The 72,089-nt window shown below is 34.1% G+C and overlaps 3 protein-coding genes and 2 pseudogenes across 3 annotated transcripts; 1 reads left to right on the top strand and 4 right to left on the bottom strand.

Moving 5' to 3' along the window:
• Positions 1 to 9,608: 9,608 nt before the first annotated feature.
• Positions 9,609 to 12,605, top strand: LOC120128955 (O-glucosyltransferase rumi-like). The gene is made up of 6 exons (XM_039146562.1): positions 9,609 to 9,832; positions 9,929 to 10,533; positions 10,977 to 11,166; positions 11,312 to 11,376; positions 11,719 to 11,929; positions 12,197 to 12,605. The coding sequence occupies exons 1-6, from the start codon at positions 9,719 to 9,721 to the stop codon at positions 12,548 to 12,550; spliced, it is 1,539 nt and encodes a 512-aa protein (XP_039002493.1). The 5' UTR covers positions 9,609 to 9,718; the 3' UTR covers positions 12,551 to 12,605.
• A 13,896-nt stretch (positions 12,606 to 26,501) lies between these two features.
• LOC120129149 (heavy metal-associated isoprenylated plant protein 28-like) lies at positions 26,502 to 27,067 on the bottom strand. Its single transcript, XM_039146732.1, is given in 3 exon segments — positions 26,502 to 26,757; positions 26,759 to 26,846; positions 26,998 to 27,067. Coding segments are annotated over 3 exon segments (411 nt in total). The 5' UTR covers positions 27,065 to 27,067.
• A 28,270-nt stretch (positions 27,068 to 55,337) lies between these two features.
• On the bottom strand, positions 55,338 to 56,005 carry LOC120128523. The gene is made up of 2 exons (XM_039146200.1): positions 55,628 to 56,005; positions 55,338 to 55,586 (listed from the first exon to the last, which is right to left on the bottom strand). The coding sequence occupies exons 1-2, from the start codon at positions 56,003 to 56,005 to the stop codon at positions 55,338 to 55,340; spliced, it is 627 nt and encodes a 208-aa protein (XP_039002131.1).
• Positions 56,006 to 60,391: 4,386 nt separating this feature from the next.
• Positions 60,392 to 62,650, bottom strand: LOC120128514 (annotated as a pseudogene).
• A 7,087-nt stretch (positions 62,651 to 69,737) lies between these two features.
• Positions 69,738 to 72,089, bottom strand: part of LOC120129668 — a 3,333-nt pseudogene continuing 981 nt past the window's right edge.

The following is a 72,089-nucleotide window of genomic DNA, read 5'->3' as shown; positions in this document are numbered from 1 at the left end:
ATTATAACTATTATAGATAGGCAATTTCTTCCTCTTCGTCAATTTTAAAAGTACAATAATATAAATTTAATTACTATAAAGTAGGGATGGCAAACGGGCGGGTCGGGTGCGGATACCCCCTCCCCCATCCCCATACCCACCTAATATTTTTCAATCCACCACCCGCTCACCACCCATGATGGGTAAAAATTTTCAAATCCACACCCGCTCACGCGGGTATATTCTCAAATCCATCCCCACACCCACTACCCACTGGAGACATACCCGACTAGACCCGCCTGACAGCAAACTTAAGTTATACATAAGCAACAAACATAAAACAAACACGTCCATTAAGAAACATAATAAAATAAACGAAGGATTATCTGAGTTAAGTGTTAATATATATCTTAAAGTACATAAAACATCATAATAAAAGACATGATTAAAGTCTAGAAACATAAATGACAAAAACATAATGTTTTTGTTCGTTGGCACAACATTCTAAAATTTCAGGCAATACTTGTGACATCTGATATTCCAGTATTACAATCATCATTCTAATGAAACACAATAATAAAAGATATAATTAAAGCCTAGAAACATAAATGACAAACACTATGTTTTTTTAGTAAAACAGGAAAGGGCAATTGAATTACACGCATATGATTCAAGGACATTATATATTTATATTTCCCTATAATCTGAGAAAATATCATCGAATTTAACCAAAACAAAAGTTGAGAATAGTTAAGTTTTGTCGAAGCAAACTAAGATGATTTAAGACCTCCTAAAATAGCAGCTCTCCAGAAAGGAGAATATAAATTTAATTTTGGGGACAAGAACAAGGGAAAATTATAAAGCACAAGGAATACATTGAATATCTGAACATATGAAAAACTTAAGTACAAAAGAATATTAGTTTCCAAAGATTATGTTTTAGGAAAATATAAGATGTAACCTTAGCTTCATAAATTTGAAAATTTTAGAAATAAATAAAATAAAATTCAACAAACGTAAAGACCAGGAAACTCAGTAATTAAAGAACGGAAGTTACGAGCAATTTTTAATTTAAAATACTTTTAGCACTTCGAAAAATTAGAAAATTGTAAAATACTCGGTTGATATTTGAATTTGAAAAAGTCAATTTCAAAGTTAGCATATTTAACCTCCGCAACTTTTCCCCCGTAGCCAAACAGAGTACTAGAGAAAGCACGAGTGAAACACTTAATTCTATTCAGTGGCGTTAAAAATGGAGGTTTGAGAAGCAACAATCTGACTTTGTTGGCCTAAAACGTGGGTGCTTAGTGTGACAAGATACTGATTTCCAGAACATTAAGAAATTAAGCTTAAAACAAACATTGAGATGAATCTAAAAAATAATTAAAAATCAATACGAGCAAATAAAAATTAAACTCTTAAAACGAAATGCAGAGGAGCTTAAAATTAAATGACTGCGAAAATGGCCCTTACAAAAATTAAATTTCAAGTAAAAAATGAAGAAACGTACCTGAATAAGCTGGAGAGTGGAGACCAGAAGTTTGAAAGATCGGCGCAGTAATGAGAGGTTTGAAAGAAAAAAAATTATTCATAAACTTATCCCTAATATTTGGTTAAATTACAAGTTATATCATATACAATATTAGTATTTATAAATTAGTCTCTAAGATTACACCTAAATTCATAATGGTCCAAAATTTAATGGATATTTAGTTGGGCGGGCATATGTGGGGCGGGTAAGGTCTCAAACCCATTACCCGCCCACTACCCGCGACGGGTACCACTTTCTAAATCCATACCCGGCCACTACCCACTAAAATTATACCCATCTCCGCCCCAAGTGGAGCGGGTGCAGTGCGAAATCCACGAAATTATACCCGTTTGCCATCCCTACTACAAAGATTTTTTTTTATTTAGCTAAGATGATTACAAAATAATATATGTTCTAAGTACTCTCAACTATTTGACAATGAAAGCTCTCAATCATATTGAAAGCTCTCAATCATCTTGTTGAAGCCACTATTGCTCGAACCCGTAACCTCAAGGAACAATAATAATTCATTTAACCATTAAGGTTTGTTCATACATATTAGTAAAAAATTAACTTAAGAAAGATCATTAATACTTTTAATATTATGTCCAAAAATCTTAATATGATAAAGGTCAACGCCATCATATATAATTTTAATTTACTCATTTTTAAAATATATATTAAATAAATTGATGTTTAAATAAAAATATTTAAAATAATTAATTATAACTTTTAAAGTGTTAAACAAAAATATTAGAGTCTGTTTGGTTCTAGAAAATATTTTCTATTTTCTATTTTTGTTTTCAGAAAATAGTTTTTATTTTCATGTTTTAAAAAATTAGAAAACATATTTGGTTAATATAAATGAAAACTTTAATTTAAAACTAAAATAGTAAAAATATATGTTGTATCTAATTTTTTTTAAAAAATATAAATAAACAAATAACTATTAAATAATTAAATTAAACTATATTTATTAATAAAATTTATTACATAAATTTAACATGTGAATTATGTAAATATAAAACAATACAATTGATGAGATATTTCATAACACAATATATTTTAGTTTATAATAAAAATATATTGTTAATGCATATTGGACATCAATTAAATTTAAAAAATACACAAAATTTTGTTATAAGCAATAGCACAAAAATGTCATTAACGTAAAAAAATATGTTTAGTGGTGATTGAGACCCTCAAACGTTTGGGAAAAAATAATTAGTGTAGTCCTTGGACTTTTTTGCACCAAATATGATTCTTAAACTTAGAAAAAATTAATCTAACCCTTTAAATAAATGAATATGTTAGATTTTAGTTATCTAGTTAGTTAGGCTGTTATTAATCTATTAATATGTTAGTTAGATTAGTAACTACTAGTGATTGTATATAAATACCTTAGCTTTGTAAACCATTATTATGATGAATAAAATAGATAAAGTACATTTCCTGTAAATTTCCCTTTTAACATGGTATCATGAGTAAGTCGATCTGCTTCCCGTGAATTCGTTTTCTCGTTCAAAATTGATTTAGGGGTTTTTATTCCCTTTTTTCCTCTTTGGTTGCCATGGAAAATTTCGTCATTGATTTCAATCACCTGTTGTTCTTGCATGCCTCTGATGCACCTGGATTTCTTCTTGTCTCGCATCAACTTCTTGGCATCGAATATTATGGTGTATGGAGTAAATCTATGAAGATTGCTTTACTTACGAAGAACAAGTTAAGTGTTGTCACTGGTGATTGCCGAAAAGAAGACTTTGACGAACTATTGCATTCACAATGGGAGAGATGCAATGCTCTCATATTATCCTGGATCCTCAATACGGTGAGTAAAAAGATCTCGACTAGCATTGTTTACACATCCAGGGCTGCTTTAGCTTGGCAAGACTTGAAGGAAATATTTGATAAGGTTGATGGATCTAGGACGTTCTTCATTCATCGTGAAATTACGCTCTTAACTCAAGGTGATTCTACAATTTTAGCTTATTTTACTCGGTTAAAATTACTTTGGGATGAGTATGAAGCTTTGGTTCCAATTTCTTCCTGCTGTTGTGTTCTTTCACAATGCACCTCTGCTCATCACACTCAACATAAATTGTTTCAATTTCTTACGGGTCTCAATGAGACGTATGTTGTTGTACGAAGTCAGATCCTACTTATGCAATCAATGTTGTCTGTAAATCATGCGTACTCGATGCTTGTTCAAGAATAATCGTAGAAGGTTCACTCTTCTGTTCTTTCTCCGATTTCTGAAGTTTCTGTTATGTACTCTAATTCTGATGGGAATAATGACATGAAGAAGTTTTCTGGTGTGTGTGATTACATTAAGATTCGAGGGCATAAATGTGAGAATTGGTATAGGCTAATTAGATTTCCTGCTGATTTCAAGTTCTCCAAGAAGAAAGGTAGTCAGGAGGCTTTGGCTTCTAGTCAATCTGCTCTTGGCTCTCACAATCAGGCAAGTCTTGAGCCATAACAAGATGATCCTTCCAATGCTCATGTGTTCACACACGCTCAGTACAATCAAATCCTTAACCTCTTGAACAAGGAACCTTCTGTGGATCCAACAGTAAATCTTGCATGTACTGATTTTACTAATACTAGTTTCACTAATCTTTCTTTCAATTGGATATTAGATACAGGTGCTACTGACCACATGTTATCTGATTTTCAAAGGTTAATCTCTCCTATTCCATGTACCTCAGACTCTAGGTTTGTACATTTACCTAATAGTCAAAAAGCCCCTATCACACATGTAGGTTATTTTTGCCTTAACCAGGGTCATTCCCTCACAAATGTCTTGTTTGTTCCTAAATTCTCTGATAACCTCCTATATGTTTCCAAATTAACCAAAAAATTTAATTGCATTGTTTCTTTTTTACCCTGATTTTTTCATTTTATAGGATCTTTCCACTGGAAGGATGAAGTGGATTGATAGAGAGTCTCGAGGGCTGTATTGTTTTATTCTTCTACTTTTGGTTATGGTATTTCTTCTGTTTCTCATTGTAATTCTCTTTTTTCATGTACTTCTGCCTCTGATTCTTCAACTTGTATGAGTCTTTCAACTGTTAATAATATTAAGCTTTGGCATGCTCGCTTAGGGCATTCTTATTTATCCAGTTTACATAAAATACCATACTTACAGTCTTACAAGTTTCATGCTGACTGTATACATAAGTGTTTTATTTGTCCTCTTACGCAGTCTAGGTTACCCTTTCCACACAGTATTTCTAGAGCATCTAAACCTTTTGATTTAATAAATATTGACCTATGGGGGCCTTATAGGATTTCTACTCATAGTGGTTATAGGTTTTTTCTAACCATTGTTGATGATCATACAAGGATGTCCTGTATTTTCTTATTGAGGCTTAAGAGTGATGCAATCATCTCTTTAAAATAGTTCTTTGCCTATGTAAAAAACCATTTTCAGTCACAATTAAGTTCATTAGAAGTGACAATGGTTCCGAATTCTTTTGCCACTGAATGTTCTTCTTTATTTTCTTCATTGGGCATTTTTCATCAAAGTTCATGTGTTCGTACTCCTCAGCAAAATGATATTGCTAAAAGAAAACATAAACATTTACTAGAGGTATCTAGAGCTCTCAAATTTCATTCCCAAGTCTCTGTTAAATTTTAGGGAGAATATGTCAACACAGCCTGTTACATAATCAACAGGTTGTATTCTTTCTCTTTAGCTGGAAAAAGCCCTTTTGAACTCCTTCATGGTAAACCACCTAATCTTTCTCATATGAGGGTTTTTGGGTGTTTATGCTATGCCACTCAACCAAATATAAAGACAAATTCTCTTCAAAAGCTATATCTTCCATCTTCATGGGCTATTCTGCAACTCAAAAAGTATACCTCTTGTTCAATCTTGAAAAAAAAACATTCTTTGTTAATAGAGACGTAAAGTTTCATGAGTATATTTTCCCTTTTCATTTTCCTATTCCTTCATCTTCATTATTTTTCCCTGTACAAGATTTTTCTGATTCATATTTTTTGGTTATGCCTTTTCACTCTACTCGGCCAAATTCTTCCTTGAACTCTCTTTTTCTTCTTCTATACCTTCTGTTTCTTCAGACCAGTCTACATCTCCTCAAGTTTCAACAAATGTTTCTGATCTACCTCAACCACAACTTCAGCCTATTTTTTCTGATGATTCTTTGTCAAGTAATATTCCTGTTCCTCCTAGACAGTCTACTAGGGTCAAAAAATAGCCTGTTTGTTTACATGATTATGTGCAGTCCTACCAATCTTCATCTCTTCCAGGTACTTATCTCATTTCCAATTTTCTCTCTTATTCTCATCTCCCTGTTAAAACTGAACTTTATCTTTCTTCTATTTCTCATTTGGTTGAGCCTAAGACTTATAAAGAAGCCATTCAAAATCCTGTCTGGATTCAAGCCATGAATGAGGAGATTTTAGCCTTGGAATCAAATAATACCTGATCATTGGTTTCATTGCCTTCTGATAAGACGCATATTAAAAGTAAGTGGGTGTACCGAATCAAATACAATTCAAATGGTGAAGTGGAAAGGTTTAAAGCTCGTCTTGATGCTAAAGGGTACACTAAAAAAGAATGGGTTGATTATGTTGAAACCTTCTCTCCTATAGCAAAGTTGGTCACTGTCACATTTCTTGCTCTTGCTTCCATTCATCATTAGCCTCTTTTTAAGATGGATGTTTATAATTCATTCCTCCAAGGTGATTTAGTTGAGGAGGTATACATGTCCTTGCCTGAAGGATTTTACAGTCAGGGGGAGACCAGGGTGTGTAGACTGCAAAAAATCCTTGTATGGATTAAAGCAAGCTTCAAGATAATGGAACATGAAGCTGAAAAAGGAACTGCTACTGGCAGGTTTTTCTCAAAGCAAATTTGATTATTCATTGTTTACTAAATCACAAGGAAGTAAATTTGTCATAATGCTCATATATGTGGATGATCTTTTGATAACTGGAAATGATAATGGTTTAATTGAGGAACTCAAAGGAATTTTGAACATAAATTTCAAGATGAATGATCATGGTGAACTCAAAGGAATTTTAAACATAAATTTCAAGATGAAGGATCATGGTGAACTAAGGTATTTTCTTGGTTTGGAAATATTGAGATCAGAAAAAGGAATAGTTATAAATCAAAGAAAGTATGCCTTGGAATTAATTGAAGAAACTGGATTAGGGGGTGCTAGGCCTGTTGTTACTCATTTGGAACAGAATTCGACCGATGGTGAACGTTCGTCGTTGGAGGTGGGGTGATGAGAGGGAGAGAGACGACAAGGGAGTTATTTTTTTCATTTTTTTTCAAAAAAATTATATTTTTATTATTAAAAAATTAAAAAATAATTATAGACACCTAAAAATGTAACGAATAAAACATTAGAAACTTATTTTTAGCGAAAAATTATGTACGCACTAATTTTTTTTGTATACCCATCGGTATCAAATCTATTGATCGATTAATCTAGATCTTGTACTGGAAAGACGAGGGCGACCCTCCCAACTCAGTTTACTTCATTCGCAATCGCAATGATTCGAGGCATATTTTCAGTGGTGGAATTCAATATTATTTTTGGAGGGGCCATTTTTTAAAAAATATATACATTATTTAAAATATTTTAATACCTTTGTCAATTTCAATTATTTATTAAAGTGTCTTACTAATAAAAGAAAATTTTATAAATCCTTAAAATTCATTTGCTCACATAAAAATTTAAAGAAACAAAATACATCGATAACAATCTATAAGTGTTCCTAATTTTTTATTTTTAGATATGCAAATTCATGAATCCACATAATAAATATATATATTTAAAATAAAATCATAAATAAAAATTGAATTGATTTTTAAAAAAAGAATACCTTCAATTGAAGAAACTGGACTAGGGGGTGCTAGGCCTGTTGCAACTCCTTTGGAACATAATAAAAGGTTGACTTCAGAAGATCCAATTGATATTTCAGAAGATGAATTGCTTAAAGAAAAGACAAGCTATCAAAGGTTGATTGGGAAATTAATTTACCTTACTAACACAAGACCTGACATTACTTATTCAGTGCAATTACTAAGTCAATTCATGCAACAACCAAAGAAATCACATTTTGAAGCAGCTTTGAGGGTGGTTAGGTATATTAAAGGCAATCCAGGTAAAGGAGTGTTGCTGAGTGCAATAAGTCAGTGTCAACTTCAAGCTTTTTGTGACTCAGATTGGGCAACTTGCCCAATGACTAGAAGATCAGTGACAGGCTTTTTTATAAAACTGAGAGACTCTTTCTTGTCTTGGAAATCCAAGAAACAAAACACAATTGTAAGGTCATCTGCTGAGGCAGAATACCTTAGTATGGCAGTGACTGTTGTATAAATAGTTTGGTTAACATGTTTTTTAAGTGAACTTGGGTTCAAGAGCATAGGACCAATGAAGCTGATGTGTGACAACAAGGAAGCTCTTCAAATAGCAGCAAATCCAATTTTTCATGAAAGAACAAAGCACATTGAAATTGATTTCCGTTTTGTTCGAGAGAAAATTCAAGAAGGAATGATAGAAACTGAGCATGTGAAGACAACAGATCAGCAGACATACATTTTAACAAAAGCCTTGGGAGTTCAACAACATGAATACTTGATTTCCAAGTTGGGGTTAATTGACATCTTTAACCACCAACTTAAAATTAACCACCAACTTAAGGGGGAGTGTTAGATTTCAGTTATTTAGTTAGTTAGGATGTTATTAATCTATTAATATGTTAGTTAGATTAATAATTGCTAGTGATTGTATATAAATACCTAAGCTTTGTAAACCATTATTATGATGAATAAAATAGATAAAGTACCTTTCCTATAAATTTCCCTTTTAACAGAATCAAGCGTTGACAATCATACACATATATGATAATTCATAAACTTACATGGTAATCTACAATTTTGATGTGACAGTTCATGATATTGTTGCAGTAGTACTCGATGGATGATAATTTGATAGATGTACTTAATTGATTGTTAAAAAGTTTAATGACTTATTTAATTTAAAAAAATTATTTAGATTAAAATATAAAATATAAGCAATTAATAAGATACTCAAAACATTAAATATAAAAATACTAATACTCAAAACATTAAATATAAAAATACTAAAAACATAAAATTAGTTTAAGGACAACATTGAGTGTAAAAAAAGTTTAGGGACCATACTGTTTTTTATAAAAAATTTAAGGGTTTCATATATCATTAAATCAAAAAATCATTGTTAGAATGAATTAAACTTGTGTAAGTTAAGTTAAAAATCTAGATATCATGTTCCCTTATTTTTCAAAATTTCAAAAATAATTTTAATAAAAGTTCTGAAAACATCTTTATTATATTTTCATATTTACACTTATTTTTTTATTTTTTTGAAATCATTTTCTAATTTTACAACCAAACATATTTTCTTTAACGTCCTCTATTTTCTAAGAAAATAAAAATGATAATAACTAATATTTTCTAAAACTAAACTGATCTAATTTTTCAAAAGTGCAATAGTTAAAATATTTTTATTGCAGAAAGAACATTTTTTTTTAATATAATATAAAAATTAAATATCTTTTATATATAACAGATTAAAATATATTTTTTTATTTATTTGGGACAGGAACCGTACAATATCTTTTTATAAATAACTCTTAACATCTTGACATTAAACGCTCATACCCATAATATTCTTGATGCTCAAACTCGAATTCTCAAGGAATTACAACAATTCCTTAACTGCAGAAGTAACTTAGTTCGTGAATAATATTTTAAATATTATATAAAAATTTATGATATACTTTAACCACATTAATAATATGTAAAATATATATTAATCATTTAATGGATTCTCGCGGCAAATATAAAGTAGTAATTTAAATAAGATGATAATGTTAAGTGGAATTGCAGGAAGTATTTAGGACCCAAAAAACCGAACAAATTCGAAGACATAGGAGACGGCATCGGAGGAAGCAAGAAATTCCCACACACGTGGACGGAAGGGGGCCGTCCGGTCGAGCTTAGTAAACGCAAGACCATCACCATGCCAGTCACACACACACAAATAATGTAATAAAAACTTACCCTACAAAATGGGATCATTAATAATGGTTTGAACTCCTTGTCGTTTGTAGGATTTGTTTCCCTGGAAAGAAGAAGCAGAGGTCACCATTTCCAGGGTGCCGCTGCTTTATACAAATTCAAATATGGCGAAAAAACAAGCGTGGGTTCACTCTTCCCACCCTCGCTCGCATTCTAATCTATTCTTCTTGGTCGTTGCTCTTTCTGTCTTCTCCCTTATTGCCATCCTCATCTACAAGGTCCACCCATCTTTTTTCCTTTATATATAAATGGGTTTTCTTTGCTTGTAATGGAAATAGAAATGTTCTGATGATTTTGTTTTTGGGAGATTTTAGGTGGATAATTTCGCTTCACAAACAAAAACAATCGTGGGACATAATTTAGAGCCGACGCCGTGGCATCTTTTCGAGCCGAAGAACTTCACTGACGAATCCCGACATACCCGTGCTCACAAGATCATCCACTGCTCTTATCTAGCTTGTCCCTACGCCGCCGCCGACGGTGGCGCTCAACCCTCGAAGCTGGAGAAACGGCGGGGTTTGGTCTCATCTCGTACCCCTCCAAAGTGCCCAGCTTTTTTCAAGTTCATTTACCGTGATCTTGAACCGTGGTTAAATAACCGGATATCCATGGACCAAATAACTCAGGCCAAGGAGCATGCCGCGTTTCGTATTGTTATTGTCGAAGGGAAGCTGTTTGTTGATTTGTATTATGCTTGTGTACAGAGTAGAATGATGTTCACACTATGGGGGATTTTACAGCTTTTGAAAAAGTACCCTGGGATGGTCCCTGATGTCGATATCATGTTCGATTGCATGGATAAGCCTTCCATCGAGAGGAATCAATTCGGAAACGGGTCGTTGCCGGTACCTCTGTTCCGGTATTGCACGACCGAGGCTCACTTGGACATCCCTTTTCCTGACTGGTCCTTTTGGGGATGGTAATTCATACTGAAACAACTTTTGTTGAGATTATAATTTGTCTACATTCACTATAAAGTTGTATGTGAATAGCTTAAGTTGCTCGTAAGCCGCCGGGAGTACGAGCGATTGTAGATAACTTGCTACGGACTAAGCCCCGGGTTTTAAATCGTTAATGATTCTATGCAGATAGCATGTTAAACGGAGTAGACCATTTGATGGAATTATGAATTGTATGAAAATAGCTAAGCTTAACAACATTGTGTTCCTCTATGCAAGTTTGTCTGCTTATATTTGTAACATTGTATGTCACTGCAATCCATGCTTCGTCTCATGTTCGATTACTCTTGTAAGTCTTAATGTAAATTTTGCTGTTGCGGTATACGAGATGTGGTTTATGATTGATCGGTGTTAGTTTCGGTGGATGTTGGTTTGAATGTCTTTATCAATGACTTGTCTGCAGGTCGGAAGTAAATATTAAGCCATGGGATGAGCAGTTCAAAGAGATTAAGCGGGGATCACGAGCTCAAACCTGGGTGAAGAAGATAAAACGTGCCTATTGGAAAGGAAACCCGGACGTTCAATCTCCAATACGTACGGAGCTAATGGGGTGCAATGATTCTAGTCTATGGGGTACAGAAATCATTCGTCAGGTTGGTTTGAAATTGTTGTGTACTGCGTGAATTTCTCTGCTGTAGAAATGATAGCTGTAACAACCAAAGCTATGTTCTTCCAAATGAAATAATGACAAAGCTATATACGTTATTCGATGATGTTTCTTTTCATTGTGCCGTGCAGAACTGGACCGAAGAAGCAAAAGCTGGGTATGAGCGGTCCAAACTATCCAATCAATGTAAACATCGGTGAGTTCTCTTCTTCGATTTATGTTACTGCACCAGATAGTTAAGTTGTTTCAGTCTGATATTACTACAGCACACATAATTATATACATCACTCACGTTCGAGTCTGGAGAACATAGCCATATGCTAGTGTGACGGGCCTAAACAAGCTTGAAAACTACGAGTTATGGTTGTATTTGAATCTGTCTCCAAGCTTTAAGTAGATGAGCCTTTTAGAATGTTTCATCTATTGAGCTTGTTTCGGCGGGGTTAGAATGTCCCATACGAGAAACTTGGATTTGCTGTGTGACCCTTAATCGTTCTTAAACGTATATGCTGACATTTGTGTTTCGTTCTCTCTGCAGTTATAAGATATATGCCGAAGGCTACGCTTGGTCTGTAAGCTTGAAATATATTCTATCATGTGGTTCACTTCCTCTAATAATTTCCCCACAATATGAGGACTTCTTCAGTCGTGTTTTTATTCCGAAGTTAAACTACTGGCCCGTCTCTTCCATCGATGTATGTCGCTCCATCAGGTTCGCCGTCGACTGGGGCAATTCAAACCCATCTCAGGTGTGATTTTTTGCCTCTAAATTATGAAAAACTTAAAAAAATTGGAAACATGCATGAAACTTGACGAAGTAACACATAGATCATCACCTTTCTCTAAGAAGCATGTTAATCATAACGTATTGTACATGTTTTTGGTCATATTGTTGGATTCGACGATCAATTATAATGAATATCACTCGACTGAAACCGCAAAACTGAGTTTAAAATCTTGGATCTAATAGTAGTACATGACTACGTACTTTCTTTCTGGTTTATTTGGCTAACCAGGCACAGGCAATCGGGAGAAGAGCGCAGCAACTGATGCAAAATATGAGCATGGATCAGGTTTACCATTACATGTTTCACCTGATTTCGGAATATGCGAAGCTGCAAGACTTTAAGCCGGTCGTGCCGCCGTCGGCTCAGCAGGTATGCGAAGAATCGCTGCTCTGCTTCGCAGACGAAAAGCAAAAGGAACTACTTAAGAAATCAGCAGTCACTTCGGTTTCGACGACACCGCCCTGCACCCTTACCAGGAGTCCCAACCCGAATTTTTTCACTGCTTGGGCTGAAAAGAAGCAGAAAATAATCGATGAGGTGAAAGACATGGAGAATAGAACAAATGCAGCTGCTATCACTTAGATGAGATATGTCGAGTACTGATTTATGTATTCAGTTCGTCATTCATACAGGAAAAAACCCCATTTTTCTTATTGATTATGTTTTATATTTTTACGATTAATTCAAAAGAATAGAGCATTATACAAATTGTTAGATCAGTAATGTCGTGATATTGAGGTCGCTTAATTCGTGTATATATAGATAGTGTTGTCGACACAATTATTCACCTGGGCGGGGTGAGACCGATACCGACTTGGGAGTTTTTCTCTTTGGAAAGATAGTTTTGAAATGTGAGGAGTTGTCACCAATTATTTAAGGTCGATTGGGACATTGTGAAAATCGGATGATTTTAATAAAACATTTTATTTTTATCAAAATACCGAGTTTTAAGGTCTGCGAAAATCCATAAATCAGGTTTGTGAGTCAGTTACGCGTGGGGAATGATTGACACTCCCACAAGTGCCCAAAAATTGGTACATAGTTGATTACCTATATTTAAAATCAGAAATTTTAAGTTCGATCTTTATTTAGGGTCCGTTTCTTTCATGTAAAATATTTTTTAGAAAACGTTTTCCTCATTTTTTAGTGTTTTGTTGGAGGAAAACATATTGATCAATGTAAAACATTTTCCTGATCAACAAAATTTCCTTTGCATTTTCTGGAAAATGACTTACAGTTTAATTTTCTGTAAGTCATTTTCCAAACTTTTCCCTTTAAAGCATAACTACTCAAAATAATATTATTTTATAAATTTAATATTAATATGATATTTTAGTATCATTTTAATAAAAATATTAATTATTAACATATTTAAAATATATTTATTAATATAATATAATAATAATATTATTATTACAATAATATACTCAATTATATATATATATAATATTTTATTATATATATTAATTATAAAAGTTATTATTTAATAATTTATAAAAATAATATTATTGAATTATTAATAGTGAATACTTTTATTTATGTATTTAATATTAATATAATATTCTAATAATATTATAAAAGTTCCTTAAAATATATTTATTAATAATTTTAAAATATAATATTTTTATTTTTATAGATATTCGATATTATTTATCATATTTTTATTTTAATAGAATATACTAGAGTTAATATTTTTATTTATAAAATTATAGAAATAATATTTTAATAATAATATTGGAATAAATAGTATTAAATAAATTATTCTAATATTTTTAAAATAATAATATTAAGTTTTTATAATAAATATTATTTATTATATTTTATATTTGCAATAAATAATTTCTAAAAAAGTTATCAACTAGTGAAAAATGGTTTACATAACATCTTCCAAACACCATAAAACATTTTCCAGAAGATGTAATTTATTTTATGGAAAACATTTTTTGAAAAATGTTTTGAGTGAAACAAATGGACCCTTAATTGAAAATCATTAAGGATGCAAAGTTGAAAAGGGTATTCGTTTATTGAGATCGATTGCATTCACTCTCAAACGTAAATGCGGAAGATCAACTATTGTGCTTAATAACCGAATATTGCCTTGTTTTTAGAAAATCATGATGGAGTATTTGAAAATGATGTCGACCTATTTCGAGAATCACTAGTAGGTACCCCTGAGCATACTTGCGGGAGATGTACCATTAATTCCCTAATAAAGTGAACATTGCCTTAGGTTTAAAAAAAACAATGCAATCAAACAAATTTTTATTTAATCTTAATTAAGCTAAGGTAAATTAAAGGCTTTTTCTAGCTTAATGTGTCAAATTATAAAAATTAAAGGACCTAAAGGCACAAACCTATAAGTGTAGGTTCTAATATTAACCTTATTTGATTTTAAACCAATTATTGAATCGAATAACCGAGATGGTCCCTCGAGCATTTACGCGAGGGCCAACTTGTATTATCCCCTAAATTAAAAGACTAGTTTAAAATCTATCTAAAAGTGGAGGCTCTATTTAACCAATTTAATTATGTCAAAATTAAAACACTAATCGAAGTTCGAGGACTAAAAAGGTCAAGATCTAAAAATACCGATTTCTAAAAGATCTAAAACCTTAGACCTAAATTGATAATTTCTAAAGTTGATGACTAATTTAAAACCTATTTTTATCTAAATTATTAAACTTAAAGTTTTTTAGAAAATATTAATTATTAATAAATTTTAAGAGTCGAACAATCAATTCGAGTAATCGGGCATCTTATGCGAAAACTCAACTCGAATTGCTTCCTAATTAAGCCAGAGTGTCATCCTAAATTCTAAGTTTGATTCGAGCGTCAATCTAATTTAAAATTAAATCTAAGAAATTAAACTATTAAATATGAAACATTTAATAAACTTAATTTAAAAAAATATTAAATAAATAAATAAATAACAAAAAACAAAAACAAAAAACAACATAAAATAAAAAATAAAGTAAACCTAAATAAGGACCTAATTGTATAAATTTAAAATTACTAAACTAAAAGGGATTCGATCTGGACCATTGGATGAGTCCATATTCGATGGTTGAGAGAGTGCAGCTGATATAGGTTAGGGTAAAACCCTAATCAACTTTGGATCTGGACCATTGAATGGGTCCAAATAGGACGGTTGGGGCTCCTGGCAGCATTAGGTTGAGGCCCTGGGTTATATTTTCTGATTGGGTTATATTTGGGTCTTGTTTGGGTCTCAGTTGTAAAATAAATAGGAAAAATGGTGATTACAGCTTCCCCTCTTTGCTCATTGCTGAGAAACGGGAATGAAGCAAAGATAAAAGAACAACATTTTTCATCTTGGTCTCTTCTTCATGCTGCGAACTCTTCAATGGGAATGTCAATTCTTCTCTTTTTGTATAATTGTCGAGTCCTTGCTACAAATGATGTCATCTTTCTTCGTTCACTTGGATGAGTCTCCATCTTCAGTTCTTCAAGCTACTGGTTCTTCTCTTCATGAACTGTCTATTGGAACTGTTCGTCCCCCGAGTGAGACGTCGCTGATTCGAAGTGTTGTGAATTGAGCAAACGAAATGTTAACCCCTCTGGTGGGGCGTTGTTGATTCGAAGTTTTGTGAGTCGAGCAAAGGAAATGTTGATCCCTCAAATGAGGCGTAGTTTGTTTTAAGAAAAATAATCTCAAGTGAGATAAATCTTCTATTTCGAGTGAAACTATCTCAAGCGAGATAAAATCTTCTGTTTCGAGTGAAACTATCTCAAGTGAGATAAAAATCTTTTGTTTCAAGTGAAACTATCTCAAGGGAGATAAAATCTTCTGTTTCAAGTGAAACTACCTCAAGCGAGATAAAATCTTCTATTTCGAGTGAAACTATCTCAAGTGAGATAAATCTTTTGTTTCAAGTGAAACTATCTCAAGCGAGATAAAATCTTATGTTTCGATTGAAACTATCTCAAGTGAGAAAAAATCTTCTGTTTTGAGTGAAACTATCTCAAGCGAGATAAAATCTTCCGTTTCGAGTGAAACTATCTCAAGCGAGATAAATCTTCTGTTTCGAGTGAAACTATCTCAAGCGAGATAAAATCTTTTGTTTCGAGTGAAACTATCTCAAGAGAGATAAATCTTCTATTTCGAGTGAAACTATCTCAAGCGAGATAAATCTTCTTTTTCGAGTGAAACTATCTCAAGCGAGATAAAATCTTCTGTTTTGAGTGAAACTATCTCAAGCGAGATAAATCTTCTGTTTTGAGTGAAACTACCTCAAGCGAGATGTTGACCCCTCAAGTGGGGTGTCGCTGATTCGAAATGTTGTGAATCGAGCAAAGGAAATGTCGAAAACATCCTGCCTGAAGGTCTTATGGATGGCTTGAAATGCTTATCATCTTGCTCGAAAGACTTACTGATGACCCGAAGGACTTACTCATCAAGAAACCCTTGAAAATCAATCTTAGTTTCTTAAAATCTTTCATTTTCAGTTATCATCAATAAACCCCTAAAAATTAGGCTTAGTTTCTAAAAATCATTTAAAAACATTAAAAAACCCTTAAAAATTAGGTTGAACTTCTTTTTGAAAATTCATTGGAAATCATCATCAAGAAACCTCTGAGAATCAGGCTTAGTTTCTAAAAACTCATTTGAAAACATCAAGAAACCCCTAAAAATTAGGCTTAACTTCTTTTAAAAGTTCATTTGAAAACATCCTATCAAGGAGCCTCTGAAAACCAGACTTGGTTTCTTTAAAACATCATGTCGTTTGGGCAACGTGCCCTTATATCAAAGTAATGATTCTTCTTTATTGAACTCCTCCATCCTTGAGGCTTAGCCACTATTGAACAAAGATCCCTCCATTCGAGACTTGAATTATGCTTTTTCTTCGCTCTTCTTTTTCTTTGGACAATATGTAAGACTACCTTGATGCATGAAATGTGAATGCAATAGATATGTATCTAAATGTAATGCATGACTTTCTTATATGCAAAAATGTTCATCAGTAATCCTCTTCTGACTTCAAAATGGAGATCCCGGTATTCCTTCACTTGATCACTCTTGTATGGAGTCTGCCCCAATATCAACATGTTCAAACTAATCATCTTGTACAATCACGTCCCTCCCATATTCTATCTTTTGTCTCACTTTTTCAACATAATTTTGGAAGAAGCGTTTCCTCTCTTAAATTCTTGTTGGGATCAGGTGGACGACTAGGCACTTCATCTGTCCCCGACTCAACTTTTCAATCGAAATTGTTTCTCATGACAGTTCTTCTAACTGAAACATGAATGGTTCGTTTCTCAAGGTAAGATCCTTTTGTTTTCGTTTTCTTCCCTAAGCACTCCAAACGGTAAGGCTCACCCACCACATCTGCTTGATTTAAATCTTGTGATCTTAATGACATCTGGTTTTGGTAATGCCCCAATGTAGGTATTCATGGCTCTATTTGTGCCAAGACCTTATTCTCGAATTGCCTCACTCTTATATTGATAATCAACAATGTTAACAAATAGCTTGAGGGCTTCTCTTCATGATCTGTTCGTCTTCACCCTCCTCCTACACCAAGGTGTGCTATTGCATTTCTTTGCAAAAATATGTTTTTTCTCGTTCCCTAACATTTAAATTCTTTCGCCTCAATTTCTGGTTCCGATTTTCTAGGTCTGAGATACCTTTGTCAACTTCCAAGATACACTCTCCAAAGAGATTGTCTTGTCTGAAAATATTTTCTTTCTTTTTATTTTCAAAATACGGAAAGTTTTTTGATGAAAAATTTCATTCTTTTAGGGTCACAATTGACGCAAATCATAGAACATGAGTTCATTAAATATAAAAAGAATCAACAGATCTTTTAATATTTTCAAAGTTATAACTCTTTGACAAGTGTCAGAATTAATGGGTTGGTTTCAGGTTTGCTCCTTAAAGTTTCTAAGGTTTCAATAATCAAAATGTCATTTATTTTTCGATCCTTGTGAACCTTACAACATGCCTCTCTTCTTTGGCTCGACATTTTAATTAGATGCGGACAAAATGACGCAATTAGTATAACCAATTACTAGACTTCTAGAACAATATTATTTCGGTTCTCTGAAATCTTTCATTTTTTCAAGCTTCATAGACTTCTCTTAGTAGAGGTAGTGCAAGGACATCAGTCTAAAATATAAAATTCCAGAGTGCTTGTGTGAAGTCGACTACAACAGGTGTTCCTCAATTCCCTTAGTCCATTTTCATCGGAACTCATTATTAGATCAACTTGATTTAATTTGCCATTGTTTGACTAACTGAATTCAACTTCATTGTATATATCTTATAACTGCCTTCATTGGGCTAGGTGAAGGGTTCGTCTCATCATAAGATCTTCTACTTGACAATTGCAGTGGAGCAAACACTGAACTGCCGAGTATCCGAGTAATGTCAAGGTTCGAATGCAATCTATTCATAAAGCCATGGCTTTTGAGTTTCCAATATAACCAATTGCTTTATTGGAATAGCTCAGCTTTATTGTATAATCTATAGTAATAATAATAATTATTAACCTTTTGAGTATTCATATTTAGAATTTCTTAAGCTCATTGAGAAGAACCTGTTATAGTCCAGGTGTCTTTGATGGTCAGGAAATCCCACATTTAGAGTTCAATTCCCAAACAACTGACCTAAACTAAATTCATCTACTCCACTATTCCATTTGCAAAGTTTAATATAATCGCTGAATGTCTTCAACAGAAGTGTAGTCTAGGTAGTTTTGCAATGTTACACACAAGATATACCTCATGTTGTTCGCTCCTATTCATACTTGAATGCCAAGCCTTTTGATCATTTCCTCATAAGAGGAAAAGGCTATAGAAGTCCCTCTAAGAGAATGGTATGGGGTTCGAATGTATCATCTGTGGTAAGGTCAAGGGTCCTTATTTTATCAGTTTTCAATCTTGTCATTTTGTCAAAGATCTATAACTCTGATTCTTAAAAGAGTTTTTAATCCAGTGGATACTTATAGAATTTCAAGTTTGAAAAATTACTCATTGCTCATAACCTCAGAAGGTAGTATTTTATTTAAAATGTTTGATCGACAAGTGACTTACAAACATTTTAATTAAAAAATGAAGAAAAGAAATTCAAACAAGACAATATGCGAGTGCATCAAAAGTTCATAGTGATTGTAATGATTTTTATCGGTTTGCATCAGAATAACCCATCATTCATCGAATGTCCATGCCCCTGAATCGATTAAATGTTGAACCTTGCGCTTCAATGCCCCATAATTCTCAGTAGTATTCCCCGGGCTTCCCATGTGGTAGTTACATACTGCATTAGCATTATGCCCTTCAGAAAATGGGGGTTCTTTTAGTTTAGACTGAACCGGAGCCACAAGATTCTTCTCAACTAGTAATGGGTACAGTTCTTCATATGTCGCCAAAATTTCACTAATAGAGGTCTTCTCTCGAGTTACTCTATAAGGTTTGGTCCCATGATTAGTTGAATAAGACCTCACTATATTGACCTCAACTCCTTTCTTGAAGTCAGTACTGTCAGAGCCTCTTATCTTACCATTATTGATAGTTATTTCGATCATTTCTCCACACATGACAATGTGAGAGAAAGTCTTGGTGGCAGTCCCTATCATGTGATCAATATAGGGAGGTTTTAATCGATTGATAAACATAGTAGCGAACTCCTTTTCGGTCACTGGTGGATGCACCTGAGAAGCAACATCCCTCCATCGTTGCGCATACTGTCGGAAACTCTCATTGCGCCTCCTTTCCATGCTTTGTAATGTGATTCGATCAGGGGCCAGATCCATCATATGTTTGTATTGATTCAAAAAAGCTTGAGCTAAGTCTTTCCAAGAACAAATTTGAGTACGTTTTAGCTGGTTATACCATTTAGAAGTAGGTCCAGATAAACTATCTTGAAAACAGTGGATCAATAACTTCTCATTCTCCACGTAGCCAGCTATTCAACGACAATACATGGTGATGTGAGATGAAGGACATGAGGTCCCATTGTTCTTCTTGAAGTATGAAATCTTGAACTTTGGTGAGAGAACCAGATCGGAAACCAAACTTAGCTCTTTGGCGTCACACCCATAGAATGACTCGACCAACTCCTTGGATTTTACAACCTCCTCTATATTTTTCATTCTCTGGATAATATTTTCATTTTTAACTAATTCATTTAGGTCAGGGACCTCATTATCAGTACAACGTTCACATGGCTTCAGCCCAAAAGCAGCAAGACGTTCAACGGGGAATGAAGCTCCAACCTGATATTGTGGGCTTGACAGTGAAGCAGACTAGTGATCAGATTCCTTGATGCGTAGAGGTGTGCTCAGGAATATGAACATGTGTGAAACTCAAAGGATGTTCCATAGTGGTTTTTCTAGCAGTCAAATATCTCCTAAACATTTCTTCCACCTTGTTCAACAGATTGAGCTAAGAGTTTGTGATATTAGCTGGGATTGGTCCCAACTTGCTCCTCATTTATTCTTGAATCTCTTTCTGTTCTCTCTCAATTCTAGCAAGCTTGTCCTATATTTCTTTAGGCATTTTTCTGTGTCACACAGATGATAAGCGTTCTTGCTACTAGTGTGAACTCGGATCATTGCGATTGAAAATCTTATCTTATTATCATTATTTCAATGAATGAATGTTTTAATGCATGATTTGGAAATGTATTAAGGAATGAAAGTGTCATGCAAAATGAATGTATGCAAAAGAAATTAATCCCAAAATAATTGTTCCTAGAACAATTCTTGAAAAACTGACATTGTCTCGGTACATTGAAGAAGTGAAGATCTGGTCCATCTGTAAGTTGTCTAGCTCTTGCGGGCATCCAGGTACTACATAATCTTCAAAGCTTCTACTTTATTTCCTACTTTCAGAAATCTTTTGAGCTGGTTCGTGATCTTTAACTATTGGCTTCAGCGTCGAATCTTATTAAATCCAACTTGTTACCTCAGCGGGAATACGTCCGGCTTGTCTCCATAGTAGGTAGGCTCTCTCCTAACGCTACTCGATCTACGTAAAGCATCTTTGAAATTCTATTGATCCCAACGAAAGACATTGTTGTGGCATTGTTTTTCAAGAACCTTCTAAACGATCAGTTCTGTAAGGGATCAATACCTTTGAATGGTATGTCATGTCCATGAAAAAATGCAACAAGTTGAGACAAAAAGAAATCAATGTTAGTAGAAACCATACAAAAAGAATCAGGTTAGTTGAAATGGTTAGTCCAATAAATGTAATCTTAGCAAAAATAATTAAATTCAACTCAAAGTTGAGATTGAAAAATAAAGCATACAAAGAAAATTAATAGTCCTAACTGCATGCGTTTTAGTTCTCCTAGGTTATCCACATGGCTCTAGCTGGGTAGGCTTACTAAATTCTCTATATTAGGTTGTATTCTAACAAAGGTTCATGAGCCATCTTTACAACCTACTAAGGTTGACCCCGATTTTGACCCATTACAGACTTGCAAATCGGGTTTATCTCAGGGGATCACACCACTAAAAGCGTACATCGGATCTGATATCCGGATAGGCAACTTAGGATGCTTTCCAGAGATACTTTATCAGACCCACACAAGGAAGCCCGATGCTCCTCATAAGGTGTGACGTTTCTCCCTACTTATGTAAACCGGGTTTGAGCTCGGTTTTAGAGCTATGATATGCAACAGTCTTAAATAATTTTACAGAAGTGTAAGCATCAACCGGAGATAAAATTTATTTTTCTTTTGAAAGAACATAATGAACCATAAATTAAATAAGATCGAACTCGTAATTTCCAAAATAATAAATATAGGGTAACCAACTCGTGGCTCGACTCTCAAGTTGTTTAAAAAACAAAAGTCCCCAGCGGATCACCAAGTTGTCGACACCATTTTTCGCCTGGGCGGATGAGACCGATACAGACTCGGGAGTTTTCACTTTGGAAAGATATTTTCGAAATGTGAGGAGTCTCCACCAATAATTTAAGGTGCGATTGGGACACCGTTAAAACCGAGTGATTTTAATAAAACATTTTATTTTATCAAAATACCGAGTTTTAAGGTCTGCGAAAATCCAGAAATTAGGTTCAGGAGTAAGTTACGCGTGGGGAATGATTAGCACCCCCACAAGCGCCAAAAATTGGTACCTAGTATATTACCCTATATTTAAAATCGAAAATTTTGAGTTCTATCTTTATTTAATTGAAAATCATTACGAATGCAAAGTTGAAAAGGATATTCGTTTATTGAGACCGATATCATTCTTTCCCATGTGTAAATGCGGGAGATCAACTATTGTGCCTAACAACTGAATATCACATCGTTTTTAGAAAATCATGATGCACTCTTTGAAAAGAATGTCGACCTATTTCGGGAATCACCAGTAGTCACCCCCTGAGCATACTTGCGGGAGATATACCATTAATTCCCTAATTAGTGAACATTGCCTTAGGTTTAAAAACCAATGCAATCAAACAAATTTTTATTTAATCCTAACTAAGCTAAGGTAAATTAAAGGCTTTTTCTAGCTTAAGGTGTCAAATTATGAAAATTAAAATACCTGAAGGCACAAACCTAGAAGTGTAGGTTCTAATATTAACCTTCTTTGATTTTAAACCAATTATTGAATCGAATAACTGAGATGATCTCTCGAGCATTTACGCGAGGGCCGACTCGAATTATCCCCTAAATTAAAATACTAGTTTGAAATCTATCTAAAAGTGGAGGCTCTATATAACCATTTTAATTATGTCAAAATTAAAACACTAATCGAAGTTAGGAGACTAAAAAGGTTAAGATCTAAAAATACCGATTTCTAAAAGATCTAAAAGCTTAGGACCTAAATTGATAATTTCTAAAGTTGATGACTAATTTAAAACCTAATTTTATCTAAATTATTAAACTTAAAGTTTTTTAGAAAAATATTAATTATTAATAAATTTTAAAAGTCGAATAATCTATTCGATTAATTGGGCATCTTATGTGAAAACTCGACTCTAATTGCTCCCTAATTAAGCTAGAGTGTCATCCTAAATTCTAAGTTCGATTCGAGCTAAGAAATTAAACTATCTAGAAAAAAATGAAAATAAAAAACATAAAATAAAAAACAAAATAAACTTAAATAAGGACCAAATTGCATAAATTTGAAATTACTAAACTAAAAGGGAATAAATTAAACATGAAAAAGGGGTTAAATTAAAACAAATTGAAAATTAAAGTCTAATTCGAAACAAAATAAAACTAAAGAAATTAGTGTCTAAAACACAAAACACGTAGGGACCTAAGAACAATATTTCATTTTATTTAAGCCTAAAAAGTAATATGTGAAATTAAAAGGGAAAATTATAAAATTGATCCGCATATATTTTAAAAAAATTAAATAGTCACTACTCATGATTAAAATGAAAAAACACAGCTATCTTACAGGGACTAAAAAGAAATTTGACCAAAATAAATAAAAATAGGCAAACAAAAGGGAAAATTATTGTTTTAAACCCTACTAGACTAGAATGTAAAAACACGCTAAAATATGGGGGACTAAAACATGAATTAACCAAAAATATAAAGCATGCACAATAGAAAGGTAAAATAGCAGTTTTGGTCCCTACAAGGACCAAACTGCAAAAACACGACAAAGGTTCAGGGGTTAAACACAAATAAACCCTTAATTCTTTCTATAAAAGTCAATCTTCCTTTTTTTTCGTTTCAGCTGATATTTAAAAAAAAACTTTCCCCCATTTTTCTCTTTCAAAGTCTTCGGCTGACCCACTGTTAGCTGCCGCAAACCAACCCTGACCTCCACCATAGACGAAACGCCCCTGACAACTCAGGTAACTATAAAACTAACCCCCTCTCTTTCGGTTTTTAATACATGCAAATATTTTTTTTATTTTTGTTTCGAAACTAAAAAACAAATAGGAAAATACCTTCTACTCTAACAACTCTTTTTCATTTTTTTTCTTTCGAAAATAGAGGGTCAAAACCCTTTTTATAAATTTGGTTCGAGGTATATATAAGCCCCAGTTTTACATATATATTTTTCTATGAAATCATTACAAACAATAGATTTTACGTGTGGATTTTGTTGTGGTCTTGTTGCTTGTGTTGATTGATGGTTTCTGACATTATAGGATCTCGGTTGGTGGCAACAACGATAGCAGCCGACTGGTGGAGATGGGCAGCGGTAGAGGACTCGATCTGGACCGTTGTATGGGTCCAAATTCGACGGCTAAGAGAGTGCGGTTGAGATGGGTTAGGGTAAAACCCTAATTAACTTCGGATCTAGATCATTGGATGGGTCCAGATCTAATGGTTAGGGCTCCTGGCGGCACTAGGCTAAGGGTGATAAACCCTAGCCTACTTGGGTCTTATTTGGGTTGGGTTTTAGGGTTTGGTTGAGGCCCTGGGTTATATTTTCTTATTGGGATATATTTGGGTCTTATTTGGGCCTCGATTATAAAATAAATAAGAAAAATGGTGATTACAAGTGTTTTATGATTCGAAGAAATCATATTTATATATTAGAGTTTTATGACTTCGAGTGTTGATAATAAACGCTCAAACATCTACTATTTAGAGTAATTAAAATTAGAACAAATATATACCAATCATAGATGACATTGAAAGATGATCCATTATGTTTGTGTTTTGTCCACTTTTGATCATTGATTTCAAAAAATATAAGAAATGGTCACTTTCGTTTTTATTTAATTAAGATGGTAACCCCGAGTTAATTTTCGTTAAAAATAGTTAAATATTTTGATATAATCACACATTTGTTCCATGTTATTTACAAATTCTCTCAAATTAGTCATACTTTTAATAATTCAAAATAAATTTAATTCTCTAATTGAATGATGCCACAAGTTATGCCATGTGTCACCATTTGGTTGGAGGGCTAACTTTATTTTAATTTAATATATTTATTTTCACCAATCAAAGAGTGACATGTGTCACCCTCTGGTTGAAAGAAAACAAAGGAAAACAAGTTGGGGCAAAAAAGATTCAAACCTTGGTCACTTGGGAAACTAAACATGTATCCAACCATTAAGCTAATATCATTGCTTGGTCTAAATTAGGCAACATGGTGTATATATTTTGTATATTAGTGTATAAATACTTAAATTCATAATATTTTATATATATTAACTTAAAAAAAATTATATTAACTTATTAAATATATTTTATTATTAACTTAATTTAGTTTTTTATATTTATTTTCATTTTAAATATATATTTTATGTTAAAATTTATTTAAAAATATGACTAAACTGAGATAACATGTAAATAACTGGGACCAAATGTGTGATTATACCAACTATTACGCCACATATTATGTTAATTGTTAACAACAATTAACCCTTGATGATCATATCTTAATTAAATAAAAGTGGAAGTGACAATATCTTATGTTCTTTGAAATCAATAACCAAAAGTAGACAAAATACAAACATAATTGATCATCCGTGTAGTTAACCCTATAAAAAATATTAACTTATTAGTATCATGGTATCAAATATTCCAAATTAAGCAAATATATGTAGGGATGGGCATGGGACCCGAACCCGACCCGATCGGGTCGGGTTTTTTTAAAAAACAATCGGTTTCGGGTCGGGTTTATGGTGAAAAATGCCCGATCCGACCCAAAAATATATAATTTTTCCTTATATATTTAGGAATACTTGCAATAATATCCCTCTATATATAATTTTTTTCCAATTAAGTCACTGTTTTTATTTAATAAAAATAATATTTTTATTATTATTTCGGGTCGGGGTTGGGTCGAGGGAAATCTTATTTTGATCGGGTCGGGTATCGGGTGGAGGATCCCTTGTTCTCAGGTCGGGTCAGGTGTAGCAAAAACCCGACCCATGCCCATCCCTAAATATATCACATAAAATTTAGAAGCAACAAAATCTTTACATTCCCTACAGTCTGACCGTTATAGACCTCGTTATGGTATTATCAAATGTGATCTCTAAATCAGATCTTAAAGTTCGGTGAACATATTTGGAAGGTCACACTTAAAGCCATATGATTCAGTTAATATTTTTAACCATATTCTATAATTTATTAATTATTTTGAGAGTTTCAATTTATTCAAAAAAGGTGCAAAAGCTAAATCATTATATTTATAAAAAATAAATGCACGTATATAATTAGTGATAGATTTAGAAATTCTTTAATATTAATACAGTATTGTAGTACCGGAAAATATGTTTGTTTGCAATTGCACGTATATAATTAAAGGCCGATTAAGAAATATTTTTAAGGTTTATATATATATATTATTAATATAAAATTTTTGTAAGTAGGTAGAAACTGGTAAAATATAGGATGGATACAATCAATAAAATAAATAACTAACATGAAAAAATTCATATTTCAAGATGAACAAATATAAATTATATCCTGCATTGTACGCTGTTACATAAGAAGAAAGAAAAAGAGAAGGATATGATTTCATATTATAAAGGAAAACCAAAACCAGAAGTACAATTACATCTTTCTTGGACCTAAAAGAATTATTTCAACAATTTATTTCTTTATTATTATTATTAGAGAATTTATTTAATTTCACATAATAGAACAAGCATGAGGATTCTCGTCACTGAAAGCTGAACTTGTTTGATGACCAAAAATGGTTGAATGAGCTGGATAACGATAATAAGAAGGATCATTGCTATCATACCCATGCTTATAGTAATTGTAAGATGATGAAGGCTGTGGTGCACAATATGTCATAGGCCCATTGCATTGGTGTTGATTGTAATAGTGATTGGAAAGACTATGGTGGCCCGGGTTGTAGGGTAGCTGTCACAGCTCGGCTCGTCCGAACGGTTTTAAGAACCTTTTTCTGGTCGGCATATCCTGTGACCGTCACCTTTTGCATGCCCATATCGACATCCACTTCGTCGACCCCTGTGTGCACGTTGAAAAATCCACAATATTAATTATCAGTTATATTTAACTCCAGTTATCAGTCTATCTGTCAACAATCTCTAAAGGCATCTTCTCCCTATGTAGAAATTGCTAAAACAAAAATTATAAGTCGATCTAACGGGATATCAACCTTTGAGTTTCTGAAGAGAGCTTTTGACCTTGCTTTCACATCCAGCACAATCCATATGAACTCGCATCTCTATGATGTAAGAATATAATCGAATTATTAAATGAATTATAAATATCTGACTCTAAAAGCATGGGTGAGCAAAATGCATCTCAACTTGAATAACCTGATGTTTTTTACTAGGCTTGACTAAAAAAAACTTGACTCGAATTGTAATTTCATAATCTTCGACAAAAAAATTTTAAATTTGACCTGAGTTGTAAAATAGAACTCAAATTACTTAAAATTTTTAATAATTAGTGAATTGATTTTCAAGCTTGATCCTAAAACTCTGCATGATATATTCATATCATATATAAAAAAATAAGAAGAAATATATATGTATATTGTATATTGTTATATAAAATCGTTTAAATTAGAATCAAATAGTATCATAACATTATAATATTTACAATTCAATTTCAATAGAAACTCAAATAACTCGACTCGAAAAATTTTCAAATGAAGTTTAAGTTATTAAATAAGACTCGTGAACTTGAATAACTCAAGATTTTTTTACTCGATTTAACTCAATCGAATGCACATTCTAGTAAAAATAGATTATATAGAATTATAGAGATGCTTACCGTCATTTTCCTTGCTTGAAATTGCCTTGGAAGAGTGTGTACAAAATGAGATATTTGAAAGTGGATGACCAGAATAACAATTGAGAGAAATTTTCTTGTTGTTTATATATAAACCATGTTATGGTGCTCTACGATTATTATATAATTTAATTATTGATTTTTGTGATGGTTAAGCATAATTTATGATTTAATGCACCGACCTCAACGGTATTGTTGAATCAAAGTTGCTTTGGAAAGGAAAAGCCCCCATGCTCTTGCATGAACTTCCATACTTTTTAATAACATGGGTTGATCCATATGGGACGGTGTTGACTTTAAATTATATTTCAATTTTAAATAATCAGTTCCACGTGAAAGTAGTCATTTCTTTCGGGAGAAGGAGCTCAAAGATTATTATTATTATTATTATTATTATTATTATTATTATTATTATTATTATTATTATTCTATTAAAATTGGCAAAATCAATCAAATAGGGCTGTGGGAAAAAAAGAATTCTTCATATGTTGTATGGCTGTATCCTTGAGATTATTTTAAATAGGATACTTTAAGGAGTAACACAAGAAAGATGTATGGAGTAATTGACGTCTTCTACATGATCCGAGGAAGCCGCATGGAATAGTGGATGTCTCTTAAATGCTTTGAGAAGGCATGGGTGTGCACTGGCTATGAGAGCATGAGAAAAACGTCAAGCCTTCCATATGTCTTCGTAAAGACGTCAGATGATCCGATCATCTTCCTCCATACACTATTTGTTTCACCGTAATTGAAAAAATAATTTCTCATGTACTCCAGACAAATCAATTTTTTTCACCACACTATTTGAGTAATGTTTACTATTAAAATTGTTATTTATTAATTTTATGGTTACTTTTTTTTTTAGTTTTGACGTCTTTCTATTTAAAATTTATTATTGATAACATTTTAAGAAAATATATTTTAGAAAATGTCAATCAAATAATTTATAAATATATATTTTATAAAATTTAATTATTTAAAATATTCAAAATAATTATGACTAAAATTTGAAAGTTTTGAAACAAATAAGAGATAATAACTGAAAAATCTTGTATTAATATTATATAGAAAATTTATGCAAGTGATGTATTTATTAAGTGGATATACCTTGAGTTCTCAAAGTTTGATTGTGGCGTTTTAAGATGTGTTGGTGTAACACCTTGAAATCCAACTTATGAGTTTTATTTAAGTAAATTAAATTTTAGAATTGGAAATTTTGAATTTGGGACTTAATTGGAAGAAATGTCAAGTTGATAGGACCTAATTGAATAAAATAAAAATTTTGGTGACTTAATTGAATTTTTTATAAAATAAAAGATCTTATTGAGCGAGGGTAAAAGTTTGAAGTTCAATATGTGAACCTCAAGATTCTAAAAGGGCTTGTTTTGTAATTTCCCCACTTTAATGCTAAGCTAAAAAATATAGGGTGAAGTACACAAATGGTCCCTCGACTATAACGTGTTACTTTGTTGAGTCCTCCAATTATTAAAAATACAAAATGGTTCCCCAATTATAGGATGTTTTGTTGAGTCCCTCGACTATTAAAAGTTATAAAATAGTCAGTTGACTATTCATCTGTCATAAACTTGTCATTTTTCGTTAAAAATTGATGACAATCTAAGTTGGACGTTAACTTGTTGACTGAGATATGATAGTCGTTTGACATTTTGATATCATATTTTATCATATCACAGTCAGCAGGTTAACGTCCAACTTAGATTACCATCAATTTTTAATTGAAAATGACTATTTTAGAACATATGAATAGTCGAGTGACCATTTTGTAACTTTTAATAGTCGGGGAGATTCAACAGAGCAATGCCCTATAGTCAAGGGACCATTTGTGTACTTTACCCAAAAAGATAAACGGAGAAAATGTGAGTTTGCGTGAAGAGGCTCTCGAATTTGTTCCCTTTTGCCCTTTCTATATTGACTTTGCCATTTGTGCCAAGTATATATTGTAAGACCCTAAACTCAATTCGAAAAAGGAATGAACCTATAATGTCACATTTGGATTGACTCGAATCCACACCTTGATATCTTTGTACGATAGAAATTCAAGATGCATTTACACAAAAACCATGTTGATAATATAGAGTTTTTAAAACAATGTATTACAAAATACGAAGCATCTGTTTTATAGTTCAAAACAAAATATAAGATCATTCAAATATATTCAGATTCAAGACTGACACAATCGGTTTTACATAGATACGTATGCCCTTTATAAGAAATTAATGTTGTAATTTGAATATGAAGGGGTGGAATCCCTTCATGAGAGTGCTCCTTGGAAGGTCATTCTACTATCTATAATCTTGAAATAATAAGCAATATGAACCTTTGTATTTATAAATAATGTTTATTAGGTGCTTTTGTACAAGTTGATTTATTCATAGAAGTTGTAATACTCTAGTACGAGTCACCCAGTGTGATTGTAACTTGGTTCCCTTGTACAAGTTATCAAATATCGTAATAATAATGTGTTTTCCTATGAGCAATCAGATGCTGTGTTAATTAGATGTTCTCATACGAGTTACCTTGATGAAAAAAAACGTTTATAATTGTAACACCCCTAGCCCGTATCCGACCCGAGTACGAGTCCTAGATGTCAAATTAACTTTTCAAATCATTTACTTATATAAAATCTTATATAAATTAGAGAAGAATTTAAAACTTAATTTACACATATTGAATAATTTACATACATTAAATCAGAGGTTTACAAAAACTGATCAGAGCTTATATAATTTAATTCTTTAAGTACATGCCAACTTTATTAATACAATACAGAAACCTACTATTCAATTTCTTCTGATCTGATCTCCGATGAAGTTATGATGTCTCCTCCTATCTTCGTTTTCAACCTTCTTGGATCCTACGAGTGAAACACTCACACGCTAAGTCACAGACTTAGTGAGACATGTAAATGAATATTGGAAACTTTAACTACTTATCAATGCATGTACATTAAATATAATCATATCATACCAACTCATATAACAAATTCTTATATACTCATATGTCATCATTTTCATTATTACCAATCTTATTATTAGTGCTTACATTTATATACACTTATACATAACATTCATAATCATCATATCATACATTTAACCAAGCAATACATACAACATCGCATAAATCCTTTAATACATTTCATATAACAAATCATATATATATATATATATATATATATATATATATATATATATATATATATCACATACAATATATTTGTTATCTCTTTGTTAGCCCATATATACTTTTGAGAACTAAAGATATGTGAGTACATTGAGGTTGTGCACATATGTTGTCACCACAGCTCGTATAACGTCCCACTAGGGGCATATAAAATTGTCTTGAAGGACCACGTAGAAATGTCCCGAAGGACCGCTTAGAACCCTCGACTCTTGGCATGCCAACTATACCCCTAGCTCTCATATCACACAACATGGGCATTATCATTTATTTTCCTCACATATTCATATCACATAGGCATATAAGCTTATAGCTTTTTATCATGTGTATCATGTAATATTCTCGTAGAGTCTTATATCTCATTATCATATATATCATATCACATATTCACATATTCATATAAACATATAGTCACATAGATCACTTTCACATATCTCTTGTCACATGTCTTATGTCTTATCTCTTATGATCATATAATCATATAATTTATTATCACATAGCTCATAGTCACATAATTTATCACACATACATGCATTCACATATATCACATATAGAGATGCACTTAACCTCTAGACATATGCATATACATATAAACATCATATCACCACATGCTTGTATTCATGTACTCATGTAATCTAATAGCGGAATTAGACTCATCGCATGTCTTAATTCCATAAAATAACTTATACTTAATATATTGTACTCACCTTGGTCTCACTAGTCAATACCAATCTCTTATCGCTCTCTCAGAAATTCTTACTCTGTCGATTTGTCCGGACTTTGCTTTCGATCGATATCTACATGAATATACAATCCAATAAATATCGGGATTCAAATTACTTGAAAAAGAGTCTTACTAATGCACACTAATCAAAGCACTAATTTCTAAATTCCAACTTAAGTAGTATCGGTACTACTAGCACAATACTGATACCTTTATACTTGTAGTATCGATACCCTCTTACGATATCGATACTTTTCCTTGATTCTGGAATTTCAACGCAAGAATGGTACTGATACCTCCAAATTGATATTGATACCCATGGTACCGATACTATCACTTCAGTATCGATACTCCATGAAGATCTATCCCATTTTTACCTTATGGTATCGATATTGTTCATGCAATATCGATACCTACACATAGTTATCACTTAATATTGCCCTGTAGTATCAGTACTTACTCAACCAGTACCGATACTACTAACCCTGATTTTATTTCTTTAACCCAAAAATTACCACCACTTTACCTAAACTCCACTTATAACACTCCTTTCATGCATTAAACTCAACTACATATACTTAAACCACCTTTTATCACTATAACACATCATCATCTTCAATATTTCACCATAACTCTTGAATTTAAGAATTTTACCAAACTTTCATCATGTTCTAAACTCGTTTCTAATACTTTAGACTTCTTAATCCTTCTTATGACAAGTCAAATTTATCAACAATACTTCAAAAACTATATCATATTAACAACACCCTTATTACAATTTCCTTTCTAATTCTCTTATCTTGATGTTTTAATCTTATATAAGCTTTTCTTAATCTTATATAACACCCAAATAACAAAAACCCAACTTACAAATTCAGGAAATAAATAGCTACAATTAAACTCACCTTTGGAATGAGGCTAATGGGAAGAAGAAGAAGAAGAAGACAAGAGAAAATAAGCTCCCATATAACTCTCACAACCCCTTGTGCTTATCTCTTAATAAGGAGATTAATATCCTTTAAATGAAAAGACCACATTACCCTTCATTCTTTTCTTCCTTGTTATTTAATTCAATACCAAAATATTCCTATTTAAGTCTCTGAACTTTTCAATTTTTCCTAAATTGATAACAAAATTTCAAAAACTTTCATTTTAGTCACTAGCTCTGTTGTTGGGATGTTACATTGCCTCCCCAACTTGGTCGTTTTCATGACATCTTTCAAGTGTCTATGTTGAGGCTATATCATCTAGATTCGAGTCATATCATTTAGATTAAGGATGTTAAGTTGAGGCCTAATTTATCTTATGATGAATATCTTGTACAAATTTTAGATCGGGACGATATAATTTTTTGGAACAGGAGTATTCCGATGGTAAAGGTTTAGTGGAGTAACCGCGGCCCCGTAAAAGATACTTGGGAGATAGTGGAATAATGAACACTCGGTTTTCACATCTGTTTGATTCAAACACATGCCTCTATCATTAGGTTAGGTTGCTATTACTGATAATAAATCAAAACCTATTTTATTTCATCGAAACATGTTATATTTAAAACGCCAAAATCAGCTTCTCATTTGATTTAAACCTAGCCTCCAAAAAACAAAATCTTCATCATTGCCTCTCATCGTCAAACCCTTATCCAGCCAGCTGTGGCATGCACTGCCACCACCACTAAGATCATCTTCATTCTGTGGTCAAAGCCCTAGCTTCCCTTCATCGTGAAACCCTATCATTTCCCAAGAAGGACGTCTCAAAGCTTTATCAGGAACCAAGACCATCCAAAAAATAATGAGGGCACCTAAATTCCCAGATATGCCACATTTAACTTCAGGCTACATAACTGAATCATCTAAAAACTCGGGTAAATTTTCTGTTGGGAAGAAATTTAGAGTAAAAAATGAAGCTACATTGGTGATTAAAGAGTATTGTATAAAAGGCCATGTAGATTTACAAGGTTGCAGAGTTCAACCAGAAAACTTTGTAAGTGAAGTGTGTTAAATATGACTCGAGTCTAAGTGGCTGATCAAAGTGTCTAAAATGTTGAGGCAAGATGATTGGGTCATTACAAGGTACACTCACACATGTTTACAAAACTCCATCGAACAAGGCCACTGACTATTAGATTCCGAAGAATATACCAATATGTGAAGGTGTTAGTTGAACAAAATCCAATGATCCATTGTTTGAAGTTAGTTGCATCTATTCGAGACCAATTCAGATACAATGTAAAATACAAACCAGTTTGGTATGTGAATGAGAAGGCAAGGTGGTTGATATATGATGATTGGGATACATCATACAATAAGATACCAAATTTTTTACAAGCTATGAAACGTTTCATCTTGAGAAATATAGTGAAATCTCAAACCATGCATGCATATAACCTAGAAGGTCAACTTCTTCAAGAGAAGAGAATATTCCATAGACTCTTTTGGGCATTCAAGCCATGTATAGAAGGATTTCCATTTTGCATGCGTATGGTCCAAGTAGATGGTATGTGGTTGTACGGGCAATATAAACTTATACTATTGATAGTAGTTGCTCAAGATGGTCAACGAAATATCTTTCCAATAGCATTCGCAATTTTTGAAGGAGAGACATCAGAGGCTTGGGATTTCTTTTTGACTAATCTAAGTAAGTATGTCATTCGAGAATATGGAGTGTCCTAGATACCCTATCAAGGAACATGCCTTTTGGATGTAATTGAATGACCAGGAAGTCGATGGACACCTCCGCATGCATATCCTGCATATTGTATTCGCCATATTGGTAAGAACTATATCGAAAAGTTTCATAACAGCCGCATTCGTAGCGAGATAATCAGTATGGGTAAGTTTTATTTTCAACATCTATATCCATTTATGTGTGTGTGTTTTGAATTGAAGTTAAAAAATATATATATTATAAAATAGGATATGAACTACGCCAACTAAATTTTGATAAGAGGTTGAAGAATTTAAAGTGGACTTATGATGAGCTTGTTTGGAAGTAGGCTTCGAAAATCCTGCAAGAAAAATGGCTGCAAGCATATGATGGTGGTCGACGATAAAGACACATGACAACATACCTTGTTGAGGCCATTAATTTAGTACTAAAAAGTACACGTCATTTCCCAATAGCGAGCGTGGTGAATGAGACATACTTTAGGTTGGCTAAAGTTTGGTCCAATAAAGGGAAAGAGATTGAGTGTCTGATCAATAGTGGTTAAATTTGGGCTACTACAATGGTGAAACCAATGCAAGTGAATGAGCGATTGGCAACATCAATGTTTGTTCATGACTTCGAACGAATCAGACATACTTTTATTATCATTGCATCATACATCATAATAAAAGAGGTGAGTGAGAAACATTTAGAGTTGATTTACGACAAAGATAGTGTGATTGTGGTTGCTTTCAAGCATGGAGATATCCATGTGCTCATGCAGTCGCTGCATGTATGTATATTGGAACAAACACATGCACCTATGTTGACGAGTGCTTCCATCTGCAAAGGATATTAAATGTCTACAACTATGAGTTCAGACAGATTCCAAATGAATCATATTGGCAGAAACAGGAGCACGATGAATGGTTACCAAATTCAATGCTTCGTAGAAGTCCGAAGGGTTGACCTCAGTCCACTCGTATCCATACCAGTATGGATATTCATATTAGAGAGAAATGTCAAGCAAAGAGATGTGGATTATGTCAGTGTGAAGGTTATTCGGAAAAAAATTGTCCGAACCTAATAACACATGGCTTAGTAATATTTAGATTTCTTGCATATTTGTATTTGAATGAATATTTGTAAATATTATGTAATGATTTAATGGTTTAACGATTTAACGATTTAACAATTTAATAATGATTTAATGAATTAATAATTATTTAAGGATTTAATAATAATTTAATAGTGATGGTTTAATAAGCATTCAATTATGAATGCCTCTCAACTAGCAAAGTCACCTGAATGTATGCATTCAATTATGAATGCTTCCCCACCAACCCACGTGAATGCATATAGAAAACGAAAAAACTACCCGATGCAGCTGAAAAACAAGGCTGTTGGATGCACCATCAAACGCTGAAAACCAAAAAATAAATAAATGATGCAGCGGGGGAGCAGTGATGCAGCGAGCAGGGGAGTAGGGACACATTTAATAAAAAAAAATATGACATGTATTTAATAAAAAAAACCAATTATGAATACAATTTTTTATTAAAAAAAGCTGAAAAAAAGTTGACGCATGCTAGAAAAAAGCTGCTCCTTTCACGACAATCACAATTCATGTGCCCATGTGAATGCAATTATGAATTAGAGAAAAAAAGGCTGAAAAAAACAAAAGCTGAAAAAACTGCTCCATACGTGAATGTTGTTGCATGCATGCATTCAAAAATCAAATTTAAAAATATTTAATTTATTTTTAGTGATTTTTAAAATATTTAAATAATTAAATTTTCAATAAATCAAATTCAAAAAATGTTCTGTAAATTTTCAATAAATCAAATTTTCAAAAAAGCTAACAAATTTTATTTAATAATAATTTCTCATACAAAGATCAAGGAAACATTTATAATTCTTACCGATGATGGAATGTTGTTGAATAATAATGTCTAAGGCCTCGTCGATTTCGTTGTGGTCATTGAGGTTTCTCGGGAGTTTGATCATCATAGTCAACCTGCTCATTCATAGAGGGCATATTCTCCGATGTTGTAAATTCTTACTGGCCACTTTGCTCTCTCATCTTTGGTGTATGACAAATAGTCGTATTTGACATCATAGATGTCATGTCTTCACAATCAAATGTCGATACAAACATTGGATCGTAGATGGGTGTCTATAGGCAGTAACAGTGGAATCATCAAAAGCTTGTTGAATTGATGAGTCGTCGCCTACCATCATATTACCCCTTTCCAATATGATCGGACTTGATCTTTGATTCATATGCTTGTCCCACGGCTGCCATGTTGATCGTGTTTCTCATGAATCATCAAATGCTTGATCCACTGACACTATTTTCGTTTCAAGTTGAGTTGAACTCCCACTCCTACTCCCACTTAGTCTATATTTTCCACTTTTGCTAAATTTTTTCTTATATTGTATAAATCTCCTCCTTTCTATGGCTGCTGTCAAGTATGGCTTCCCATTATCCCAATAATACATATGGTAAGCCGAATTTTGCAAATCGAAGTCATCATATTGAATGAGAGTGAGAGTCAGCATCAATGATGCTCTGTTGTTCCAAAGATTGATGTAGTATGCATGCTTCGTAACCCACAGGACTGCCCCATGAATGTATTGCATGGAGACCATCATCATTTTATGGAATTCGCGGAATAGACTGATGGAAGTCGAATTGCCTCAACACTCTATCGGCCCAATGGTACTCAACAAAAGCAAAATATATCATGGGTGTAACATCACACCAGTATTCATACCCTCCTAAATATGTTGTGCATGTGGCGGCACAAACGATATTATTTGTACATTGTCATACAACCTCTAAAAAAGCTATAAAACAAAATTATATAATTATAAATAAATAAATCAATAAATAAATCAATTAATATTATATACCTCATTTTTGCTTTTAATGTTGATCTTCATTCTAAACTCTTTTACATTATTATGCGCCAACATTTTTCTTCTATTTTATGCCTCCATCTGTATACTAAATAAAATAATATTAGATAATTGTTTCCATATTTAAGAAAATAAATAAATTCAAACTAATATTGTAAATCAAAATTTTACCTTCCGGCAAAAGGAAACTCAATCTCAACTCGACTAATCGGTGTTAAAAATGGAAGTCTGTGCCAAGTCCAAGACTGTAGCAACATCAGACATCCACCGATTTCTATTGTAACTTTATTATATGTGACTAATGACGCCTTGCACATCTTGAGGTACAAGAAAGTCAATATTGTTGATCCCTCAACTCTATTTATCGGTTTCCCAAAAAAAATTTAAAAAAAAATGAGAGATATTGTATATGAACTAGACTACCGGATTTATCAGGCATCAAAATTCCTCTAATCAGCTGGAGTATGTATGCTTGAGTTGCATAAATAACTTCTTCATCGATACTATAACGACTGAGCTTAAATGCGTTTTTTAACCACGATAGCATCAAACGCAACCCTTTTAAAATTAATGGTCGCAACGTCTTCCCGAGGTGCTTCTCATAAACTGAAACCGGGTTCTTTTCATTTTTCCTCGCCACTAGCGTCCCATTTATCAGGACCCGGGTTGTAGGGCCACATCCTCGAGAGTGATCATGCATTCTCCATACGGTATATGAAATGTATGAGTTTCAGGTCTCCACCATTCAATCAATGCACTGATCAAACCAGGGACTGTGTGGTGTACCATAAACATTGATAATAAGACTGTGTGGTGTACCATAAACATTGATTCGATTACGAAGGTGTTCATGCTCATCTTCATGTAATTTTTAAATCCATTAAATTAATCATAAAATATAATTTTCATAATAATTCATTCATTCATTCATGGGCATTTATTTCACTGCATGCATTTATTCATGGGCATTTAATAGTATGCATGTGTGCAACTTTGCATGCAAGATTCCTGCTGAAGACGTATGGCAGAAGACGTATGGCAGTCGTCTAGTCTTCACCTTGAAGACGTGTAGAACTCTTGGGGTCTTCAAATGTCACATACATGCTGAAGACGTGAGAAAATCTTGGAGTCTTCACCTTGAAGACGTGTAACAATCTTGGAGTCTTCTCCAAATCACATGGAACACTACGCGTCTTCAAAATCACCGTAAAAAACACCTATTTGAGTAAATAAAATGTTGGGTGAATTATTTGGGGAAATTTTATTTCCCCATGCATTATCCCAACGTATTTGCCCTTAACTGACGATACGCAAAAACGTTTATGATTGTTTCTTAAAAAAAAACGTTATTGATTGTTTCATATTATAAGTCAACTATTTTTTTCATAAATTTAAATGTTCTTCATAACAGCATACAACATTTATTAAACACGGAAAGCATGCGCGTTTTTGGAGGCGCCAAGCTTATCTTTCATTAAATTTCTTACTTTAAACGGTAAAAATTTAAAATCATAATTTGAGAAAATTTATAAAATTAAAATTTATAATTTGAACAACTACATAATATTATTTTTATGCCCAATTATTAATAGATAATTATTATTTTAACCATGAACTATCTGATCTCAACGGTAAAATAATTGTTGTTATTCCTTGATGACCTGAGTTCGAATACTAGGAATGTTATAGATGTGAATATTTAATGTCAAACGGTTGAGAGTTATCTCTGTACAAATACTACCTTGTACTTATACTAGATTAATCAAAAAAACTAATTATTTTAAGGAATTATAAGTCATATATAAATACAAATATTTTTAAAATTATAATTTGATTAATTATATAATATTAAAAATATGATTTTTTTTAAAGGGCAATTCATATATTAACAGTGTTTTGAAAATCGGACCGGCCGGTTCAACCGGGAACTGCTGCCTAGTCCGATTCAATCTACACCGGTTGAACCACTACTAGTGAACCGACAGAAACCGCTAAACCGTTCGAATCAGACCGGCTGAAAATCGGAAAAAACCGCCAATTTTGTTTTTTTTTTAAAAAAATTAAACCAAATGACGTCGTTCGTTTGTTAAACGAGCCAAGTCGAACTCGAGTTTAAAAATATTTAATTTATTTTTAGTGATTTTTAAAATATTTAAATAATTAAATTTCAATAAATCAAATTCAAAAAATGTTCTGTAAATTTTCAAAAAAGCTAACAAATTTTATTTAATAATAATTTCTCATACAAAGATCAAGGAAACATTTATAATTCTTACCGATGATGGAATGTTGTTGAATAATAATGTCGAAGGCCTCGTCGATTTCGTTGTGGTCATTGAGGTTTCTCGGGAGTTTGATCATCATAGTCAACCTGCTTATTCATAGAGGGCATATTCTCCGATGTTGTAAATTCTTACTGGCCACTTTGCTCTCTCATCTTTGGTGTATGACAAATAGTCGTATTTAACATCATAGATGTCATGTCTTCACAATCAAATGTCGATACAAACATTGGATCGTAGATGGGTGTCTATAGGCAGTAACAGTGGAATTATCAAAAGCTTGTTGAATTGATGAGTCATCGCCTACCATCATATTACCCCTTTCCAATATGATCGGACTTGATCTTTGATTCATATGCTTGTCCCACGGCTTCCATGTTGATCGCGTTTCTCATGAATCATCAAATGCTTGATCCACTGACACTATTTTCGTTTCATGTTGAGCTGAACTCCCACTCCTACTTCCACTTAGTCTATATTTTCCACTTTTGCTAAATTTTTTCTTATATTGTATAAATCTCCTCCTTTCTATGGCTGCTGTCAAGTATGGCTTCCCATTATCCCAATAATACATATGGTAAGCCGAATTTTGCAAATCGAAGTCATCATATTGAATGAGAGTGAGAGTCCGCATCAATGATGCTCTATTGTTCCAAAGATTGATGTAGTATGCATGCTTCGTAACCCAATCAGTTATAGGACTGCCCCATGAATGTATTGCATGGAGACCATCATCATTTTATGGAATTCGCGGAATAGACTGATGGAAGTCGAATTGCCTCAACACTCTATCGGCCCAATGGTACTCAAAAAAAGCAAAATATATCATGGGTGTAACATCACACCAATATTCATACCCTCCTAAATATGTTGTGCATGTGGCGGCACAAACGATATTATTTGTACATTTTCGTACAACCTCCAAAAAAACTATAAAACAAAATTTTATAATTATAAATAAATCAATCAATAAATAAATCAATTAATGTTATATACCTCATTTTTTCTTTTAATGTTGATCTTCATTCTAAACTCTTTTACATTATTATGCGCCAACATTTTTCTTCTATTTTATGCCTCCATCTGTATACTAAATAAAATAATATTAGATAATTGTTTCCATATTTAAGAAAATAAATAAATTCAAACTAATATTGTAAATCAAAATTTTACCTTCCGGCAAAAGGAAACTCAATCTCAACTCGACTAATCAGTGTTAAAAATGGAAGTCTGTGCCAAGTCCAAGACTGTAACAACATCAGACATCCACCGATTTCTATTGTAACTTTATTATATGTGACTAATGACGCCTTGCACATCTTGAGGTACAAGAAAGTCAATATTGTTGATCCCTCAACTCTATTTATCGGTTTCCCAAAAAAAAATTTAAAAAAAATGAGAGATATTGTATATGAACTAGACTACTGGATTTATCGGGCATCAAAATTCCTTTAATCAGCTGGAGTATGTATGCTTGAGTTGCATAAATAACTTCTTCATCGATACTATAACGACTGAGCTTAAATGCGTTCTTTAACCACGATAGCATCAAACGCAACCCTTTTAAAATTAATGGTCGCAGCGTCTTCCCGAGGTGCTTCTCATAAACTGAAACCAGGTTCTTTTCATTTTTCCTCACCACTAGCGTCTCATTTATCAGGACCCGAGTTGTAGGGCCACATCCTCGAGAGTGATCATGCAGTCTCCACCATTCAATCAATGCACTGATCAAACCAGGGACCAGCCTGAAGTCTCGAACAAACCTGACATCGTAAAATTTATCCATTTTTAAATTATTGATAATAAGACTGTGTGGCGTACCAATAAACATTCGATTACGAAGGTGTTCATGCTCATCTTCATGTAATTTTTAAATCCATTAAATTAATCATAAAATATAATTTTCATAATAATTCATTCATTCATTCATGGGCATTTATTTCACTGCATGCATTTATTCATGGGCATTTAATAGTATGCATGTGTGCAACTTTGCATGCAAGATTCCTGCTGAAGACGTATGGCAGACGTATGGCAGTCGTCTAGTCTTCACCTTGAAGACGTGTAGAACTCTTGGGGTCTTCAAATGTCACATACAAGCTGAAGACGTGAGAAAATCTTGGAGTCTTCACGTTGAAGACGTGTAACAATCTTGGAGTCTTCACGTTGAAGACGTGTAACAATCTTGGAGTCTTCTCCAAATCACATGGAACACTACGCGTCTTCAAAATCACGTAAAAAACACCTATTTGAGTAAATAAAATGTTGGGTGAATTATTTGGGGAAATTTTATTTCCCCATGCATTATCCCAACGTATTTGCCCTTAACTGACGATACGCAAAAACGTTTATGATTGTTTCTTAAAAAAACGTTATTGATTATTTCATATTATAAGTCAACTATTTTTTTCATAAATTTAAATGTTCTTCATAACAGCATACAATATTTATTAAACACGGAACGCATGCGCGTTTTTGGAGGCGCCAAGCTTATCTTTCATTAAATTTCTTACTTTAAACGGTAAAAATTTAAAATCATAATTTGAGAAAATTTATAAAATTAAAATTTATAATTTGAACAACTACATAATATTATTTTTATGCCCAATTATTAATAGATAATTATTATTTTAACAATGAACTATCTGATCTCAGCGGTAAAATAATTGTTGTTATTCCTTGATGACCTGAGTTCGAATACTAGGAATGTTATAGATGTGAATATTTAATGTCAAACGGTTGAGAGATATCTCTGCACAAATACTACCTTGTACTTATACTAGATTAATCAAAAAAACTAATTATTTTAAGGAATTATAAGTCATATATGAATAAAAATATTTTTAAAATTATAATTTGATTAATTATATAATATTAAAAAAATGATTTTTTTTTTAAAAAAGGGCAATTCATATATTAACAGTGTTTGAAAATCGGACCGGCCGGTTCAACCGGTGTTGACGAAAACGGGTAAAGAAAACGAAAGAACACGAGAATTTTACGAGGTTCGGCAATGTGCTTACGTCCTCGGTGCCTAGGCGGCGCTAGAAGTTTTATTCAATGATTTTTTTTAGGTCTAGGTTACATCTCTATTTATAATAGAAAACCCTGGTACATAATTACAAAATCAACCCTGTACCGTACCGCGGGGCTGCGCCCCCGCACCCCCAACCCACATAATTTGTAACCCCACAACGAGACTTTCTTTGTAAGGACAGTTGATGTTCGCTTCGCTCACTCCGCTCCATCTCCTGTCCTCTTTACTGGTATATTTATGAGCCATATCTAACAAATCTCCACCTTGGCGAATATCCTGCCCCTTGGAAACTTCGATGTGGGTTGGGTTACCTTGCTTCTTTAACAACTCGAAACATTCAACAAGTCCAAGCAATGCTTGAACTTGTCTGTCGTAACTGGCTTGGTGAACATATCAGCGGCATTCTCATCAGTATGTACCTTCTGAAACAAAACCTCTCCAGATGCAACCAACTCTCTGATCTTGTGGAACCTTACATCAATATGTTTAGTTCTAGCACGATACACCTGATTCTTAGCCAAGTGAATAGCACTTTGATTATCACAAAGCAACTGAACTCCACCTTGTTGAACACCCAACTCCTTCACTAAACCAGTAAGCCATAAAGCTTCTTTTGCAGCTTCAGCCGCTGCCATGTATTCAGCTTCAGTGTAGATAGTGCCACGACAGATGAACAGTAGACTTCCAACAAATAGGCCCTCCACCAAGAGTAAACACATACCCTGTCGTAGATCTTCTATTATCCAAGTCACCTGCATAATCTGAATCCACATATCCTACAACCAAAGGATTATCCCGCTGACTCCCAAAAACAATTCCATGTCCCACAGTACCCTTTAAGTACCGAAAGATCCACTTGACTGCATCCCAATGTTGCTTACCAGGTTTAGACATGTACTTACAAACTTGACTAACAGCATGAGCTAAATCAGGACGAGTACATACCATCGCATACATCAAGCAGCCAACAGCATTAGAATACGGAACCTTTGCCATATTTTCAGCTTCCTTATCTGTCTTAGGGCACTGTTCTGATGAGAGCTTAAAGTGATTCGCCAATGGAGTGCTAACTGGTTTCGCGCTGCTCATCGCAAACCTTTCTAGCATTTTCTCAACATAACCCCGTTGAGATAGCCGCAGTTTCCTTGAGTCTCTGTCCCTGCAAATTTCCATTCCAAGAATTTTCTTTGCAGCACCTAAATCTTTCATATCAAATTCCTGACTCAATAAAGTTTTCAAACCGATAACATCATCCATGTTCTTCGCAGCAATCAACATATCATCAACATACAGTAATAGAAAAATAAAAGAACCATCATCAAGGCTCTTAACATAGACACAACAATCATACTCACATCGGTTGTAGCCAATCTTGATCATATAGGAGTCAAACCGTTTATACCACTGTCTCGGAGACTGTTTTAACCCGTACAAAGATTTCTTCAATCTGCAAACTAAATGCTCGTTTCCAGGTTGAGTGAAACCTTCAGGTTGCCGCATGTAGATCTGCTCCTCTAAATCACCATGCAAAAAAGCAGTTTTAACATCCATCTGCTCTAAATGCAAATCCCAACTAGCCACCAATGCAAGTACTGCTCGGATTAAAGTGTGCCTGACCACAGGAGAAAAGATTTCATCATAATCAACTTCTTTCTGCTGTGAAAAACCCTTCGCTACCAAACGAGCCTTGAACTTCTCCCCCTCTTTTCTGTTACTGCTGGTTTCTTCTTATACACCCATTTGCAACCAATCGGCTTCTTACCCTCAGGAAGGGAACTAGCTCCCATGTGCGATTGTGATTCAAAGACTCCATCTCCTCAACCATGGCTGCCATCCACTTGTCATTTTCCTGACTAGTAACGGCATCATGAAAAGTAACTGGATCATCACTGCTAACAGTAAGTGCAAAAGATACCAAGTCTTCAAAACCCAATCTGTTCGGAGGCTTTATATTCGTCCGTCTCACCCTGTCTCTGGAGAGACTATAATCCTGCAAATCATCCGTAGTGGAACCACCAGAAGTCGGTTGAGAAGTTTCTGGTTTCTCAACTGGAAACTGCTCGAAATCTACCACTGTCGTGTCTTGCTTTTGCTGCAACATAGACTGTTCATCAAAAACGACATCTCTACTAATCACAACTTTCTTCGCAACTGGATCCCAGAACTTGAATCCTTTGACACCTTTCTTGTAACCCAGAAAAATGCACTCCTTCGATTTTGCATCCAGTTTGGATCTCTCATCAGCAGGTACATGCACATAAGCAGGACAACCAAAAATCTGTAAGTTATCAAAACTAACATCATGACCAGTCCATACCTCTTCTGCAACTTTCCCAGCCAGCGATGCCCTTGGCGATCTGTTGATAAGGTAACACGCCATGTTAACAGCCTCAGCCCAGAAGTGTTTGGGAAGCCCCGCATTCAACCGCAAACATCTGGCTCTTTCATTCAACGACTTATTCATTCGTTCCGCAACACCATTCTGTTGTGGTGTCTTGCGCACTGTAAAATGCCTCTGAATCCCATGCTCCTTACAGAATTGTAGGAACTGTGAATCTGTGTACTCCGTACCATTATCAGACCGCAAACACTTGATTTTTCGTCCTGTTTGGTTTTCTACCTCAGCTTTCCACAGCTTGAACTTCTCAAAAACTTCAGATTTCTGTTTCAAAAAATACACCCAAACTTTCCGTGAAAAATCATCAATAAAAGTAACATAGTACCTAGATCCACCCAAAGACGATGTCGTGGAAGGCCCCCATACATCAGAATGCACATAATCAAGAATCCCTTGAGTTGTGTGCTTCGCAGTCTTGAAACGGACTTTAGTCTGTTTACCAAGAACACAATACTTGCAAAAATCGAGCTTACAGCTTTTGACACCATGCAACAAGTTTCTCTTGTGTAATTCTGCCATACCACGTTCACTAAGATGAGCAAGGCGCATATGCCACAATTTTGTCGTATCATCACAGGACTCAACAGAGTGAACTCCACCTGCAACGTACTCCCTAACAATCTGTAGATATTCCCTGCAGTCATCTTGCCTTTCATCACAGTCAATGCTCCTTTAACAATCCGAATGGTTTCCCTATCCTCGTCAGCCTTAGGGATAAAACCATTCTTGTGCAAAGTGCCCAAGGAAATCAAATTCTTCTTCAAGTCTGGGATATGTCGAACACCACTCAACGTCCGAACGGAGCCATCGTGCATCTTAATTCTGACATCACCAATACCAACAATATTGCAACATCGATCATCACCCAAATAAACCGAACCAGAATTAACCGGCCTGTATGTCAAAAACCATTCCCTATTTGGCGTGATGTGATAAGAACATCCAGAATCAAGAATCCAAGCATCTGTCAATTGTGTCGTTGAAATAGAAAGCATAGCACCCTCACTGCAATCAGAAGTATCATCCTCGACCACGTTCACAGACTTGGATGAGCCATCACGCTTCTCATCAGTCTGCTTTTTCAACTTCGGACAGTCTCGCTTCATATGTCCCGCCTCCTTGCACTTGTAACAGTGAATCGTCTTCTTATCCCTGGATTTGGATCTGGAATTCCGCTTCCCGGACCCTACCTTCTCTGGCTTCCGTCCACGATCTCGATTACCCTTGACATATAAGCTATCGGCTTGAGAGCTTTCCCCTGCATTCTGCTTCCACTGGTTGTGAGCCAATAAGGCTGCAGTAATCTCCTCAACGTTGATAGTCTCTTTCCCATATGTAAGAGTAGTCACCATGTGTTCGTAAGAGGAAGGCAACGAACACAACAGAATCATCGCTCTGTCTTCATCCTCAATTTTCACATCAAGCCGAGCCAGATCAGAAACGATTTGATTTAAGACATTCACGTGTTGCGCCAAATCGTGATCGTCCTGCATCTTCAGCCCATACAGCCGCTGCTTCATATACAGTTTTGTCGTTAAGGATTTGGACATAAACTGACTTTCCAACTTCCTCCAAATTTCGTCTGGAGACGATAGATGCATGACGTGATACATGACCTCGTCCGCCAAGCATAATCGTATGGTTTCTGCCGCTCGCTGCTGCAATTCTTCCCAATCTTCCTCATCCATCGACGCCGGCTTTATAGGTCGCAAAGCCTTCAAGATCCCTTGCTGCGCCAATAGATCCTTCACCCTCGTTTGCCATAATCCGAAGTTACCCTGACCATCGAATTTCGCGACTTCGAATTTTGCTCTTGACATCTGATACCAATTGTTGACAAAAACGGGTAAAGAAAACGAAAGAACACGAGAATTTTACGAGGTTTGGCAATGTGCTTACGTCCTCGGTGCCTAGGCGGCGCTAGAAGTTTTATTCAATGATTTTTTTTTTTTAGGTCTAGGTTACATCTCTATTTATAATAGAAAACCCTGGTACATAATTACAAAATCGGGAACCATATCCTGTCCTCTTTACTGGTATATTTATGAGCCATATCTAACAACCGGGAACCACTGCCTAGTCCGTTTCAATCTACACTGGTTGAACCACTACTAGTGAACCGACCGAAACCGCTAAACAGTTCGAACCAGACCGGCTGAAAATCGGAAAAACCCGCCTATTTTATTTTATTTTTTTAAAAAAAAAGTAAACCAAACGACGTCGTTTGTTAAACGAGCCAAGTCGAACTCGAGTATTGCTGAGCTCGACTCGAACTTGAAAACTTTAAAAGTAAGCTCAACTCAACTCAAACTCACGAGCTAAAAATTATCAAGTTCAAATTCAAACTCGAAATATAATATTGAAACTTGAACTCGAAAAGGCTTGAACTCAAAAAAAAATTAGAAGCTCGATTGAAGCCTAAAATTCGAGCTTGATTGAAGTGAAAGAATAGTTCACTCAATGCTCACCAAAAATCTCCATGATTTTGAATGCCAAATTACCTATATTATTTATAAAAGTTAGTTGGGATGCTCTTCTATGCTTCTTAGCCATGTGAGATTGTTTCGTTCTCATATTTTTACTCTTTAGACTTTTGAGATGCTCTTCTATGTTTCTTAACCATGTGGGATTTTTTTTTTAAATTAAACCAAACAATATCATTTTGTTATGATTTTTTAGCCCCAAATTTATTTTTTAATTATAGTTATATAATTATATTTATTATTTAATATAGTTTACCTTAAATATTATGTTGTAGTTAATTTGAATCATTTTGTTTCACTTGATTTTATTGTTTTTAACTTATATATGTTATGACTTGCTTTGAATATGACTTGTGATATAAAAAATTATTTTTTATTAAATATTTTTGGTATTTTTATTTAATTTTTTAAATAATTATGACATAGTCCGGTTCTTCCGATCGGTCGGACCGATTCGACCGGTTGAACCAATGAACCGATAGCATGATCGGTTCACTAACCGATCCGGTTCTGAAAACCATGTATATTAATATGTTCTTTTACATTTTATTGGTACAAAAGAAGATACTATTAAAGCAGCTTTTACAGACGGATGTCTTCACACTCTTAGCATCTTTTTTAAGGGGTTGTTTGTTTGGTTTTGAATAAAATTATTCAGCGTTGAATGTTGAACCGTTTAGTATTCAAAGTGTTTATTTCTCACCTCTGAATAATTCAGTGTTGATTGATTTAGCAAAACAGTGCTGAATGATTCAGCATCAAAGTACATTCTGAATGATTCATAGTCATTATCAAACAGCATGTCACATTCAAAGCTAATTCATACAAAACCTCTGAATCATTCAGTATTTGAATTATTTAGTACATTCTAAAGTAAACAAACAGTCTTTAAGTAGCTGAATTAAACCTTCGTGGGTTCTTTTAGGAAGCACGTGTCAGTTTCCAACTCCATTTCCAGCGCCCATTTTGCCAGGTAATCGACGCATTTAGTGCCTTCCCTCCAGATGTGTCTCGCCTCTACCACCCAATCACACACACTCTTTCCACAGTGAGTTTCCTTTCCAGTGCTCCTCCGCGTTGTCCTCCCAAGAGTCGACTCTTTGTTGAACATCCACCTCCACAATCAGTCTTTTGATACTCAATTTTTTTATGAGGGTGAAACCTTGCCAAGAGCTCAGCATTTATGATGTTTATTTTCCGGAATCTGGACATAAAGCCTCCAATCAATCGCCTTATTCATCTCTTATTTGTTGGATTACAATCCATAATAATGAAGACATATTTATAATAAATATTGTTATCATAAAATATGACATAAATTAAGTAAACAAATTTATTATAAAGTCATAAGGTATTATAAGTGTCATAAAAATAAAAATGTAGATATTATTAAAATTGTATTTATAATTAGATTAGAGATAAAATTGTTAGTACAAAAAATAACCGATTTTTAAATCAATTATATAAAAAAGTTGTGGTTCCCAAAATATAAATAATCTCGTATTTTCTTTTATCCAAAGAACTTTATCATTTAAGAAGATCACAACAACAAAAAAATGATACACTTAAGGATTTTAATCTATCGATTAATTTAGGTAAATTTGTATAAATTTAATATTTAGTATTCTTAGTGATTTGATATGATCTAATCCCGGTTAATTTTGTATTTATTATGATTTTGTTCTAATTATATTAAGCCACCTGCTATCGCCTTACCCCGTTCCAATCTGCATGCCCCATCTGAGTTCAACAATCAGGTTCTCGTCGGAGGTTTACTCTATCCAGTCCAGTAAGGTTCTTTGATGGTTATTCTCTCTTTCGAATCTTTTTCTGATTTTTTGTCTCTCGCTAAAGTTTGGCTATATTTTACTGTTTGTTCTTGTTTTTCCTCTATCGTTGAATACCAATAAGTTTCTACTTTTCCATAAACTGTAGATGGTCGTCATGAATAAAGTTCCCCAGCGGTTGTCTTCTGCAGTGGTCTTTCTCGATATGCAGTTCTTTTTGAGCCAATCTTTGAACGGGGATCTTCAAAACGTGGGTCGTAATTCCTTGCTTGGATGGTTTCCCATACTTTTTTGGCTCTGGGGCAAAGTCTCAGTATGTGCTCAATGGATTTCATGGTATTTCGACATCTCTTGCAGCCCGCATCCCGAGTAAGATTTTTTTGTTGCTCTGATTTCATTAGTATTCGCCTTGTTTAGTAGGCATAACCATAAAATGATTCTTATGCGTTCTGTGGCTTCCGCTTTCTAAATCCATTTGAAATTTAAATTTTGTGCATCTTCTGTAATATGACGCACTAAGGAGTTGTATGCCGAGCTCACTGGGAATTGCCCATCTTTCCCAAATCCCCAGATTATCTTATCTTCCATTTGATTTCCATTTGTTGTCATGATGCGGGTTTCTTCGATTTGAGCCTTGGTAGAGGTTGGTAACGTATTCGGTAGCTCCTGTAGATTTCAAGTTTTATTTTTGGTAATACAGTGAGCTACTTTAACATTTCGATCTTGGGTGTCGAGGTTTGAGAAGTCTGTAGCGACTAGTGGTCTCTCTCCCACCCAGCAGTCCTGCAGAATCGCGTATTTGCACCCGAGTAAATTTGGCATTTACAGCCTTTCTCCATCATACTACGTGTGTGAAGGATGCCTTTCCAAGTAAAGAATTGTTGGCTTGGATGTTCACCTCCATAAAGCTTTTTTGTTTTAAATATTTAACCTTGAATATTCTTTTCCATAGTGTCTCATGTTGCATACGCATTCTCCAACCACTTTTAGCCAACAAAGCAGTGTTCATCGTTCTGACCTTTCGAAGACTTAAACCCCCCATAGTTTTCGGTTTACAAATCAAGTCCCAGTTTACTAAGTGATTTATTCCGTATTCGGTACTGCCTCCCCAAAGAAAATTCCTATTGATTTGATCAATCTTGTCTAATGTTGGCTTAGGGAGAAGGGCGGTTTGCATTGTATGTAATGGAATAGCCGTAGTCATGGATTGGATTAAGGTTCTTCGGCCTGCCATTGACAAACTCTACCTTTCTAGCCAGTTTATTTCTTCATAATCTTGTCGATCAGCGGATTGTAGGTATTAGCCTTCACTCTCTTGTGGATTATTGGAACACACAAATAAATGCCAAGATCGTTGGTAAGTGGAATACCACATAAGTGGCTCAAGTAACCTGCAAGATCAGTCGTAACATTTGGCGAGACAAAAAGTTTTGATTTTAGTAAATTTACCTCGAGACCCGAAGCTTGTCCGAATTGATTTAGGCATTCCTTCGCTTGGATGATTTGTTCTGCTTTGGCTTCAATGAAGAGTAACAGATCGTCTGCAAAAAAGATGCTACTAATGTTTGGACCTCCTCTTGATATTTTAATAGCCTTTTATTCTTCATTGTCGACCTTTTCGAGTATCGTATGGGATAGTCTCTCCAAGATCAAGATAAAGAGATAAGGCGATAGTGGATCGCCTTGTCGTAACCCTTGAGCCGGCTCAAAGCTCTCAGTGGTTTCTCCATTCCAAAAAGGTTCTATAGTGCTTGATGTAACACAGAACATTATAATGTCGATCAGCTCTAAGGGAAACTTGAAATCGCTTAGCGTTTTATGTAAGAATTTCCATTTAACTTTGTCGTAAGCATTATGAAGATCAATTTTAAAGACAGGGACTCCTTTTCTTCCTTTGAAGTTCAGGAAGGTATGAATAACTTCTTGTACAACTAAAATATTATCTGTCAAACTTCTTTCCGCCAGGAAAATATTCTGATACAGGCCAATCACTTTTTGGAGAATTGGTCTTAGATGATGAATGATGGTTTTGGAGAGGATCTTGTAGGAAATATTGAATAAGTTGATCGATCGGAAAAGATGTATTTTTTCTTTTCCATTGACTTTAGGGATGAAAACCAAGTAAACCTTGAGGGGGAGTTTGGACGAGGGAATGTGAGATTCTCATGGGAATGGAATCCACATTCTCCCGTTTGGTTAGCCCGGGAATCCCATTCCCGGTAATGTAAGATTACCAATAGTATATTTTTTGGGGTATATTACCGGGAATGTCATTACCTCCCTTTCCTTGAGTATTGTTGGATTACCAGCGTTTTGGACTAAAATGCCCTTAAAAAAATTTCTATAAAAAATATCATTCTTCTGTCATTGAATATTAAAAATTCTACAAATGTTAAATTATAAATTTATCCTTAAACTATTTTAGATTTACAAAAAAATCTATAATTAAAATTTTCTATGAAGTTCAGGGGTTAAAATAAAATTTTACCCTTTCATTAAACATTTTTATATTTTTAATTTTGTAAAAATTATATAAATTTTATGAATTTAAATTTTTTAAAGAAAATATATAAATATTTTTCAACTTGTTAAAAAAATATATATAATAAGGACAATTTTGTCAAATATACATTCTAATAATCTTTTATTCCTTTAACCAAACACAATAATCTTATATTCTTGCTAAGCTAACCAAACACAAAATACAACATTCCCAGTAATCATATTCCCTGGTAATCTTACATTTCCACTGGTAATCTTATATTTCGTGAACTAAATGCACCCTGAGTGTTTGGGGGGTCTATTTTTCTAGTTCTGAGGGCAGTATGTAAGAATAAAAAAGGTGTCATTCACGACCTCCTAATTCCTTTTATAAAAAATGGGGTCTATTTTCATGGAAAATAAAGTTTGAATCTCATCAATCATAACAGGCCTGGTGAGGCCATGAGACTCCTCATTTATGTGAGTGTAACACTCATAACCCGTATATATCTCAAAATACGAGTTAAAGATGTCACATTAATCATTTCTTACTTTCTTTGCATATAAACCTTTAAATATTTGTTTCATTTTAACATTTCAAATTAACAATTTAAAACTATTTAATAAATCATATAATTATAAAATAATTATAATATATCATTCAAATTAAAACTAATTTTAGGCAGCAATTAGACAGTTCAATGTTGTTTCATAATCTATGTACAACTGTCTAGAGATTGCTTAATTTAAAAACCATTTAAATATTTGTTTAAATCTTAATATTATATATATTATTCATTCATATTTTCGGATATAACTAAGGCTAGCCAAAATAGAATAGTCATAATTTACTATTACAGGCCCTTCTAAATAAATCCATCAAAACAGACAAACAAATATATTACACATGCCACTAAAAGCCAAAAGAACATCAATGATATCTTACTGATACTGATAGTAGGTATGATCTCCAAAAATATACTCAGGAGATTTCTCACTTCACGTCTTTCCCTTTATTTGAACCTACATGAAAATCATCACGCGCTAAGTAAAACTTAGTGATATAGTAATAATTCAAGGTGAGATAGAACATAAAAATATTATAAATACGTCAAAACATTAAAATATAACTCAAATAAAATCATTAAACTTTCAAATCGATTTATTCAAGCAATTTTCCTCATTAGAAACCTGAAAATTATAATCTCATGATTTATCAAAATCATGACAATCAATATCAGACATAATAATCATTTCATATTCGCTTCCATTCAAACACTTTTTCAAAAATTTCATATTTCATTTTCATATCCCAAAGTATATTTAAGAGAATGCAATGTGGATGAGTCAGACGAAATGTACGGACTAAGCACCAACGGTACTATCATCAGAATCAGAATATGCACTCTAAGTGCAATCATATCATTTGTACCAATGTGCAATAAATAATGTACACGAATGTACTAGATTAGAATCAGAATTGGAATTACTCAATTTCATGGCATGCCAAGTGTACCAAAAACTACAACATAGAATGGGCTTTCAGATCATATCATATACATTTAAAAATCAACATTTCCAAATTAGAATTATTTTTAATTCATCATCATAAAAATCATAACTTGGGTGGTTCATACCCTAAAGTCATTCATAAAACCTTTATTTAAGCATTATAGAAATATTTCATAATTAAAATAAAATCATATTTTAAAAATAATGTGAGGTTGACTTATCGCAAGTCTTCCTTGATCAGAATAAGTAAATAAATAAACTGCACTTATCTTTGACTCGCTACCGAATCTTTTATACAATATCCTTTTAATCTCAAGATTTCTCCTTCCCTTTCGAGTCACTCGGATCATTAGGTTTATCGTGGTCTTAACAACATCATACAATATCGATACTACTACCCAAAAATTCCCTGTTTGAGCATCTTCAACATTTATAAATTGTCCTAAAGGCCCTAAGGAGGTCCCCAACCATTATACCTTGATGACTTGGTTAAAGAATCCTAAATTCACCCAAATTCAACTTCTCTTTTCCCCTTTCCTTAGACCTTTCTCTAACTTCTTTCACTAATACATAAGGAAATAATGTTACTAGCTTATTCGTGAGATCATTGAAAGTCTAAAAACATTTCTTAAAGTTCATCCTACCCCAAACACAATTAGAAATCCTTATATTTCATACACCCCCAATAAAACCCATTTTTGCTTTTAAAACATAAAACTTGACATATGGGGCTTAAAATGAAGTTTTTGAAATGGGAAACTAATTTTCTTACCTTAGCTATCCCAAAGAAATGATGAAATCCTTTAAGCCTTACTTGGAGGAAAGGAAAATGAATAGAGAACATGGAGAGGTGAAGAAGAATGTTTGGTGGATAAGATAAAGAAGTCGTTCACATTTATATCTTAGAAAATTAAGGGGTTTTAGCTTCTAATTTGAAAATGGGAAAATTACACTTTGGATTCCTAATCTCTTAATTCTTAATAAACTTATCCCAAACTCTTAAAACTTGGCCCAAAATTCAAGCCTAAATCCAACTTAATTATATACATCTAGCCAATGGGTCATTATGGGCTCAAACTAAGGGTTTCAGGTTAACTTGGACTACTAACCCGAGATTTGGGGTATTCCAACTCTCCCATCCTAATAAGAAATTTTGTCCTCGAAATTTACCTGCATAGAAAAAATGAAGATACTGAAGATGCATATCTTCCTCAGTTTACCAAGTGGGTTCTTCGACACCGTGATTTCTCCACAATACTTAATTATATACATCTAGCAAATGGGCCTTTTTGGGCTCAAACTAAGGGTTTCGGGTCAATATGAACTACTAACTTGGATTTGGGGTATTCCAACTCTCCCTTCCTAATAAGAAATTTTGTCCTCTAAATTTACCTGCATAGAAAAGATGCAGGCAATGAAGATACATATCTTCCTCAGTTTACCAAGTGGTTTCTTCGACACCATGATTTCTCCACAATACTTTCACTAAAGGGATCTTTTTGCTTCGGAACTTTTCCAGATCCATTGCTAAAATCCTTATCGGTTCCTCCTCATATGACATATCTTGGCTTAACGTAACTTGCTCTAATGGTAGGACATGGGAAGGGTCAAAATGATATATTCTTAACATAGACACATGGAACATGTTATGGATATGCTTCAACTTCGGAGGCAGGGCTAACCGATATGCTACAGGTCTAATCCTCTCGAGGATCTCATATGATCTTATAAAGCACGGAGATAACTTTTCTTTACATCTAAAACGTAATACTCTTTTCCATAGAGATACTTTAAGAAACATCTTGTCACCCACAAGAAACTCGATGTCCTTACGCTTTAAGTTCACATATGATCTCTATCTGTCGGACGCTTTCTTTAGCCAAACCTGAATTAATCTAACTTTCTCTTTTATTTCTCTAATCAAGTCATGACTCACTAATTTCCCTTCACTAAGTTCAGACCAACATAGGGGAGTCTTACACTTGCTTCAATACAAAGCCTCGTACGATGCCCTTTGGATGCTAGACTGGTAGTTGTTGTTGTATGCAAATTCCACTAGCGGTAGGTGGTCCTCCCAGCTACCCTCAAAGTCCATAATTATACACCTAAGCATGTCCTCAAGAACTTGGATGACACGCTTTGATTAGCCGTTGGTCTGAGGTTGAAAAGATGTCTATAATGTAGCTTGGTGCCTAAGGATTGGTGAATAACATTCCAAAATCGAGAAGTGAATCAAAGATCCCTATCAGATATAATCGAAACTGAAACTCTATGCAACCTTACTATTTCACGGATATACAACTGTGCTAGCCTCTCTATAGTGAAATCCATCCGCACTGGGAGAAAATAAGCTGACTTGGTTAACCGATCTACAACAACCCATACTCTGTCATGTCTTTGTCTCAACATATGTATCCCGTTACAAAGTTGAGAATCAATCTCTCCCATTTCCACTGAGAAATCTAAATCGGTTGAAGCAACCTTGAAGAAACATGGTGTTTCACCTTAACTTGTTGACACACCAAGCATTTAGCCACAAAATCAGACAGTTCCCTTTTCATACCCAACCAAAAATATAACAGTTGAAGCTCTTGGTACATCTCATTACTCCCCGAGTGAACCGAGAGTAGATTGCAATGAGCTTCATGAAGAATCTTACTGCTCAAAGGTTCGGCCGTATGGACATATAATCGACCTCTAAAGTACAATACATCTCCATCTCTTAGATCAAATCCTAGAGCCTTGCCTCGGAGAACTTGTTCCACCCTGGCCCTCAAACGATTTTTTGAACCTTGTAACCTCTTAACTTCTCCCACTAGCTCAGGCTCTACTCGAAGTTTCACCAACAAATTTCCATGCTCAAACAACCTCAACCGTGCTAACAATGCCCTCAAGTCCATCATCGACTTTCTACTTAGCTCATCTGCCACTACATTTGTTTTCCCTAGGTGATAGTCAATCACATAATTATAATCCTTTAACAGTTCTACCTACCTATGATGCATTAAATTTAATTCTTTTTAGGTAAGCATGTACTTGATACTTTTATGATCCGTGAAGATATAACATTTCTCCCCAAATAAATAATGTCTCCAAATCTTAAGCGCAAACACTACCGCTGCTAGTTCCAAGTCGTGGGTAGGGTAATTACACTCGTGTGACTTGAGTTGACGGGAAGCATAAGCTACCACTTTTCCTTCTTACATAAGCTTACACCCAAGACCATTCAAGGAGGCGTCACTATACACTATGGATTATTTCCCAGATTCCGGCTGAGTTAAAATTGGTGCTTGGGTTAGAACAAACTTCAATTGTTCAAAGCTTTTCTACCATTTTTTGTCCTAAAAAAAGGAACGTCTCGTCACCAATTTCATTACATCCATTAAACCTCTACAACCATCACACTTCCCATCATCTACTTACCACTTTAACATATCCTACCCCTTTCATTTTTTATTCTCTATATATTTATTTTCTACTTATTATATTGATTGTGCAATTTTAGAAGTCATTCACAAGCACTGCGGAGTTTCTTACTAGAATCACTATCGAGCAAACATATATATGACTTGGGTCACATAACCGTGATCATATCATTATCGATGCTAAATGGATATAAACCAAGTCAAAAATTCATTATAACTTCAACCTTTCCAAAATAGCTATTCAATTCCATAAATATTTATTTTCATCATCAATCCTTTAACTTTGATAAAATTTGCATTTAAGTCACCATTTATGAATTCTCTTTATGTAACAGCCTCAATACCGAGTTAGTGACTAAATTGTAAAACTTCAGAATTTGGTAATTAAAGTAGAATAATTGAATAGTATTGTAATTTGGTATAGGGTTAAATTGCAAGGAATTTGGAATTGAAGGATAAAATGGTCATTTGCAAGGAAATAATTAAGAAGGGATACATATATATATATATATAGATTATATATATATATAATATATATATATATATATATATATATATTAGCTACACATGGAAAGAAGGAAGCAAAACACAAGGTTCCAGAGTTCTCTTCTTCTCTTCTTTCTCCACACGTGAAGAGGTCAAAACAAAGGTGAGATTTCTTATGAGCTAATTGTTTGCTGAAATTTAAGTTTGGTTTTGCTCTTTAGATGCTAATTAAGCTTAAGGAAAGCTTAATTTGCTTTAAAACAACAAGATGAAGGGTGTAGGAAGAATTAAAGATTAGGAGTTCTTGAATGAAATTTTGAAATAGAGTTCATATTTGAAATCGGAGGTTGGATTTGACTTGTCATCGACTTAATTAAGACATACGAAGTATTAAAATTAGATTTAGAACATATTGAAAATTGAGAGAGATTCTTGAAATCTATGTGGAGGATTATATTTTTAAGTTTAAGAGGTATTGAATGAGTATTAATTAGTTTAAGTAGGTGTATGCAAGTTAAGGATACAAAAAGAGGGCAAATATAAAGCGTTGAGAAGATTATGAAGAGATTTTTGTGTTAAAATAACATTTCTGGGCTATGTGCATCGATGCACATTCAATGTGTACCGATGCATCAAGGGTAAAATCCCAGAAATTATTCAAGGTGTATCGATGCATATGAAGTGTATCGATGCACTCCTTTAAAATAAAAACATCGAATGTCATCAGTGTATCAATGCACCTGTTTAAAATACAAACATCGAATGGGATTTATGTACCGATGCATAGATAGTGCATCGATGCACCCGTCAAGGGATGCATCGATGCATACCTTCATTAAAAGATGAAAATAGCTTTCTTTTAGCCTAAGGAGTGATAGTTTAGAATATATCAATTAGTATATTGATATGTACCAATGTATTACTATGTAGATATAGAACGTAATTTCGTTCTGGAACAAACGAAGGATTAGGATCGAGTAAAAACAAGCAAGGCTAAGGTAAGTGCATTTTATAGTTAAAGTGTATAGAGATAAGACTTGTGATGAGTCTATCTCTGATAGTTGCATTCATGATTTTATACTCATGTACATGCATACATATATTATTGTTATAGTGGTATCATGCATAATTTATTATGCTTTAATATGGTATTATGTTAACAAATGCCATTACAAGAGAAACAATCCATGTTTGTGGAATAATGGAAATGATTATATGTGTTTATATGAAAAGTGATGAAAGAGATATGAAATGAGAAATGTATTCATATTTGAGCCCATGTTATATGATATGAGAGCTGTAGGTTATAGTTAGCATGCCAAGAGTCGAGGGTTACAGTGGTCCTTGGGGACATATCCAGAGGTCTTTCGGGACATATCCAGTGGTCCTTTGGGACGTAGTGGTCCTTCGGGACAAATATTCATTGCCCCTAGTGGGAATTTATCGAGCTGTGGTGATAGCATTAGTGCACAACCTCAATGTACTCACGTACCTCTGTTCTCAATAAAGTACATGGGCAATTGAAAGATAAATTAAGGTGAAAGTGATACAAGAAGGTAAGTTTCATATGTGCATGAGATGATTATATATGTTATAGTGAAATATATACATGCATATTGAAATGTCATGATCAAATGGTAAGAATGCATATTCATGAATCTATTGTTACATGTTCATTTATTGCCTCACTAAGTCTATGACTTAGCGTGTAAGTGATTTACACATAGGTACCAAGAAACAAGAAGAGCAGTAATAGAAGTGGCAAGGACAACATCACTACTAAAAGATCATATTAGAAGTAATTGACAAAGTAGGTATTTTGGTTATGTATAGAGTGTTAGCATGTAATAAGTTGTTAATTATGAATGCTCTGATCAATTTTGTATTTTGTGGTCTTTTTTATGTAAATTAACGTATTTTGTTTTAATGAAAGTTTAAAATTTCCCTATTTTTCTTTAAGTGTCAAAGTTTGAAAAGTCAATGTGACACTTCAGACTTGTATTCGGGTCGGGTACGGGTTGGGTGTTACACTTTAGAATTCACATCGAATTTCCATTTAATTTAAAACGATCCTTCACCATTTTACTTAATCCAAACCAAACATTAAAAATTTCAGCAATTAAATAATATACTCAATCCAATACTTTAACAATTGAAAACTTTCAATTTCATCCTTAATTCCTATTATCATTCGAATTCAACCACCAACTTTACCACAATAGTAGAAAAAAAACCCTTTAATGACGCGCATTGCGCGTCATCTATGGGTGCGGATGACACACAAATGCCTGTCATTGAAGCCACCGACATGAATTTTTGATGACGCACAATTTTGTGTCATAAATCTATGACACGCATTTATGACGCTCATTGCGCGTCATTGAAGCCCTCGTCATAAATGAAGATGACATACATTTGTGTGTCATAAATTTATGACACGCATGTATGACTTACATTGCGTGTCATTGAAGCTCCCGTCATAAATGAAGATGACACACATTTGTATGACTTACATTCGTGTGTCGTGATTGTATTTCATAAATTATATATATATTGTGATTGACAAATAATCAAACTAAATCACATTTAATGCCTCATAATACTAAATATATATATCATATTATATATAAGCAATCCATTTGTATACAATATATTCACACTACAAACAGTTTATAATAAACGATTAGTCAAAGAAAACAAAGAAAATATGTCATTAAGAAAGAACATATAACCATTATTATAAGTTAATAAACAAACCCTAAAAGTTACAAATCTCCTTAAATGAATTCAACAATAGTCCTAATATAGAACAATAGAAATGTAAGACAATAGAAACCAAATAATGGCAATACAAAACATGAGACAACCAATTAAATTAGTTGAACTACCCGACTTAACTTGATACTGTGAAATTCAATCAGTTTCGGAGGCCTAGGCATTTTCTCTTCAATGGGTTGACCAGCTTTAGCAGATCGTGTGTCTTCAAGTAGGTCCGTTTTCGAAGATTGAGCTTGCATGAGAAGTTCAGTAGCTATGGACTCTGCAACAGCGTCTTCCATTCTGTCGAAAGAAGATGTTCTCCTTAAGTGGGTTCCAGGTTTTTGGTCTGGCAATTTTGATGCCTGCAAGTGGGTTCCAGAAAGAGCTTATGCATTAGAAATATAAAGATCCAAAGCCTCTATAGAACCTAGTGGCTTAAACAAATCAATAAGTTTCAGCATTAATACAAGTTACCAAAACATAAGGATGCTTACTTTGTTAGAATCAGTTGGCAGATCAGTAATGGACGGTCTTGATTTGTGTGATCCCTCAGATTCTAGAGTATGCAGTAATAAATAGAAAGGTTGTTGATGTACCATGAAGTTGGCTAAAGATCTACTGAAACATTCTAGAGTATGCCCTTTTCTCCTGGTCTCGTCTATCGGCAACCTGCAGCAGTGTTTCAAACTCAATTACCTTCACAGGTGAAATCAACTGGAAGTGCGAGGTGGAAAGCATTAAATATTTATTCAGAGAAAGAATAGATTGATGTCAACCTTCTTCCTTGGAGCTGCAAGCTCTTTCTTTATTCCACATGAGTAGAAGAAAACATGATATAAGATGAAGGTCATCCCGAATCTACTCAAAAGTATATAATTGAAGGGCATTGATGAAGTAGAAGTAAGAATTATAGCAAAAACTAATTAAGTGATATAACATCAAGTTTCGTACCTAGGTTACAATCGTATGCAACTTTACCAGGTGACACAACATGGCACTCCATTAATCAAAAACGAAAACTTAGCAAGTTATTCTAAACCTCAAAATAATAAAACAGAGAAAGAAAATGGAAGAGGGAAGGAGGGGGCATGGTAAGAGTTCACAGTTGTTTTACTTGAGACAAGATTTTACAAACCATCATTAGGCTCTAATTGCGATGCCTTTTTAAAGCTCTCAACTGCAACATCAATTTCATTTAGTGTCATGTGTGCCTGACATCAGTTAAATACAAAAGAAATTGAAGTAAAAAAATCCCTAATAAAAGTAAAAATAATTATTTAATAGTTTAAACAACATGCATTCCAGTTAAAACAAGAGTATGCAGTTTATTTTGTTATAAACACACAAGGTTTTTCCCTCAAATCAATTAGCAAAATAAGAAACGACAATATTAGTTATGCTTGAAAAAGCACCGACACTAGTCAGTAAAAAAGCAAAGATACAAACTAAATTAGAAACATGACCAGCGAAAAGAAATGGAAAAGAGAACAAACCAGGCAAAGTACGCGGTGCCAAAGAAGCAATAAACATGGTTTTGAATGTGTACAAATACTAAGCACTGACCTGGCCTTGGCGAAAGAAAGTTTTCACATTATCTTCTCCATCACGAATTGCAAAGTCAGTATCCAAAAACGATCCTTTTAGATCACCCAGTTTCAACTTGCAGACCTAAAGAAGATAACACAGACAGCAGTAATATGAAAAGAACAAACATCAATAACCGGAAAAGGAATATAAGTGATTACAGATACTAACATAGAGGAACTCCCTATCATAACATGTTTTACTCAATGAATGAAGAACTGAAAATGAGAGAAATATTGGAATGATCTTGCCATGCTAGATGCCTAAACCTTTGACTTATTGATGATCTAATAATTTCAAGGAAATAAAAAATCTCACAGAACAATTTGTAAATATCTGAGACTTTGTCTTCCGCAAAGATGAGCTCTTCTCTGTGTGATGAAAAATTAGAAAGGAAACAAAAAGGTCAGCAGAATAACTAGAGGATTAATGGCAATAAAATCACGATCATCAAGCAACTAAATTATGCACCTTGATCAATGGCCTCCAGGTCCCAGCAGACATCCAAATAGAGCAAAGCCTTCCAATATTTCCTAAGAGCAATCTTATAGTCTTGTTTCTGTAAGAGGGAACAAATAGGAATATCTACTAACACTGTAGCAGTAAATCAAATTCCAAAGAAAAGTACTAAAGCTATCGGTACTCGACAGTCTAATGTATGGTAGAAAATGTGCCATTGTTATGCAGCCATAACACAGAGAGTAGAATGCAAACTCATTCATAATAATGTAAAATGTGTAATATACAAAAAATGGGAAATGAAGCAAATTATATGAAATACCTCGTATTGCTCATTTCCAAAAGCTTTGATAGAGTCAACTGCCACCATCCACCAAGTAATGTCATTCATTTTTTTTTTGTCAATGTCAGCTGGCCAGTCGGGATAAATATCACCATCCTTAAAAAATTAGATACTCCGTCATCTGCCCCCTCGGGAATTTCTCCACAATCTTCAATTATAACATCTTGAGTGGGGTAATCACCATCCTCAGTAGCAACATGCTCGATAGATGGAAAAACACCCATTCCTTTTAAAACCTTCCCAAAAACCACATGTTTCCCATCGAGATGAGATGTTCGAGTAGTTGTAATGAAGAATTGAGACCCATTGGTGTTAGGCCCCATATTATCCATGGATAACATTCCTTTTCTTTCATGTTTTAACTCAAAGTTTTCATATTCAAATTTCAGGCCATAAATGGATTCTCCCCTTATTCTGTCACCAGCTGAAATATCCCCACCTTGTATCATAAAACCTCAGATAATGCGATGAAAGCGCACACCCTGTAAATAATGCGAGATGTGAAATTAAGAAAGCGAAGAAGTAATTAGGGTTTTGACCGCTGAAACTGAATGCCAAAGCAAAATAAAAAAAACGCATGCGTGAGTGAATGGTGAACGAGGAAGGGTTTAATTCACGTGAGATCACTAGAAACACACATTGTTTCTCCCGTTGCAACAGAGAAAGAGTTTAGCATACAAATTCGTAAAACCAGAAACTCAAATTGAATGGTGGAATAGAGAACGAGGAATACATGTGGAAACCCTTGAATTTTGACTAATCCCTTTATATGCGTTGTAATCAAAGATAAAATTATGGGGGGAAATTAAAAGACGAATTTTAGAAGCGGGAAAACATGTGTACGTGATGAAAATTATGGAGAAATTAAAAGACGACTTTGAGAGATGATACACAATGAAAAGTGTACTCCGTGTGTTTGCTAAATTTTTTGGATTATGACTATTAAATATGACACACATTATTGTAAGTCATAAATCGTTCAGATTTTAAAAAACATGACTTTTTTTATGACACACGTGTTTTGCAAGTCATAAATTAGCGTGTGTCATCGTTCGTGTGTCATTAAAGGTATATTTTCTTGTAGTGTCATCTTACAAATTGATCCCAAACAAGTACTTAAACTTGAAAATTAGCATTCAAGTAATAATTTCCAGCATTGTAATTTCATACACAGATAGTACCATCACATTTACAAACTTACATTCGAGTCCCTAAATTCCATGACCATTCAAATTCTATTATGGAGTTTCACCAAATTATCACTTTGGTCCCAAATAAACATTCTAACTTAAAATTTCAGCCTTCAATAATTAAATTCAACATTGAATACCCATAATTGCATAATTTCTCATCATTGTCTCATAATTCCCAAAACTTGCAAAATGATCATTTTTTTCTATCTCAAGGTTCCAAATTGATCCAATTCAGTCTCCAAAGCACATAGAATACATCTAATATCAATTCTAGACCATAGGAAAATTTTCAACATTTTCCCCTTATTATTTTCCCTATGGTCGAATATCAACAATACACTAGGATAAACTTTTCATCCAAATTCAAGTAAGAATTCAACCTCCTAACATTAAATTCATGTTATTCCAATCATCCTAACATCGAATTCAATCAAAATTCAACCAATCCTCAATGAACCCTAATATGGTAGAATTTCATATAAGCCCTTACACTTGATTTAGTCATCATTCATGGTTTAGAATTAATCTAAAACATCAATAACATAAGAATTTTCCATCAAATCTTCAAAATCAAACATGTTCTTCAACTACCCACTTTATTAAACTCAACATCTAAGCATGATTTCCATGTAATTTTTATACCAAACGATAGAGAATTTCAAGAGGATTAATTCTCTATCTAATAGCTAATCCAAAAATCAATCATGTAGCTTTAAAAATCAAAACAAAATTATCACCTTTGCTAGCTGTGGAGTTTCAGCCAAACTTGAGGGAGATGAATAGGTCTTGATTTTTCTAGTAATTTTTCAAAATTCACATAGATTTAAACCAGTTTTGTCACACCCCAATTAGGGGCTAGTTTTTATTAGTTTAAAGTATTGAATTGAAGTCGTAGCAAGGGAGAAATTAATAACCAATTTGTAAATTTTTAAAAGTTTGCGATTGAACCCGAATTTTCCCATTTTTAATGCGCAGTGAAAATAAACCCCCCGATTGTCTTCTCCAGTTAGAAACAAAACCCAAAATTCTATAAACCAATTTTTTTACACCTCCGTCGCCCACCGCCGATCTGATTCATCTGACCATTGTGTCATGCACCATTGAAACCATCAACATCGTGGTGACCTTAAGATCAAAATCAGTCTAGTCGTTTATCGTTTCGCCCAACTAATTGTCATGGAGGTTTGTTTGAAGGCTCGTCGAAGGTGCATGCTGCCAAAATATTGTTTTTGAGTTTCATTGTCGATAAGCCGGTGGTGTTCAACAATGCCACCCACAATAGGAGCGCAGTTGATAGGGGAACAAAACCCAGTCGGGTTTGTTGTCCCTCGTCGTTGCCTCCACCGCCAACCGTCTAGGTAAGCTTCTGGTCAATTTCGTTTAATTTCTCTATATGGTTTAGCTGGTTTTGGATTGATTCTTGTGTTATTTTTGGAAAGTGGGTGATCAAGAAAGAATCGGTCGACCGCCCCGACCTCCATCGCCACCGCACGCGCCGATAACGTGCGTAGGGCTCATTCCCAGTTTTGGTTTCTTCAAGAACCGATCCAGTTGGTCTGGACCGGCCCGAACCGACTAACCTAGTCGAATCGGGTCAGTTTGACCCGGCCGAGTCAACCCAGACTGAGTCAACTCGTCCAAGTTAACTTGTTGACTTTGACCAAAAAGTTAATTTTTTTCGAAAAATGTCTTATTTTATGTTTTTTGACATCCTGAGTCTAAATCTGAAGTTCATTTTGTCAAATTCGCACCTGATAAGCTATTTTTTAGTGATTTACCTTCGAATTCAATATGGTTTCTCAATTAAGTTTAGTTTCTGACATAAAATTATTTGTTATGTATCTAAAGAATTATTGGACATTGAATTAAAGTTTGAGGGTGATCGAATGAGGTTTAAATGGTTGATCGATATGGCACAAAAATTATGTTTTTTGGAACTCGTGGATATATGGTAAATGCGTGAATGGAATGATTGGTCCATTAGATGTATTTAACTATCATCGGTCTTATACGAAAATTGGATTAAAGGTTAAATATCAGGATTATTTGGATAAGAAATTACCAAAAATACCCTATGGGGTAAAATTATGAAAATGCCCTTGTACAGTAAAATAACAAGACTTCCTCGGATGGTGAAAAATAACCCAGAAAAGGCATATTTGACCAATTATCAGAAATATTGCATATGTTTGAATTGAAAAGAATTACCAAAATGTCATTGAGCAATGAAATAACTATAGCAACCTCCAACGATCAAAGGAACAAATACCCTGACTTTAAAGGATCTAGAATACTTGAAGCCTAATATATCAGAAGTAATGTCATTGACAGATTTGAATGAAATGACGATGATACACTTAAAGTGTAAAAAAATGGATGGCTATGATAATAGAGGCGACTTGAGAACTCATATCTTGATCCACTTGAACCTTGGAATCATCGATTTAAATTTTGGATCTATATTGGAATGCACCTGAAGTGTAAAATAACCCAAATAACGTCTAAACACTGGAATAACTAAATACCCTCTAGCTCTGAAATGAATAAATCAACCTCGTTTACCAAATGACCTAGAATTTTTTATTTTCTGAGATAACACCCGAAGACTGAATTAACGAAGGTACTTTATACGTCTGAATTTCATGAAATGCCTAAATTATTTAACCAAATTGAATGGAATGGAAGAACTGTATGTATCCAAATTTCGAAAATGATTGAATTACTACGGAAATTCTCAAGTGATCGGAATAGACTTGACTACTAAATGACCTAAGTGCCTTAAAAGACCTAGAATTAAGTGAATGACTCAGACAAGTCGGGAAACGCTGATGAACTTATATGTTGTACCGCCCTCAAGGGTTTTAAACCCGGATCAAGCATGTCGACATTTATTGACATTGTTGCATTACAGAAAAGAAATAAATACCACTAGACTACCTATTCGTCTCCTCAAGAACTTATCAAGGATGATTATGATATTGATCAGATCAACTGGTGCAGTCTGTAATAAGAAGTGAATAATAATGAAGTATCATAGTCTGAATGATTGACAAGTATTACAGTGTTGGGATCGTTGGTTCAATTGGACTCAAAATCCTGAAAATTCAATGCATAATCTTGAATACCCCGAATTGTTTGAGTAATGAAATCGCTCTCAGTAAATCTGAAACTAGAATTATTCTTATGTAATGGTTCCCAAACACCTTCCTGAATGCACCTAAATAAAAAGGGGATCCTAAAGTATCAACTTTTAATGTTTGATTAGATCCGTTAGTAATTGATCCTTTTTTATAGGACCTCGACCTTAGAATCCGATCAAATTACATAAGCTTCATGTTTTCCATTCCTGACAGCTACCAACTGCCTCTAAAAAATACTTGGATCCTATATTGTGTTCCCCAAGTACTATATGAATGTCTTATATGTTTGAAATATGTTTCACCGAAATTATTGAGTTACTGGCTTATGAACCATGACTATATGGTATGTGTTCTCTGATTACAATTTTCACTGGAAAAAATATGATTGTTCCTGATTTATGGATCATGGAGCTGATCAAGATGTTAAATTCTTACGACCTAAGGACCCTTGGGTAGACTCTAAGGCCCGAGAAACTTTCTGGGTAGGCTTTCAGGCCCCAAGGCACTCCTGGGTTAATCATGGGACTAATATGTGTATGGGTGGAGGGAAATTATATGGTTTATTTCAGTGTCACATTTACGAGATTTTACTGGATCACGATCCAATATTACGGTTATTGTTAAAACTGATTTCTACTAGATTTTATATGGGTAAATTATGGAGTATTGAGGTTCAACCCTGATCAGCTGGTAAACTTACGACCTAAAGTGACCTTGGTAGGCTCCAGGCCCGAGATCTTTCTTGGGTAGGCCCTGCGGCCTCGAGATCTTTTTGGGTAGGCCTTGTGGCCCTGAGTAACCTTCTTGGGTAGGCTTCGGGCCCTAAGGTATTCCCTTAGGGTGGCTCCCTTTGTTGTGTGCTTAGGGTAAGCCTTATGGATGCAGTTCTGGGGAACTACTAACGGTGTTCGGTTGGAGGGTTCTAATATGGTTTTTAAAAATATGTTTTAAATTATTACTGTTTTAAAAAGATCTATAATTTTCACTGGTTTTGGTTGGAACATACTAGACACCCTATCCCAATCTCCTGAAAAATGGTACTCTGAATGTTTCCTATGAAATGAGATCTTCATGGCTTTTACTCGATGAACTACTATTGGAACCCCAGCTTATACCGAAAACATGTATACGTCTGATTCAACAAGGAAAATTTATTGTTCTACATTTATCTGTATGTTCTTCAGCATCATATGGTAATTTTGTATTATTAAACTTCCCAAAGCTCACTCTTTGACTCACCATTTCAGGTTAAAAGGATTCAAACCAGTGCAGCTATCGACTTCAGTAAAGGAGTTCCACCAGCTTTGCTTGCAGAGTACGTGCATATGATTAGGGGGCATGTAGGTTGTATTTTATTTTATATACGAGTCTGAAATCTGTTTATTTCTTAATATTGATAAAATTTATTTTTGTATTTATAAATTATTTTATGATTTTAAATGTTTAAACAAAAATTTTAATTTTTACGAGATTTTACAGTGAGTCGCTCCGGTGGCCCTAATGTGACACCCTGATCGGATCGGGTCACGCATCAACCGTGGGTTTTACAAATTTAATTGGATTTAAAATTCAATTAATTAGAAATTTCAAAATTTGCCATTAATGAATCATGATAATTACCATTTCTTTTGAAATATATTCCATTAAAAAATTTCATAGTCAAAGATGCACTAAGTTGAAGTTGACTTTCTACTTTGGTTATGCAATTTTTGAAAATTGCAATTTAGTCAATAAATTTTCCTAATTTCAACTAAATGGAGAAAATTACATCAATTGATCCGTGATAAATTTCCTTGTTCTAAAATATGGAAATGATATTCCAACCTTTATCTATCATCCTTCAAATTTGGTGACATTTCGATTCAATATGATTATTCAATTTCTTATCGGACTTAATTGCTTTATAGCATTTAATACAAATCTCGAATCAAAATTCTGATTATATGAAAACTTTAATTTCAGGAAAAACTATTCATTCACGGGACAAAATATATAAATTTTTAAAATTGCATTTTTTATCCTTGAACTTTAACAGAATTTATACTTTGACACTAACTTTGAAAACTTATATTTTAGTCACTAACCAAAATTTGGGGTATTAGAGTGAGGCATGAAGCTATCATACTGGTTTTCAAGATTCTTAATCTCTTTGGAGAGTCTTGTATTCCTTTAAAACGTTTCAGCAGGATTATTTTCTGTTTGAAGATGTTGTCGAAAGCGTTGTCTTTCCAACTCTTAATGATTTCCCTAGCTTCATTCGCTGCGTCAGCTAAAGAATATTTTCTTGACCAAGTTGTTTTAAAAAACCGACTTGAAATCATGTAGGTGAGCCAAAAAGCTTCAAACATGAAGGGTCTTTTGCTTTTGACCATGTGATACTCCAGATTTGTAACGATCATTATCAGATATGATCCGAGTAATCTATCGAGATTTATATTTTGAAGCGTTGGGAAATGATTGATCATAATGTTTATGAGTGCTCTATCCAGCCTTTCCTGAAGAATGGTACGTCCATGGTCGGTACGAGCCAAGTGAATATATTGCCCTTCCAGCCGACATCGAAGAGGATACAACTATTCCATCTTTCTCTAAAGGCTTGAGTATACAAAAAGTATCCAACCTGTGATTTTTTTTTCAGTGTAGTACCTAACGTTTATTTCGTTTCAGTTAGCGCCTAACGTTTCATTTTGTTATTCAAAATGGGTCAAACCGTGACGGACCGTTAAGTTTGATGTTAACCCATTAAAAATGCCACCCTAAACCCAAAACTTTGAAAAACATTCATTTCAACCTCTAAACCTATGCCGACTACACCTTTTGCCGTCGACGAAATTCCACCCAACCTCCTCTGCCCCCGATGACTAAACCCCTATGAAATTGTGACCGATTGACGTCGATCGGTCGTTGAAACATGTGAGATCGCGATTTTCATCCTAGGGTTCATGGGGTATAAAAGTTGATTCATCATCGATCGGTCACGATTTCATGGGGGTTTTGGTCACCGAAGGAAATGTGAGGTCGGGTGGATCTTCGTCGACGACAAAAGGCGACGGTCGGTGTGAGTTTAGGGATTGAAATGGGGGTTTAGAGAAGGCTCATGTATACATAAGTTTATATATTATTCAAAAAATATTGGGTAATCAAAACGGAACCATGAAAATAACAAATAGTTAGAGGACTAAATACATATTTACCCCTTCTTTATTTATAGAATAAAACCGCAACATAAACGAAAAACTATAAAACAAAAACTGTAATTTCATAACATTTGACCATCTCAGCACTCGCCAGCCAAATAATATTATTTATTCTCAAATGTTCATAATGTGATATATTATCTTTTAACTTGGTAAAAATATATCTCAAATGAAATAGCCCCAAGCTGCTAACCTGATTAACTATACAAATGCATAGACGCTGATCAGAACTTGATAACCATTGTCGCCTCTCCCATAATATGATTGTCCCTTTAAAAAAAAGGGTGGGGGGTACAGATTAGTATACAACGGATGAAAAGAACAGTGAGCTTTTGGCTCTTAATACTAAAATGGTACCTGTCTGTGAATTCATATTCTGCTTATGTCTCGGCCAAAAACGAATGTCGTGAACCAGTTAATAGCAACATAGAATCTGTTTCTCCAGCTGACAACTCGTGTTAGATACGCCGAGCGCCATATAAACCAGCTCGTGAATCCGGCTAGAGATATCCCTTTTGCTTCCTATAAAAGGGTCATGGATGTTTCAAAGTCATAAGTCATCCAAATTAATAGCTCAAATGTGGGGTGGGTGGGGGGAAATCACCTTGCTCTGTCTTAGATCAACAAGAGCCTTGAATCTGCCAATAGTTGCCATGCTCCCAAGATGCTTGTACTCGAACGGATCCCCCATATCATGTCCTTAGCACCGTTGGCACGTCCTCCACCGTCTTTACAGATTTTATTCAATAGGTTCGCTAGATACTTTCTTGTCGCTCGGCAACCTGAGCAAGATAGAAACATTGGCACTCGAAGCAACAAAAGGTATACACAAATCTCCATGCACATAAAGAGAACTATTTATTAACTTCAGAAAGTTCATCATAGCACTCGGCATTCAATGGGATACACGACCTAGTTTTGTACCCGGATTTTGGATGGAAAGCGTAGTTTGAATAAAACACCATTGAGACTATATAATTAAGCCTATGCAGCGGAATCATGTAGCAACACACAGGAAGTAACTCCTTGGGATAACCGAGTCCGATTTCCACCGGAACTGAATGATATTTTGAACTTTACAAGAACAACAGACTTGAAGGAAGGCTAAGAAAAGGTTGGGGACTATTCCTAGCTCACCTGTGCTAAAGCTGGAAGGACTGGCTTACCAGTACTTTCCAGAAACCCACTGCAGTCACCGATCGAAACAATCCTGCACTGTAGGAACTCGAAGCCACTCATCAATACCAATCCTGTTAACGAAATGGAAACCTATTATGCCGGTTTTCATTTTCATCAAGAAAAAAACGAACAAAGTCACTTGGATTTCGTCTTACCGTCCACCAGGAGATTTGGAAGGCCTATAGAGTTTACGAAAGGAGAAGGGCCAACACCTGTGGACCATACTAACAATCCATAGGGAACCTCGGAACCATCAGAAAGGACAAGATTTCAGGTTTAACATCCTTCACAATCCCACGAACCAGACGAACTCCTGACTGAGAAAAACTACTTGATGAAATATGAAAAAGAAGAGAAAAGAGAAACCTCCTTGAATAGAGTTGGAAAGATTAAATAATCTTTGTTTCAATCAATCGTCTCTCACCTTTGTTAACTGTTTAATTGCATAGCGTCGGAGGCGGTCATCAAAGTTAGACAGTATCTCATTAGCCTGAAAAATATATAATTGAAAATCTCTCAATTAAACAACTTAAAACAAGACATGACATGAGCATAACAAGAATCTTGAGTAGGCCTTCAAGTTTCCAGGAAAAGTTCGGAAAGAAAGGACCGGCTTCAACAAAGGTATTAGAAGACAAAAGAACTACATAAATGATCGTAACAGAATAACTTAGATTGCAGTAAAACGAACCTCAATCAGTGTGACATGATATAGTCTTTACATGAGTGTATCTTTCATGAACATCCTTCCTAATAAAATCACTAAGTTCACCACTAAACTCAACCCAGTCGGACCTCCGACAACAACACAATGCAGCAATCTCTGTTTCTCTTCTTCAAGAAGCCCTGTCTCCACACCAAACCAATACATAAAACATATAATCATGGTCAAGTTATTAGTTTCCACAAAAGGAGGCAAAAATAACAAGAGGTGTATTACCCGGCACATCAGATAGCATCAAGTTCAGAAGTAGCTTCCTCCGAATTTCCTGAGCATGGTGAACTTCACGCAAAAAAATTGCATGTTCTTTGACACCATGGATTCCAAAAGTTGATGCCTGCGCTCCTGATGCAATTACCAACTTATCATACGAAATCTTAAACTTCCATGGGTCCACGGTGTTTGTTCCATCAGTAACAGTCTCACAATGTACCTTTAATACCCAAAACAAAACATTTCATGATTCAGTCTCAAAACCCAAAATTCCTTAGTCCCAT

This window comes from Hibiscus syriacus, unplaced genomic scaffold, assembly GCF_006381635.1.
Source record: "Hibiscus syriacus cultivar Baekdansim isolate YM2019G1 unplaced genomic scaffold, ASM638163v2 tig00001644_pilon, whole genome shotgun sequence".
Lineage (NCBI taxonomy): Eukaryota > Viridiplantae > Streptophyta > Magnoliopsida > Malvales > Malvaceae > Hibiscus > Hibiscus syriacus.
The sequence above is the reverse complement of the archived record's forward strand: the minus strand, read 5'-3'. Positions and strand labels throughout refer to the sequence as shown.

Bases quoted from the DNA above. Each gene is read 5' to 3' on its own strand.
- LOC120128523 (XM_039146200.1), bottom strand. From the start codon at position 56,005: ATGGACTTGAGGGCATTGTTAGCACGGTTGAGGTTGTTTGAGCATGGA. The intron at 55,587-55,627 runs GTGTGTCAACAA...TGTTTCTTCAAG, and splicing joins ATTTTGTGGCTAAATGCTTG to GTTGCTTCAACCGATTTAGA.
- LOC120128955 (XM_039146562.1), top strand. From the start codon at position 9,719: ATGGCGAAAAAACAAGCGTGGGTTCACTCTTCCCACCCTCGCTCGCAT. The intron at 10,534-10,976 runs GTAATTCATACT...ACTTGTCTGCAG, and splicing joins GACTGGTCCTTTTGGGGATG to GTCGGAAGTAAATATTAAGC. The intron at 11,167-11,311 runs GTTGGTTTGAAA...TGTGCCGTGCAG, and splicing joins GTACAGAAATCATTCGTCAG to AACTGGACCGAAGAAGCAAA.